Here is a 72089-nt window from a genome sequence, read left to right as displayed (position 1 = left end):
TATGGACTTTCCTCCAAAAATTAAAAAGAGAAATACTACGTGATCCAATAATTTCACTATTCGGTATTTACCCAAAGAAAAGAGAAACGCTAATTCAATAAGATACATGTACCCTTTGTTTATTGAAGCATTATTTATAATAGCAAAAAATGGAAACAACTCCAGTATCCATTTATAGACAAATGGATAAAGAAGGTGTACACATATACACATAGACACACATATATATACACATAGACACACATATATATACACATAGACACACACACACACACACACACACACACTAGAATATTATTCAATCATAAAAGAGTAAGATCTTGCCATTGGTCACAGCATGGATCGACCTGGCAGGTATTACACGAAATGAAATAAGTCAGAGAAACATGAATACCATGATTTCACTTATGTGGAATCTAAAAAACAAAACAAACCAAGAGATTCTTACATATACAGAACAAACTGGTGGTTGCCAGAGGAAAGATTGGAGGGGAGAGAATGAGTGAAATAGATAAGTCATGAATATAAAAAGTACAGCATAGGGAATATAGTAAATAATACCATATACATGGTGACAGAGGAGCTATACTTGTGAGCAAAGCATATCATGCGGACTCACTCACTGAATCAATGTTGTACACCTGAAACTAATATAGCATTGTGTGTCAACTGTACTTAAAAAAAAAAAAGTGCAGTGAAATTCCTTATGAAAAGTTCCAGCAAAGCAGATTTAAAAGGGCCAACATGATCAATAGCTATTCTTGTTCCACTTATGTAAATAATCAAACCAAATTTATTCAAACTGACTTAATTTGCAAACAAATTAGCTTTACTGTGATTATTTTTAATAGAAATCTGGGTGATTAGAGAGAGAGAGAGAAAAATTATGTTTGCTTCTCTGTAAATAATAAGATTCTAGTGCTATTGTTTCTGAGGTTTTATTTTCCACTTATGGACTGGATCCTGAATTCTTCCAATTCCTTCAAACTCTAGCACTGAATTTCCAAACTGAAGTTTGCAATTTTCTCCCACCCTTTGACTTGTGCACTTTTTATTCTTGGTCATTTTTTCATTATGCTCTGCAAACTGAAAGGGAACAACTTCATGTGAAGATCAAAGAATAACCACAATACTGCTAGTATGTACAACCTTCATGCCTGTTCATTCACAAAGTGTACCTGCTCACCTGATGACATCATCAGAGACTTTCAAACAGCCAAAGATGCTTTGAACCAGGCATCTAGAAATCTGGACTGGTTGTCCTCGGGACTCATACTGGGTTTATAGTCTGCTATGACCTTTTACCTGTGTGTCTTTTGTTACTATTGCAATGCCTCATATTACATACAAAATGGCTCACACTACAAAGGCCTAACTCTGAAAGCCCATGTGCAAGGACTGTACTGTTTAACTGGACCAGCCTCAGGACCAAGAGACTGGCTCAGTGTGATAGGAAGAAATCAATTCAGTGTATGGATTCTGAACTTTCACTTACTTCAAGTTTCAAAGGTAGGACTAAAGGGAAGCCAAATATATAACCCTAAAATGTGCCCCTGTATAATAAGGATTATTGTGAGCTGATAATTAAGATACAGCAGACATAGGAAATACTCTGAAAACCAGATAGAAATCACCTTTTTGTAAGAGACACTTGGATGTATAAGGGGAATTTCCATTTCTTTTTTTTTTTTTTTTTCCATTTCTAAGGATGACTTTCTCTCTTTGTACCAGGAAGTCTCCAAAACTCCTCGCCAATGAAGAAGGCAGGAACTTAAATCTGCATAGCAACCATATTCTTACTTATTGTGTTTTACCTGATAACCTCCCAAAACTGGTCCCCTCTAACCCAGGGTCTTTTGTCTTTAGCTGATGGTAATATTGGGCCATTTTGGGGAGTATCTTAGTTTTTCTGGTTATCTCCCATGTATACAGGGGAGATGCATGCTATTAAAAAACCGTTTTTCCCTTTTTAATCATTTTTGTTTGTTTTTTATTACGGGGAGGTCTCAATGAAGAACTCAGTGAGGTAAAGGGAAAATTATTTTTCCTTTACCACAATACTACAATCTTGAGCTTGAAAGCTAGAAACTCAGACAGGACTCCTTCTTTGGGGGACCTCAGAATTTGCTCTTAGGGCCTTCAAATGATTGGATGCAATCCATGGACAGTGAGTAAAACAGAGTCTACTGATTTTAATTACATTTTAAAAATACCTCCAGAGCAACATCTAGACTGGCATTTGACCCAACAAGAGGATTCCCAACCTAGCCAGGGTGACACATAAAATTAGCAACCATCAACCACTATATTTTGATTTTAAGTGAAAGTAAGTTTCACCATGTTTCAAAATCAACAAGCAATTTCCAATTATTTAGATAAAAGTCCTTTCACCAATTTTAACAGCCATCTATATTACCTTCTCTACATTTTAGGTAATTTTAAGCTATTTATTTCCAGCCATCTTTCTGTCTCGTATTCTGCCTGTATTAATTGTTTTTGAATATGTAATACAAAAAAAGAATGAGCACATATTAAGGGTATTCTATGGCTAGATGACTTAAAAACATATTGTAGTTAATCATCCTAAGAAGACAATGAAGAAAACATTACTATTATTTTACAAAGAAGGAAACAAGCTTAAACGTTGTAGTAATGTACCTCTGATAAATCAACTAGCAATTTAATACCCTTAAATCCAAGCCTGTTAAACTCCAAAGCCCTTACTCTTTCTACTAGTTTCCTATTTCATGGTCTTTCAGAACTATCTTTGTAAGTCTTCCCTATTTAATTCTGCAGAAATGTGGTTGTTGTTTATTATGAGTTCTTCGCAAAATTATTTTCCATAAGACTAAAATTTCTATTATGTTTATGGTAATAAGCACCAAACCTAAACTGAACATATGCAAAAGGGGGAATAAAAGGAAAATCCCTATAAACTTAATTTTAGTGAAAGAGGCAGCCTAGAGAGTAGTCAATTACGCAAAATAATAGGTGAAGAGATAAGGCGTAGTAGTGGCAAAAGGACCAAGCAAAAATTGATCTTAGAAATGCTGGGGGGGGGGGGGGGGGGTGGATAAATTTTTCCTTTTGGAAAGAGATTGCTTTGAAATACAATTGAAATACAAATGCCATGTTTTCCATTTGTCAACATGGACTCAAGGAATCACCCAGAGAAGCAGTTTTTGTGGGAAGCAGGCTAAATCGTTGGCAGCAAACTTGAAAAAAAGGTTTTCAGTTGTGTTGTTTCTGGCAGCCTTCCTGCAATCTCCCCATACTCCAGGAGACTTCAATAAATAAGTAATAATTAAACAGGGTTTGACACAGAGATGCTGTTTTAAAATGTGCAAAGACAATCATACTAACATCAATGAAGAATACTAGCCAGAAAAACATCATCATGGATTAATTAAAAATAAAAACCAAATACCACAGGAAACTCTACAGTTTAGAAAAATCTAATTAATGTTATAATTGATAATAAAAAGAGTACTTCCAGAGCATCACACAAAATACCTCAAAAATGGGGGAAAAAAAGGAAGTAATGCCTACCAGTAAAATGTCAACATAGTCCATTTTTTAAGAAGCCATTGTTTGAAAAAAGTAAAATATCTGTAATCCATGCTATAGAAAAGTAAACATTCTCCCTAATAAATGGTTTCTGAAAATCTAGATGAAAAGCCCAACAAAACTATGGAGAATTAAAATTGGCTGAATATCTATTAGACATTTGATATAAAAGGAAATAAAAAATGCTGCTAAACATTTGAAAAGATGTTCTAATTCCTAAAATTCATTAATAAGAAAAATGCAAATTAAAACCACATTGAATTTGGTAGACCACATTGGCCTCAGTGAATCATGGCTTTATGTAGAAATGCTCTTAGATTATTTACTGTGATCTCTTTACCATTCTAATGCACACCAACTCCAGGACTGCTTCCTCTCCCTGCAGCCAACACCTGCATCTCTTTTGGGCATGCTGCCCTTGGACTGCTGGAACTGTTTTGCCTCAAACTGGGAAAGCCAGAAGAGATTGTAAATGTAAATTCCTTCATTTAACCCAAAACAATGACCAATAAGTACAGAAGTATAAATAGCTCCGTTGTGACTTGATTAGAACATTAAAGGTAGGAGGTCCACTGCTGTTTCCTCTCCAGGGCAACTGAGGTAATATTACCATCCATTAGCATTGCTTGCCATCCTTAATATCCTGTCCCACTTTCCAAGTCCTTTACTGATTTTCCTTGATAACACTCTTGAATCATTTTCACAAGTACTTGCACTTGTGAGGCTCAGGTTTTATTTCCTAGGAATCCAACCGAAGATATCATCCAAGCTTTTTATTTCAATAGAATTCCATGGGTCTTCGTTAAGGTGAAAAAGATGGAGATGGGCAGATCATTGAGGCTAGGATACAAAATAGAAAAATTTTCAGGTATAAAAACACAATGCTTACTTTATATCTTTGGCCATCTCTCTGACATATAGAAATTTGACTAAAAGCAAATAGACTAGAAGCCTTCCAGGTTTGTAAGAGTATTTCATTCCTAAAGGAACCACTAGCCTGACTGCCAAAGTCTGTGGCTGTTTAATACCTAAAGTAACCCCAGGACTGCATAGGCCTCCAAAAGGGAATTCTCCCCAGTGCCCATTTCAGAGGTGGACATGATTGCTAAAATATAAGGGAAAACTTCCAAGAGGAAAATCCCTGAGCCATAGAAGAAAATAGACCCCCAACTAAAAACTACTGGATGTGCTAAACCAGGAACTTAATCCATGAGGAGGACTGAGAATGCCCAGCAAGATTTAATAATTGTCATGAAGAACAACTAATTTGTGTTTCCCATTCTAAGCCTTCTCCAAGAGAACTTTTTGTTGTAGATACTCTGTGCTTATTACTCCATTCTCTATCATTTTATCAGGAATAGTAGGGATTGAGGTAGCAGTAAAATACTTTTACTTTTTAGATTGCAAGACAAAGAATGGACACACACATAACTGAAGGAAAATATTTCATTTAGCCCAAGGACCTTGGAACTTTGACTTCTTTGGGGAGGAGTAAATAATGATAAGTATAAGAAAAGTAGACTCTGGAAGATAAAACTAGTTGTCCATATATATGCATTCTTCTCACATTCTTCTAAATTTAGTAAGAGCATCCCTAAATTTTAGATGGGATGTGGGTTTATGGCCTGCCAGCTAAAGACACTTCTCAACCTTCTTTCAACATAAATATGGGAATATAAGTGAGTTCTAATTAAAAGTATATGAACAAAAATTATAAGTTCAATAGTTTATGTCCTTAAGGAAAATGGGTGTATCTTCCCTTGTCCTTTTCTCTTCCTTCAGCAGTAGAATGTGCTCCTGGTTGTGAGAGCTGACTAGCATGACAATTTAGGACTGGCCTGGACTGTTACAGAAAAGGAAAACAGATACCTCTCTATCTTTTTAAAACACTCTTATCTGAGTCCTTGATTTGGCTGCTTAGCTAGTATCCTAAGGAATAGTAAGAATAGATTTCATAGAGTCGTGAGTTTAAACTTCTAGGACCTGATTTACCTTGTCTTCGAAGAGGAAAATGTTAGTTGTAAATGGGCTTATAATTCTCTAGGCTTTCTATTAGCCTCTTTGAACCTAGGAAGACAAAATATTTGCATCAATTATTGACAAGGCTACTAAATATAGTTGATTATAAATGAGAAGTCTCTCATTAAGTTTTATAGCAAAATATTTAATTTTTCTAAGCTTTATATTTTGATTTGCAATCCTTATAACATCCTATAAAAGATATACTACTATTAATCCTATTTACAGATGAGAAAACTAAAGTGGAGAGATAAATCACAATGGGGATTAGAATCCAAGTAATCTGAATCCGTAGTCTGGGCTTGTAACCACAACACTCTACGCTTCTCCTATATCCAGTATATTTCAAGGATGTGCAGGAAAAGCCATATTTTTAGGAAATCGTCTAATGTATCCAAAACTAAATAACAGATGCTAAGGAGAATTATTAAGAGACCTCTCAAAACCCAGGCTTGGGTCCCAATGATATAAATATCTACATTTGTTTGGAAAACATGTTTATGGGCAAATTAAAGGGGATGGCTTTTGTTATACTGAATTTAAGGGTTATCTAACCTGGCTTCTGTTCTGAAAAGGTGGTTAACAAAATCAGAATCTATGTAGAAAACTCAAAAGAGTCCACCAAAAAAATTGCTAGAACTGATACAGGAATTTAGAAAGTTGCAGGACATAAAATCAATGCACAGAGGTCTGTTGCATTTCTATACACAAACAATGAAGCAGCAAAATGAGAAATCAAGGAATTGATTACAATTATCTAAAAACCATAAGATACCTAGGAATAAACCTAACCAAAGAGGTTAAACATCTGTACTCTGAAAACTATAAAACACTTATGAAAGAAATTGAGGCATATGCAAAGAAATGGGAAAACATTCCATGCCTAAGGATTGGAAGAACGAATATTGTAAAAACGTCTATACTACTTAAAGCAATCTATATACTCAATGTAATCCCTATTAGCATTTTTCATAGAGCTGAAACAAACTTATGAAATTGGAATGGAACCAGAAAAGACCCTGAATAGACAAAGTAATGTTGAAAAAGAAAACTAAAGCTGGAGGCATCACAATTCTGGACCTCAAATTATATTACAAAGCTATCGTGATCAAACAGCATGGAACTGACATCAGAAAAGACAGATAGATCAATGGAACACAATACAGAACCCAGAAATCGATCTTCAACTCTGTAGTCAACTAATATTTGACAAAGCAGGACAGAATATCCAATAGAAAAAAAATACAGTCTCTTCAACAAATGGTGTTGGGAAAATTGGACAGCCACATGCAGAAGAATGAGACTGGACCACTTTCCTATACCATACAGAAAAATAAATTCAAAATGGATGAAAGACCAAAATGTGATAGAGGAATCCATCAAAATCCCAGAGGAGAACACAAGCAGAATTTCTTTGACCTTGGCTGCTCCAACTTTTTGCTAGATACATCTCCAGGGGCAAGAGAAACAACAGCAGAACTGAACTCTTGGGACGTTATCAGGATAAAAACTTCTGCATAGCAAAGGAAACAGTCAAACTAAAAGGTGACCTACAGAATCAGAGAAGATATTTGCAAATGCCTTATCAGATAAAGGGTTAGTATCTAAAATCTATAAAGAACTTATCAAACTAAACAGCTGAAAAACAAAAAAATCCAGTCAAGAAATGGGCAGAAGACATAAGCAGACATTTCTCTAAGATAATGTAGAAATGGTTAACTCATATAGGAAAAAATGCTCAGCATCACTTATTATCAGGGAAATACAAATGAAAACCACAAGGAGGTACCACTTTACACCAGTCAGAATGACTAAAATTAACTCAGGAAACAATTGATGTTGGAGAGGATGTAGAGAAATGAGGAACTCTTTTACACTGCTGGGGGAAATGCCAACTGGTGCAGTCCCTCTGGAAAACAGTATGGTGGGTTCTCAAAAAAGTTAAAAATAGAACTACCCTGTAACCCAAAAATTACACTACAAAGTATTTATCTAAAGGATACAGAAATAGTGATTCAAAGGGGCCATTTTTTTATAGCAGCAATGTCCACAATAGCCAAACTATGGAAAAAGCCCAGATATCTATCAGCTGATAAATGGATAAACAAAATGTGGTGTGTATATGCAATGGAATATTACTTAGCCATCAAAAAGAATGAATTTTTTCCATTTGCAATGATATGGATGGAACTAGAGTGTATTATGCTAAGTGAAATAAGTCAGAGAAAGATACCATATGATTTCACCCATATGTGAAATTTAAGAAACAAAAGAGATGAACATAGGGGAAGAGCAGGAAAACAAAATTGATAGAGAAGCAAACCAGAATAGACTCTTAATTATAGGGAACAAATGGAGGGTTGCTGGAGAGGAGGTGGGTAGGAGATAGGGTAATTGGGTGATGGGCATTAAGAAGGGCACTTATTATGATGAGCACTGGGTTTTATATACAACTGATAAATCACTAAATTCTACTCCTGAAACAAATACTACATTATATGTTAATAAACTTGAATTTAAATTTTTAAAAATGAAAGAATATATGCTTGTGCAGTCTATAAAACAGCAATAACCCCCCCCCCCCCCCCCACACACACACACAGAATCAGAAGACCATGATTAAAAAAAATAGTGTTCGGTTTGATTCTACCATTCCTCAGAAAGTAAATCATCCCTGTATTATGATTTTCTCTGAGAATTGAGATCTTTTGTCCCCTATAAGGAATGACTTCCAGTCTGTGGCAAGGCTGACAGTCTCTAACAGCATGGAGCATTCGTTTTAACCCACTCAGGAGAAGGTTAATTTTTTTTTTTAAAGGTAAGATATTGAAGAGGGTAGTAGCTTTTTAAGGCCAGTAATGACCCAGGGTAGAATCAATGAGAACACTGGGAAAAGAGACAAGGGATCGTGAAAGAAGGTAAGCAAAGTACATGAAATTTGATTTAGCCTGGGAAAGGAAACATGAGTATTATTCCAAAAAGGTTGTAAAGAGTAGCTGAAAAAAATTCCAAGCAAAGCTGAGGATAGGCATATACATTAAAAGCAAATGTCTTTCAGTGCATAAACTCACTGAAATGTCAACTGGACATTAATTATCTAGGAGCCACTCTGATGATATCCTGTTGTTAATTCATTTGTCAGACAGCAAAACGTAGCAAGCCCCAGAAGGAAGCCATCAAATGTGTAACAGACAGGGAGACTTGGCAGGCAGGCAGGGAGACTTTGGCCAAGCCAATACTAAACCACTTAAGGAAATGTAAAACTTAAGACTGTCCTGAGTCAGTCCCGGAACTCAAGACCTGGCAGATTTAGGCCCCAAGGACAAAAATATATATTCACTTACATATATATGACTATGACTCTCCAAAATAGACCTAATTAAATGCAGGTTTATATGCTTAACAATTTTTCTCCTCCTCACCTACAACCTTTCATATAAAATAGGAAATGCTTTCTCTTGTTCCTGCTTACAATATACATTGTAAAAAATTCTACAAATATATATTTTTTCCATCATATGTAACACATGTTAGGTCTGAAGACCCTTACCTAAGCAAAATTCACCTGTAAAAGATGATTTAATTTCCCCAGTTGCTTGGGAAAGTGGATAGGGACTTGATTTCAGAGGATGAGATTTAGACTGTTCAGGATCAAGCATAGTTATTGACTTTAGGGGGCTGACTTCCCTTTTTCTGGTCTTTAAAGAAATCCAGGTACAAGTTAAATGGCAGCTACACAATAATCCATTTCACAGGAGGCAGGGAAAGCTGAATTCAGGAGAGCTGTGATTTGAATATCTTTGGTTAAAATAATACAGAAATTATTTTGAGATAGATTTTCTGAATATACCTTGTCCAACAGAGAACTACTGTTCAGATTAAGACTTCAGGAGATGTGTGTTCTTATGTTGTTTCTGCAGGTAACTGAGCTGTGTAACCTAGAAAGTGACCTATGTATTCTGGACATTTGTCTTCATTCTAAAATGAGGGAGAATGACTAGAGTCTGAAGTCACTCTATAATTTAATTCCTCATTGTCCTAAAGGAGGACTGTGAGAAAGGATCCCCTAATCATCAAAGGAAAAATTAAGATATTGAATGTCTATTAATCTCCATATGTACTTTTTCTTAAAGCATTGTAATTATCCTCACCATAATTTTTTTAACTGAGTTTTATTCTTATGCAAGACGTTAATCTTCATCTTCAAATAATTTTTTTTTCTTACTGCAAACTTCATTTTGTCTTTATTCAACAACTTTCAAAAGAAGTGTCTTAACCTTTAGTGAACTTTTGAACACGCATTCTGGAAAGGCCTTAGACCAATGTTGTCTAATAGAACTTGCTGAGATGCTGGGAATATTCTAATTCTGTGCTGTCCAATTTAATAGCCACTAGTCATGTGTAGCTTTTGAGTATTTGAAAGTTGGCTAGTGCAAATAAACCAAATAGCCACATGAGACTAGCTCATGGCTACCTTATTGGTCACTGGAGCCCAACAGATCAGAAAACGAGCCAGTATATACCTAACAAATGTGAGTGATTGTTTATCTCCCAGTTAGCTTAAAACAATCTGTTCAAACTGTTGACCTAGATATTTGGACAGGGGATGTGATATGTTCAAATCAGAAGTTTGTGGGGATTAGAAGTCCAGTTTTTTTTTTTTTAACCTAGCCCAATCAGAATGGCAGAAACTGACTCTATTACTCAAAGAGGGGAATTTATGTAGAAGCTAGGGAATCTTGTAGAAGCTAGGGAATCTTGTGGAAAAAATTGAGTAAGCAGACCTCAGAAATGACAAAAGCCAGAGATGGTCCAGGGAAATGGGCATTGGGAATAAATAGACAGTCTCTTCTGGAATGCTCTATTAGAATAAGATTCCACCAACTGTCTTCCTTCCTGAAGCTTTCTGCCCTAAATTCAAACTCCAGGTGTGGATGATCAGGCTGGTCTGGATCACACAGAACTCCTGGTTCAGGGAAAGTCCTGAAAGAAATCTCTAGGGGCTGCCACCAGAAGAAAAGGACAACCAATGACAGATGTCAATTTTTATGAACTGGCAAAATGCTATGTTCTGTAAGTTACAGATTTGTCCCAGTTTGAGAACATCTCCACTATCTTGGCTTTTATGGTTATATATTTTCATTCTAAATATGTAGAAAGTATATTAAGCTTTATCATTTTAGGTGCTTTGATATATACTATCTCATTTAAGTCTTAAATTTTTATGAGAAGTTTTTTTTTTCTATTTTCCATGAGAAAACTGCCTATAAATCTTGAATTTGTTGCTGGAGTTTTGATTGGATAACCCTGGCCTAGAGGGTCGAATGACTTGTTCAAGTGCTCAGAGAGAGTAGGCAAGATAGGAATCAAGCCTGATTTCTTGTGATTTTCCCCAACTCTATGACCAATATTGTAACTGTTGTCTTAGCCAGATTGATTATTCCATTTTTTTTTCTGATAGTTTTCCCTATAACATCTTTCTGTCCCTCTAAAAAGTATTGCATCTCAGTTACATAAATTTGCTTACCTGTCAATTATTATAATTAAGAAACCACAATCCAATAAAAAGCACTGGGCAAAGAGATATTATGACAATCCATTCTTCTTTCAAATGCAGGTAAGCATCAAAGGATACGTGATCCTGAAATATCTATAGACAAATTTTAAATATTGTCCCCGAGAGCATTAGATATTGCATCATTCCTACACCTTGAAGACTACTATATTACAGCAGGTCACAATAGCTGTTCAGGTTTACATCTATTGATATTAATTTAAAAGTAAACCTTCTTTTCCCCTCTATTCCTCTGTGTCAGTACTTAAGAATCTCTAAAGGTAATTCCCTTTTCTTGTACTTCACAGTGGATAGATTTCTACTTCAGACCAGCCCTCTAGGTGGCCTCTCACAAAGCAGTCAGCAGGTAGATCAATCTAAGAGCTGGCCACTCAGCTTCAGTAAGAAGGCAGCATCATGGAAGTGATTAGGGAAGATTTAGTGACTCCTCCATTCTGAAAACTGAAGAACCCTCCTTACAGAGTCATAAAAGATAACCAGATATTTCCAATATTTAAACTAACACAATTATAGAGATGATGAGTGATATTGGTCATGTCATTTTAGCATGTTTTACTTGACAATCTTCAATCTAGTTTCACTTTCAATAAAGTGAGGGAATTAACTTACAAATTTAATTATTTAGACAGGAAGCTAATATGTGTATATCAAAACCAGTATACCTCACAGAATAATTTTAAAAATGTGATATATCTTTTAGTAAATATTTAACATTATATACTTATGTTGTCAAGAAGATATGAAACTTCTCTGAAACTAACTGGTGTGAAGAACAAAAATCTCCAAACATAAATATCTAGTCTTACTATAGGCCTGGAATCATTATAGCAAGTCAAATATATACTTTGGTCCTGTGTTAGAGTAGTGTTATCAGTAGTGTCCGTGCCACATGAATACAGTCAGCCAGCTCTTGCAGGTTATTAGATGATCACTCTATATGTTTCTTAAACTAATCTTAAGGGGGAAAAAGAATCCAAATCAATTCTTATTATCATAAATTTTAAAATGGCATACCAGATCTTGAAGAGGAGCAGAGCTTTTCTTGAAACTGAGTTGTCTTAGAGCTTCCATTTCTTCATCTAAAAAGGAGTAATCCTACACACTCCTGAAATAGGTATAAGAAATATATATAATACATAGAATTTTTGAAAATATTTGTAATTCTGATTTAATACCACCCAGTACATGTTAATTTTTAAAAAGATGTATCCTAACTCCTCAATCCAAATTTTAACTCCTCCCACCTGTCCACTGATGTCAAGAACACACTGGATGTCCCAGCGAAAAAAGACAATCAAATTTTATCATGTAAAAAAAAAAAAAATGAAGACATTTTTCAGAAAATGTTTTAGTAAGACATTTCTGAAGCTTTAATTGAGTAATGTCCACTGGGAATATATTATATGCTTTATTCATATTACTCTTATACAATGTTTCCAACAACTCTGTGGATCAGGTTATTTTTATTTTTTATTAAAAATTTTTTATATAAAGACACTGAACCTCAGAGGACCAATGTGTCTTCCAAAGTTGAAAACTACTTAACTAGATATTTAACATTTGTTAACTGTCTCAAAGGTTTATCCAATTTCTTTCCACTGAAAGTGTTTCTCAAATTCTATGTATGCAGTTGTATATACTATATAGCAAAGCATTTAACACCTCAAATATATCTGTTGTTCTTATTTTTTAGTTCTCTAATAAATATGAAGTAAATAATACCCATGGTGCCTATTTGCTTCCAGCATCTTTTTGTTCTAGATTCATTATTCGTAGCATCAATAGAAGCTACAAATCAAAGCTACAAATCAAAGGAGAGAGAGAAAAGAGGGGTGGGGGCAGATTAAATATACTTAATCCATTTGGCTCTCACTCCAATAAGAAACTCATGCTCATAATGTAGAACACTGAGTATAAAGACATCTGTTTTACAGTGAACTTGACTCTTGGAAAAGTTTCTGAGTCTTTGACTCAGAGAAAGTTAACAAGAAGCAATGAAAACCTCTAGAACAGCCACAATGCCACCATTTGCTTCTACTATAGAAGGAAAAATAGATTCAAAGATAGTTATTTTAGGATGTATTAAGACGTTTTTGTAGGAGATACATGAGGCTGCATGACATTACATAAGACAGCACTCTGACCAAGTAAATGTGCAAGGACAGGTATGATGTTCTAGCAAAAAAAATTTAATACAGCCACCACAGATGAGACTGACAACTTAAAACCTGAAAATAAGTTGATAAATGGAACTAGAGCTTTGTAAAAGGAAGAATTTACTTGCAACTAAAGTAGAATTTACTGAATTCATAGATGTATCACTTTATTGTACTTGGAAATTATTATTGCTCTTTTTGTTCTTCTGTTTGGATTTTGCAATATATATACATATTTTTATTTTTAAAAAAGATGTATTTATTCATTCATGAGAGACATAGAGAGAGAGAGACAGAGACATAGGCAGAAGGGAGAAGCAGGCTCTCTGTGGGGAGCCTGATGCAGGAATCCATCCCAGGACCCTAGGACCAAGACCTGAGCCAAAGGTAGATACTCAACCACTGAGCCACTCAGGTGTCCCAATATATATGTATATTTTAAAGTTAAACTTACTAATTTTTTCCATTATTTGAAATGAGTATATTTAGAAGGTAAAAATCAGCTACTTCACAGTATATATCTTTGTTTTCATTAATTTGCTTTCTTTAACCTATTAATGCATAAATTCTTCCATATCAGAGCAAATAGTGGCACCATCTAGTTGATGCTGGTAAGTATTAAAAAATTATAGTGAGCTCTGCAGTTTGCTTAAAACATCAATGATAAAGATGCAGTGACAAAATCAGTTGGTCATGATATCAGCCTTTTACATACAAGTCTAAGTTGAAGGAGAACTAGAACAAGAGAGAGAATGAAAATAAACAAGAAACAAAGCTCAACTCTAATCAGTTGGAAACATACCTCACACACCAAGTCTCACTCCCTGCCTTCCAGTGCAAATGTCCACTGAAGGCAATGAGTCACTTAAGAGTTACTCACATGGTATTTATTCACTATAGGGCATTTTGAGGCTCCAAATGTTCCTACGAATAGATGCTTAAGCATCATTATGTGAGTAATTTAAAATGTTCCTGACAGAAAGCTCAGGGTAGAGTACTATGGGGATCTATTCTTCTCTGACAAGGTTCTGCTGAAGGGGAGGCATAAGAATTTCAATAAATAATTTACATTAATTCATGAGCATTACTCATTCGGCACAAATTTAAGCCATTTGGGGAATATCAATGTTTATTGCTAAGACTGCATCTTTGCTGCAGTCCCATTATTTAAAACTTTTGTTCACATTTTGGTTTTTTTTAATGATAATATTTTGAAACCTCTTCTGAGAGAACAGCTCCTGCAATCATTTAAATCACTTTCTAAAATATAGTTTTGTGTTTATAATGTATTGTTATCCCTTAAAATCCATCAGTAAATCCAGCTGGTCAAAAGTCACAATTTTTGATACATCATTTTTTCTTCTTTCTTGTTTCACTGCCTTTCTAGCAAGTGGGTAATAGGGTTTTTGAGTTGGGGTCTTAACTGAGTCATATCCATCCAAAAAGTAAAGCCACTTATATATTTATTGGTGTCCACAAAAAATACCTTATTCAGATTTATCCCTTTTATCTCAATAAGATAACCAATTCTGAGCATTTCACATGACAGAGAAGACATCTAAACACAAGCTTTGGTGCTAAGCCTAACGGATTATTTTCAAATTCTACCCTTTCCAAATCTTGTTCCAGATCTAATGTCATACAAGCTAAGGAGAGTTTTTGTTTCCTTTCTCCTTTCTTTGAACTTCTTGTAAGAATGCAATTGAACAAATAGTTTTAACTCAGGCCAAGGAAGAAAGGTGCTTGAAACAGCCTGTGGGAAACCCTAGACAGAAGAGGTAGTTTCTAAAAAACCTGAAATTGTCAAAGTAGGTAAACCATAAGCTTTTTCAAACATCCACAGATATCCTCATGGTTTGAAGAGTCATTGATAAAATAGGAATAAAATGCAGTAAAAAGACTGGTTACCAGGCAAGTAAGCTGAAACATAACCACATCTACTGTGATTTCTAGGTCCCACTGGTCCAAAAGTGCTGGTAAGAGCACCTGTAAGCTATTTAAGTGAGCAACTTGAGCCAAAATGGGCAAGCAGAGGGGATGGATTGCAGTGTAAAGCCAGTGTCTCTGTTTAGTCAAGGAGCTTGAGGTGCAGTTGGCTAGAGTTAAGACAAAAAGCTTTCCCACCTCCCATTGTGCCCAGGCAGGAAACTAATTTATAGTCTCCTTTATTGCTGAATAGAGCCTGTCTGAGCAAGGAGCCTAAACACAGCACACAGAAAGCTGCACTATTCATCCAACAGCCTTTCTTACAGTTTTACTTAAATGGAGAATACAGCCCATGGCTTCCCCATTTGCACAGCAAAAAATGGTGGCCTCACCTGATAAGGTAATTAAATGCACATTCTTGACTGAGTTGAGTTCTCAAATAATAAGATACACAGGCCCTAGGTCCTGCCCTGCTGCTCAACCAGAGCAAGGAAGCTGACTCTAAGAAACACCTAGTAATAACTATAATACTCAGTACCAACGATCTAGTAAGCCTGACCAGGCGATTGTATAGCACTTCTACAGTTTCACTTGGATAAGAAACCAAGCCAGGGTTCCTATCCAACTTCTTTCAGCCAGTGGCACACCACCCAGCCCTGACCTCAGAACTAGAACAGCTGCCTCACCCAAAATAGATTCTAATAACAGGCCCATCCTAAAGACACTAACAGCAGACACACCCAAAAACTTAATTGACTTGACTTATAAAGATCTGTTCTGCCAAAGTAACATATAAAATCTGGAAGAGGAACCTGATTACATTGGTATCCATGAGTTTGAGTAAAGAATCAAATATAATGAAAAATCAGGTAAATACATTACCTCCAAGGAAAACTAAACTATATATAGCTACATTAACTGTCCCTAAGGAAATAGAGATCCATAAACTGTCAGACAAAGAGTTAGAATAACCCTCTTAGGAGGCTTAGTGATCTATAAGAACACACAGACTGATTATTAAATGTTTTCTTAATTTCATTTAATTAACAAAATGAATATTTAATAAACAGAAGCCATAAAAAGATTCCTGATTTACAAAATACAGTAAATGAACTGAAGAATTCAATAGAGTTTCAAAAGCAAACTAGATAATGCAGAAGGAAGAATCAGCAACCTGGAGCATGAGACATTTGAAATTATCTAGTCAGAAGATTAAAAAATAAAAGTGGAATACAGCCTATGAACTTGTGTGACACATGGAAAGAAACAATAATTGCTGATGGAAAGTCCAGAAAGAAAAGGGAAAGGGACAGAAAGAGTATTTAAACAATATGTCTGAAAACTTCCCAAAACTGGGAAGAGAAATAGACATCTACATCCATGAAAGTCAAAAAACCCTAAACAGGTAAACCCGAATAAGGCTGCAATGAGACACATATAATTAAATTGTCAAAAATCAAAAACAAAGAATTTTAAAAGCATCAGGAGAAAAAAATTACATGCAAGGGAAACTGTAAGACTGTTGTTCTCACCAGAAACTTTTCAAGCCAAAAGAGAATGGGTTGACATATTCAAAATATTGAAGAAGAAGAAAAAACAAACAAACAAAAAAAACTGTTGACTAAGTATTCTATACTTGGTGAAACTGCCATTCAGAAATGAAGGAGAGATAGAGACTTTCTGAAAAATCAAGAGCTGAGGGAGTTCAGATATGCCTTACAAGAAATACTGAAGGGAATTCTTTGAGTGTAAGTAAAAGGACAGGGGTAATTAACATCATAAAAATATAAAAATGGTAGCATAAAACTCATTGTTAATGCTAAATTATAGTTAAAATTAAATTCTGCAATATGATAATGGTGGCACATAATTTACTTATAACTCTAAAGTTAAAACAAATGTAAGATAACCATAATTATGCAATGTTAAATATAGCAAAGACATGAAATGTGAGAGGATAAAAATAAGTATAAAATTTAGACATTCTATTGAAGTTATTACTTTAAAATAAGGTGTTACAATTGTATTTAATGTAAGCTTCATGGCACAATTGAGTAAACAATTACACACAAAAAATGATGAAGTCAAAGCCTACTGTCAGACATCAAAAAATGAAGAAAGACAGCAAGATAAGAAATAAAGAACGATGACTCTACAAAACCAGAAATCAATTAACATAATGGTAAAGAAATTCTTATCTATCACCAATTACTTTAAACATCAATGGATTAAATTCTTTAATCCAAAGATATACAATGGCTAGATGGATAAGAAAAATAAATAACATGATCCAATGATATACTGCCTACAGGAGACTGTTAGCCTTAAAGATACATATAGAATTAATAAATACAAAGAGACATTTCAAGCAAATGATAGCAATACCAAAAAGCTGAAATAGCTATACTTGTATCAGACAAAATGGACTTTAAGCTAAAAATAGTAAAAATAGACAAGGTCATTATATGACAAAGAATCAGTCATGAATACAATGAAAGAAAAAAAATCATTTCCATAGATACAGAAAAAAGTTTTGACAAAATTCAACATGTTCATAATAAAAACCACTTAAGTAAGATATAGAAGTAATGTATTTCTTTCTTTTAATTTATTTTTTATTGGTGTTCAATTTGCCAACATATAGATAGAATAACACCCAGTGTTCATCCCATCAAGTGCCCCCCTCAGTGCCTGTCACCCAGTCACCCCCACCCCCTGCCCACCTCCTTTTCTACCACCCCTTGTTCGTTTCCCAGAGTTAGGAGTCTCTCATGTTCTGTCTCCTAGAAGGAATATATTTCAACATAATGAGAGTAATCTATGAAAAGCCCACAGCTACCATCATACTCAATGATAAAAGGCTGAAAGCTTTTCCTCTTAAAAAAAAAAAAAAGAAAGAAAAGCTTTCTTTTCTTTTTTTTTTTTAAGATTTTATTTATTTGAGAGAGTGAGAGAGAGAGAGAGAGAGGCACAGAGACACAAGCAGAGGGAGAAACAGGCTCCATGCAGGGAGCCCTACGTGGAATTCAATCCCGGGTTTCCAGGATCATGCTCCAGGTGGAAGGCTGTGCTAAACCACTGAGCCACCCGGGCTCCCCAGAAAGCTTTTCTTTTAATATAAGAACATAAGAAGGATGCCCACTCTCACTGCTCCTATTCAATATAGTACTTGAAGACCTTAGCGGTAGCAATCAGTCAAGAAAAACAAAGAAAAGGCATCAGAGTTGAAACAGAAGAAGTAAAACTGTCTCTATTTGCAGATGACATGATTTTTATTGAGAAAATACAAAGGACTCAAGCAAAAGCTGTGAGACTAATCAGTCAGTAAAGTTCCAGAGTAAAAAATTAAATACAGAAATCAATAGTATTTCTATACACTAACAATTTTCTGAAAAAGAAATAATTGATTTCATTTACAATGGCATCAAAAACAATAAAATACTTGGGAATAATCTAGGCCAGGAAGTTGAAAGATCTCTGCTCTGAAAAGTACAAGACATTGATGAAAGAAATCAAAGACAACACAAATAAATGGAAAGGTATTCCATGCTAATAGATTAGAAGAATTAATATGTTTTTCCTAAAGATGTAATTTATTTGAGAGAGAGAGAGAGTGGGGAGAGGACCAAAGGGAGAGAGAATCTTAAGGAGACTCTGACTGAGTGCAGAGCCTAACACAGGCTCGATCATGAAACCTGAGCTGAAATCAAATCAGATTCTTAAGAAACTATGTCATCCAGAAGGCCCAAGAATTAATACTCTTAAAATGCCTATACTAACAATAGTCATCTACAGATTCAGTGCAATCCCTATCAAGATACCAATGACATTTTTCACAGAAATAGAAAAATACTTCTAAAATTTATATAGAACCACAAAAGACACTGAATAGCCAAAGAAATCATGAGAAAAAAAAATAACAAAGCTAGAGGCATCACATTTCCTGATTTCAAGCTATGCTATAAAACTATAGTAATTAAATCAATATGGTACTGCCATAAAAAAACAGACAAATGTACTAATGGAACCGAATTAAGAGTTTGTAAATAAACCAAAGCATAAATAGACAACTAATCTTTGGGAAGAGAGTCAAAAATACTCAATGGGGAAAAGATAGCCTCTTTAAGAAATGGTGCTGGGAAGATTATTCACTTATAAAAGAATAAAACTTGATTCTCAAGATAGCAATGTAGGAAGACTCTGAACTCACCTCCTCCACAGAACACACTAAATTACACATATTAATGTAACAGTGAAAAAGAACTGAAGGCTGACTGAATAGTTACTGAACAACCAAAGATAGAGAAAATGGCAAGAGAACAAGAGAGACAAAGACACAGTAACAAAAGGAACACCTGCCCTCAATGTTAAGAACACAATATAGAGGGATAGTACTGTGGGACGGGGAACAGATCCCTCTGCCCTTCGGCACAGAAAAGCAGGCATGATTTAAATGAGCTATTAGCAAGAGGCTTTGGAACATGGCAGAAGTAAGAGGACCCTAAGCTCACCTTATCCCATGTTTACAACTACATAGCACTCACATGTGAGTGAATAAGCCAAAGAGCAATCAAGACTGGCAGAACAAATTCCACAGCTAAATGTAGAGAAGAAACCACACTAGAGAAGTTAGAAAGAACAGAAACAGTGTTTGGGAGCTATCTCCAGGAGGGAGGGAGGGAGCTGTAGGTGCGAGGGGAAAGCACCAGGGGGACCACAAATAGCAAACAAATCCCCATAACTTCCAGCCTTGAAAACTAGAGGGGATGGATTCTGTGAGTTTGCATAAACAGGTAACTTGGAGCCCAGAGCTTTAAAATTAAGCTGAGTCCTCACTGGATGGGCCAGGAGGGCCAGTGATAATTGGGTCTCTGCTCTGAAAGAGAGAATAGCCAAGAGGAGGGCAACATAGAAGCCATAGTTTGCACATTTACACAACACTGGGGCAAAGGTCAGAAAGATCTGTTTATATTGATTTCAGAGCCTGTTGGGGAACTTCTCTTGGAACAAAGGAGTTGTCAGGTACCATTTTCCTCCCCCACCCCCAGCATAAACACAGAGCTACTTGCAGGAGGTGGCAATTGCTACCTAACCTGCTAGCAGTGTGCCCTGCCCACAGTTCTCCTGAGGACTGAGCCAGTCCAAGTATGTTGGCCTAGGCCCTGGACTCAGTGCAAATTTTAATGCCACACACACCCCACCCAGCCAACCACCCCATGCACCATGCCCCTGGCAACCACTGCACTTTCAAGGATCTGGCCTGGGACTAGTGGCTCAGTGCAAATTTTATTAGGGCCATGTACATACTGCCCAGCTATCCTGTGCACAGATGGTGCCTGCTCCTGGCTGCTGTGCCCCTGGCTGCCACCATGCTTCAAATATCCAGCCTAGGACTAGCAGCTGAGTGCAGATTTTGTTAACACTGCCACCCCATCCCTGAATCTTTCTGTAGTCATGCTTCCTCAGAGCATATCTGCTTAGGTCTCACTAACATCACAGATAGCAAACACAGTGTATAATAGGTAGACAGGTGCAGATCTCTGGACTGAAAGGAAAAATGACTCAGATACAATACCAGGATGCAAGCAGTACACATAGAGGAGACTCCCATGAAGTGCCAGGTGCTGGCGAACAGGAAACATTGCACTGCAGGGCACTATAAAACCTCTTGATAAAGCCACTACTTTCAAGAGTAGCAGATGCAGCTGACTTTCCTAAAACACAGGAACAGACATAAAGAGGTAGACAACATGAGGAGACGAGAAGAAAACAAAACCACAGCAGGAAACCTAAGCAAAACAAACAAATAATGGGCCTGATAGAGAATTTAAAGTAATGATCATAAAGATACTCACTGGACTTCAGAAAAGGATGGATGACAGCAGTGAAACCATTGACAGATAAAAAAATTCAAATATGAAGAACTCAATAAAAGAAATTAAAAATATAATAGGTAAAATAAAGAGCAGCTTATAGGAAACAGAAGAATATATCAGTGACCTAGAGGATAGAGTAATGGAAAGCAATCAGACTGAACAGGCAAGAAACACACAAATACTGCACAATGAGAACAAAGAACACAGTGACACCATCAAGTATAACATTCGTATTATAGGGATCCCAGAAGGAGAAGAGAGAGAGAGAAAAGGGGCAGAAAATGTATTTGAAGAAATAATAACTGAATACTTCCCAAATCTGGGGAAGGAAAGAGAGATCCAGATTCAAGAGGCACAGAGATTCAACCCAAGTAGTCTGCACCAGGACACACAGTAATTAAAATGTCGAAAGAAAGAAAGAAAGAAAGAAAGAAAGAAAGAAAGAAAGAAAGAAAGAGAGAGAGAGGAAGAAAGAAAGAAAGAAAGAAAGAAAGAAAGAAAGAAAGAAAGAAAGAGAAAAAGGATTATAAAGGTTGCAAGAAAAAAACATTTCATACAAAAGAAACACCATATGGCTATCCACTGAATGTTTAGCAGAACCTTTGCAGGACAGAAGAGAGTGTCATGATATATTCAAAATGCTGAAAGGGTAAAATTGGCAGCCAACAGTAAAGGGTAAAATATGCAGCAAGGCTATCATTCAGAATAGAAGGAGAGATAGAGTTTACCAGACAAAAATTAAGAGAACTCATGACCACTAAATAAGCTTTACAAGAAATGTTAACAGGGACTCTGAGTGGAAAAGAAAAACCATACGTAAGAGTTAAAAAAAAAAAAAAGCACAAAAGCAAAACAAAACACCTATATGTATCTGTAAAAATTAGTTAAGTACAAGATAAAAGAAGGTAAAATATGATACTAAATATTTAAATATCTGAAACGTGGAGAGGAAAGAATGAGTTCAAAATTAAGTAATCATCAACTTAAAATAGACTGCTATATGCAGAAGATATTTTATATAGACTAAATGATAACCACAAATGAAAAAAAAAACAGTAAAAGATATGCAAAAAATAGAGTAAGGATTCCAAGTGTATCACTAGAGAAAATGAGCAGATCATGAAAGAGATCTAAAGAAGAAGAGATCAGAGAAAAACTGCACAAATAACCTCTAAAGAAGTAACAAAATGGCTATAAATACATACCTATCAATAATTACTTTGAGTGTAAATGGACTAAATGCTCCATTCAAAAAACAAGAGTGACAAAGTGGCTAAAAAAAGCAAGACCCATCTATCTGCTTCCTACAAGAGACTAATTTCAGAACTAAAGACACCTGCAGATTGAAAGTGAGAAGATAAAGAACCATTTGTTTTACAAATGGATGTCAAAAGAAAGCCAGGGTTGCTAATACTTCCTTTGGATGAAATACACTTTAAAACAAAGTCTGTAAAAGGGGACAAAGAAGGATACTATATAATAATGAGACAATCCAACAAGAAAATATGCCCAATTGTAAATATATATCCACCCAACATGGGAGCACCCAAATACATAACACAGTTAATAACAAATAGAAAAAAAAACCTAATTGATAATAATATAATGATAGTACAGGACTTAACACACTACTTATATTGATGGACAGATCATCCAAACAGAAAACCAACAAGGAAATAGTGGCTTTGAATGACATAGTAGACAAGATAGATCTAACAGATTTTTCAGAACATTCCATCCTAAAACAGCAGAATACACATTCTTTTCAGGTGCACACAGAGTATTCTCCAGAAAAGATCACATGTTAGGTCATTAAATAAGCCTCAACAAATTCAAAAAGACTGAAGTCATACCATGCATATTTTCTGGCCACAATAGTATGAAACTAGAAATGAACCACAAGAAAAAATCTGGAAAGACCATAGATACATGGAGTATAAATAACACACTACTAAACAATGAATGGGTCAATCAAGAAATCAAAGAATAAAAAAAGAAAAAGAAAAAAAAATCAAAGAATAAATCAAAAAGTACATGGAAATAAAAATGAAAGCACAATGCTAACAAAAGCTTTGGAATTCAGCAAAATCAGTTCTAAGAGGGGAATTTATAGTAATACAGGCCTACCTCAAGAAGCAAGAGAAATCTCAAATAAACAACTGAACCCTATACCTAAAGGAGTTTGAAGAAGAAATCAAAACTCCAAAGCAGTAGAAGGAAGGAAATAAAGATTAGAGCAGAAATAAACAAAATGGAAACTAAAAAAAAGGACAGATCAATGAAACCAGGAGGTGGTTCTTTCAAAAGATCAACAAAACTGATAAACCTCTAGCCAGACTCATGAGAGAGAGAGAGAGAGAGAGAGAGAGAGAGAGAATGCCTCAAAATCACAAATGAAAGAGAAGAAATAACAAACACCAAAGAAATAGCAATTGTGAGAAAATATTACAAAAACTATATGCCAAAAGATTAGACAATCTAGAAGAAATAGATAAATTCCTAGAAATATATAACCTACAAAAACTAAAGCAGGAAGAATTAGGAAATTTGAACACATTGATTATAAGCAAAGAGATTGAATCAGTAATAAAAAAAATTAAAAAAATAAAAAACTCCCAACAAACAAAAGTCCAGGACTAGAGTGCTTTACAGATGAATTCTACCAAACATTTAAAGAAGAGTTAATAACTATTCCATTCAATGAATTCAAAACAAAGGACAACTTCCAAATTCATTCTATGATGCCAATAAGCCAGTATTACCCTAATACCAAAAACCAGGTAAAGACACCACACACAGAGAGAACTACAGGCCAATATCTATGAGAACATAGAAACAAAAATTCTCAGCAAAATATTAGCAAGTAGAATGCAAAATATACTAAAAAAATCATCCACCACGATCAAGTTTGATTTATTCCTAGGATGCAAGCAAGTTTGGATCAATATTCACAAATCAATCAATGTGATAAATCAATAAAAGAAAAGATAAAAACTATATGATCAGGTCAATAGATTAAGAAGTTTGACAAAGTACAACCATTCATGATAAAAGCTTCCAACAAAGTAGATTTAGAGGTAATATACCCTGATGCAATAAAGGCCATATATGAAAACTCACAGTGAACATCTTACTCATTGGGGAAAAACAAAGCTTTCCCCTTAACATCAAGAACAGGACAAAAAGTCCACTTTCTTTCAACATAGTACAGGAGGTCCTAGCCACAACAATCAGACAACAAAAAGAAATAAAAGACATCCAAATTGGTAAGGAGAAAGTAAAACTTTCACTATTTGCAGATGACATGATACGATACAAGAAAAACTAAAGACTTCACCAGAAAACTGCCAGATGTGATAAATGAATTCAGGAGAGTTACAGGATACAAAGTAAATGTGCAGAAGCCTGTAGCAATTCCTATACACTAATAATAAAGCATCAGAAAGAGAAATTAAGAAAACTATCTCATTTACAAATGCATCCAAAATAAAAGGATACTTAGGAATAAACCTAACCAAAGAGGTGAAAAATCTGTACTCTGAAAACCGTAAAACATTGTTGAAATAAATTGAAGACAACACAAAGAAATGGTAAGACACTTTATGCTCATGGATTGAAGAACAAATAAACTTAAAAAATGTCTATACTACCCAAAGCAATCTACACATTTAATGCAATCTCTATCGAAACACAGTATTTTTTACAGAAGTAGAACAAACAATCCTAAAACCTAAAAAGACCTTGAATAGCTGAAGCAATTTTGAAAGCAAAGGTGGAGGCATTGATCTCCATGCTCAGTAAGGAGTCATTTTCTCTTTCCCTCTTCCCCTCTCCTCTGTGCATGCTTGCCTCCCACACTACCCCTACAAAATAAGTAAATAAATCTTGAAAAAATAAAACAAAATATATAAAGAATTTATACAACTCAATACCGCCCAAAATGAATAATCCAATCAAAAAACAAGAAGATATGAACAGACATTTCTCTAAGGAAGATATGCAGATGGCCAATAGACACATGAAAAGATACTCTACAATCACTCACCATTAGGGAAATAGAAATCAAATCTACAGTGAAATATCACCTCACACCTGTCAGAATGAGTAAAATTAAAAACACAAGAAGCAACAGGTATTGGTGAGAATGTGGAGAAAAAAGAACCCTTCCATAGTGTTGGTGGAAATGCAAACTGGTACAGCCATCATGCAAAACAGCATTGAGGTTCCTCAAAAAGTTAAAAAAAAGAAGCTCTACCCTATGATTGAGCAATTGCTCTACCGGGTATTTACCCTTCAAAATACAAAAATACTAATTTGAAGAGATACATGCATCCCTATGTTTATTGCAGCATTATTTATAATACTGAAATTATGGAAACATCCAAGTGTCCATCAATAGATGAATGGATAAAGAAGTGGAAGATATACATACAGTGGAATATTATTAAGACATAAGAAAGAATGAAATCTTGCCATTTGCAAGACATGGAGGGAGCTGGAGAATCTTATACTAAGCAAAATAAGCCAGTCAGACAATGACAAATACCGTATGATTTCACTCATATGTAGAATTAAAGAAAAACAAACAAACAAAGGGATAAAAACAAACCAAGAGACTCTTAACTATAGAGAACTGATGGTTACCGGAGGGGAGGTGTATGGGGAGATGGACAAAAAAGGTAATGGGGATTAAGGAGTGCACTTGTCATGATGAGCACTGGGTGATATATGGATTATTGAATCACTGTATTTTATACCTGAAACTAATACTGTATGTTAACTATCTTGAAATAATAATAAAAAAAATTTTTAAAGAGCAAATAGCTTATGAAAGGGACAACCCTAAAGCTCTGCTAAACAATGGAGGTGCTGTGGGAAATCTCTCCAGGTCAGAGAAACTGAAGAATGTCAGTTTATGTTCCCACCCAACCTTCAAACCCTAGACTAGAGCAGGATTTGGACACTATAATAAGTGGGTCCAGTCATCTCAGTGAACTTGAGACCAGTGAGCCTAGCATCCCAACCTACATCAGCCCTAGTCATGTCAGATCACAGAGAAAGAAGCTATAGTTTAAAAGGGTTGAGGAACTGTGGGAATGCCCTCTCGGCCTCCACCATAAAAGCCCAGACTGGAGCAGGTTTGGCCACCACAAGGGGTGGGTTCAGATACCATAATTACAGATCCCCATGACAAAATTGGTAGGTCAGATTATCACAAAAAGCTTTCACCTTCAGCAAGCTCATGCCATTCCTTAAGCCCATATCCTGGTTATGCTGGGGCACAAAAAAACAAAAAACAAAAAACAAAACAAAAAAACACAACAACTATGGTTTAAGATAACTGAGAAACTGTGGGAATATTCTCTCCCCCTCCATCATAAAAGTCCAGACTGAAGTAGGGTCTGGCTCATAGTGAGCTTGCAAGCCCAGGCTCCATAAGCCTATACCAGCTGCCTTGTGGTGCTGGGGCATAGGAAACAAGAGGTGGTTTTGTGGGGGATATATATATATATATTTTTTAATATATTTATTTTTATATTTTTTATATAAAAAAAATATATATATTTTTTTACTTTTTGAATTATGTTTTTCTCAACTTCTTTTTGGATTTGTTCTTTTCTTTCTTGTTCTCTTCTTTAATTCTGTTTTTAATCTTATTTTCTCTTTTTAAATTTTTCTTCTTTTATTTCTTTTTTCTTCTTATTATTTTCTTTATTCTTTCTGTAAAAACTATGGTTTAAAAGAGTAACTAATATATATAGCCAGAGCTCCAGTAAGCCAACCCTATCACCAAGTACCCATAGCCTGCATACACAAGACCACTTCTTCAACTTTAAGAGAGGTAGTCACTTTTCCTAATCCACAAGGATAAACACAGAAGGTTGAAAAAATGAGGAGACAGATGATACACTCCAAAAGAAAGAACAAGAAAAAATTCCAAAAAATGAACTGAATAAAACAGAGATAAGCAATGTGCCTGACAAGGAATTTAAAGTAATGATCAAAAAGACGTTTGCTGGGCTGGAGAAAAGAATGGAGGAACTCAGTGGGACCTTCAATAAGGAGATATAAATTAATTTAAAAAAATTCAGAGTTGAAGAATAACTAAAATAAAAAACACATTAGAGGGAATTAATAGATTAGAGAATGTAGAGGGATGTATCAGCAATCTGGAAGACAGGTCCCCAGTTAAAAGGCATAGAGGGGTAGAATGGATAAAAAAGCAACTCCTTCCAAAAAAAGGAAAACCCAGGTCAAAAAAAGGAAAACCCAGGTCAGCCCTGATGGCCCAGTGGTTTGGCACCACCTTCAGCCCAGGGGGTGATCCTGGAGACCCGGGATCCAGTCCCACATCAGGCTCCCTACATGGAGCCTGCTTCTCCCTCTGCCTGTGTCTCTGCCCCACCCCCTCTCTTTCTCTCTCTCTCTCTCTGTCTGTCATGAATAAGTAAATAAAATTTTTAAAAAAAGGAAAACCCATCTATACTGCCTACAAGAAATGCACCTCAGATCTAAAGACTCATAGAGACTGAAAGTGAAAGGATGGAAAAACATTCACTATGCAAATAGAAACAAAAGAGAAAAGAAACAAGTAGCCAAGGCAGCAATACTTATATCACACAAAGTAGGCTTTAAAACAAAGATTGTAATAAAAGGCAAAGAAAGGCATACATAAGGATAAAGGGGTCAATCTAACAAGAAGATATAACAATTATAAATATCTACACACCCAACACTGGAGCACTTAAATACATAGAGCAAATATTAACATACATAAAGAGAGAAAATGATGGTACTACAATAATAATAGGGGACTAACACTCCACTTATATCACTGAATACATCTTCCAGAGATAAAATAATGTATTTTAATGATACATTGGACCAGAAAGACATAACAGATATATACAGAACATTCTATCCCCAAACAACAGAATATACAATCTTTTCAAGTATACATAGAATATTCTCCAGGATAGATCACATATTAAGCCATAAAGCAAACCTCAATAAACTTAAGAAGATTGGAATTATACCAGGCATCATTTCCAACCACAGCAGTATGAAAGTAAGCATAAATCATAAGAAAAAAAACTGGAAAAAAACTTTAGAAGACTAAATAGCATGATACTAAACAACTAAACAAACAAAGTCAATGAATTAATCAAAGAAGAAAATTTTAAAACATGGAGACAAATGAAAGTGAAAATACAATAGTCAAAGATCTTTGGGACACAGTGAGAGCAGTTCTAAAAGGAAGGTATATAGCAATACAGGCCTACCTCAAAAAGCAAGAAAAATGAAACAATCTAACCATACACTGAAACTAACTAGAAAAAAGCATTGACAAGGCTCAACATCCATTCATGATAAAAAAAAAAATCTTAACAAAATGGTGTTAAAGGGAACATATGCCAACATAATAAAGGATATATGTGAAAAGTCCACAGCTAACATCATCCTCAATGGTGATAAACTGAGAGCATTCCCTCTAAGGTCAGGAATTAGACAATAATTTCCACTCTCACCACTTTTATTTAACATAGTACTAGCCACAGAAATCAAAGAAGAAAATAAGAGACATTCATATCAGTAAAGAAATTAAATGGTCAATATTACAGCTGACATTAAACACAGAAAAATCCAAAAGTAAAAAACCCAGAATAAACCAAACCAAAGACTTGTATTCTAAAACTGTAATATACTTGTGAAAGGCATTGAAAATGACACAATCAAAAAGAAAGATAGTCCATGCTCATGGATTGGAAGAAAAATATATTGTCAAAATGTCAAAACAATCTATAAATTCAATGTAATCCCTATCAAAACACCAAGAGCCTTTAAAAAAAAACTAGAACAAAAATACTAAATTTGTATGCAACCACAGAACACTCTGGACAGCTAAAGCAATACTGAGAAAGAAAAACAAAACTGGAGGTATCACAATTCTAGGTTTCAAGTTATATTACAAAGCTGCAGTAATCAAAACAGTATGGTCCTGGCACCAAAATAGACACATAGATCAATGAGACAGAATAGAGAATCCAGAAATAAACATATACTTAAATGGTCAATTAATCTATGACAAAGGAGGCAAGAATATACAATGGGGAAAAGACAGTCTTTTCAGTAAATGCCGTGAGAAAACTGGGCAGCTACATGTAACAGAATGAAACAAGACCACAATCTCATACCATATACAAAAATAAATTCAAAATGGATTAAACACCTAAATGTGAGACCTGAAACCATACAAATCCTGAAAAAGAACATAGGTAGTATTTTCTCTGACATTAGCCATAGCAGTATTTTTCTAGATATGTCTCCTAAGGCAAAGGAAAAAAAGCAAAAATAAACTGTTGGGACTATATCAAAATAAATAGCTTTTATATAGCCAAGGAAACCATCAAACTGATGAATGGGAGAAGATATATACAAATGATATATCCCATTATGAGTTAGTTTCCAAGATATATAAAGAAACTATACAATTCAACATGAAACAAACAAACAAAATCCCAAATAATCTGATTAAAAATGGGCAGAGGACCTAGTAGATCTTTTCCAAAGGAAACCTACAGATGGCCAACAGACACTTGAAAAGATGCTCAGCATCATTCATTATCAGAGAAATATAAATAAAATTCATAATATCACCTCACACTTGTTAGAATGGATAAAATCCAGAAGACAAGAAACAACAAGTGTTGTCAAAAATGTGAGGAAAAAGGAACTTCTGCACACTTTTTTGGGGCATGTAAACTGTTATAGTCACTATGGAAAATAGTATGGAGATTCCTCAAAAAAGTAAAAATAGAACTTGTATATGTATGTGATACAGTAATTTCAGTTCTGTAAATATACCCAAAGGAAATGAAATTGCTAACTCAAAAAGATATCTGTACCCCCATGTTCAAAGCAACATTATTTATAATATCCAACACATAGAAATAACCTAAGTGTCCATTAGTAGATGAGTGGATAAAGAAGTTATGATTATATGCATTCCACACAGGCACACACATACACACACACACACACAGGAATATTCAGCTATAGAATGCAAGGAAATCCTACCACTTGGGACAACACAGATTGACATTGAAGGCATTATGCTAAATAAGATAATTCTTACTGAGAAAGACAAATTCAGTATTCTCTCACTTAAATGTGGAATAAAACACACACACACACACACACACACACACCCAACTGGTAGGAAATGAGATCAGATTTGTGGTTACCAGAGGCAGGAGATCAGAAGAGGAAAAATTGGAGGACAGTAGTTAAAAAAATGTTATATATTTGGGGTACCTGAAACCTTAGCGAATATTCTATTAATCTATTTCTAGAGATAGAAATAAGTATTTTCAATAGCTTAAAGAATAAATAAGAGCAGAAATGTTATCTGAATTCAGATTTCACAAACATCCTATTGACAGTATGAACAACTTTCCAGACTAGCTGGGGCAGTCTCAATCCCTTCTAGGCAGACAGACATGCAGATACTTTCTCACAACATCAAATATTTCCAACTTGCTGGGAGTAAGAAAGTTGCACAATATTTACTTTTGTGAGAAATTTGAAGTTTTAAAAATTTCTGAGACAAAAACACTGTATTCGCTGAAATCTACAACTCCATCATCTTTGCTTCCTCAAACATCTTGAGCATGTTACAGTTTAATTCTATACACTATTCACTTGATATATTTAATGATTTTTTGATATCACATTATCATTATGCAATAATGAATTTCCAAGTTCTCTTGACCATGACCTTGAGACTAGATCATCTTGACCTCAGTGAATTTTAGCTACAAATTTCAATCAGGTAGATAGATTTTGAAGATTTCAAGATGTCATTCCAACCCTTCATATCACTTCACCAAAATAAAACAACACTTGAACTTCTCCCACCCTACTGTCTGATTAAAGATTCTTTTTATGTAGTCATGAGAGACACAGAGAGAGAGAGGCAGAGACATAGGCAGAGGGAGAAGCAGCCCAATGTCGGATTTGATCCCAGGACCTGGGGATCACACCCTAAGGCAAAGGCAGATACTTGACCACTGAGCCACCCTCGTGTCCCCCTACCTGTCTAATTAAATCTTAGGAACATTCACTCTGGATACCTTGACTTTTATATATTCCTGCCAAGCTCTTTACCAACAAGGAAGAAAAAGAACATTTCACTAGTCTATTAACATTTAGAGATTATAGCGTTTGATTCTAAAGGTATACTTAATAGGTCTGTGATGATACATGCCATCTGGTCTCTGATGTGTTCTTCCTGGATGGATCATTGTGTCTCTCGGAGCCCAAGTGAACTCTAAATGATTCAGCTGTATTTGCTAGGAATAATATAAAGCAATCCGCTTTGAGATTCAGAGGGAGACTGTTGTCTGTGCACAAATGAGGAATAGATATCAAAGATTATTCTTCTTGATCCATCTCAGAAAAATAAAGCTCATGTTCTTGGGTGGCAGAAGGTATACTGGTTCCATTTAATCATAGAGAGAAATGTGCTTACACAATGGCCCCAGAACAAATCCACTGCCTTGGAAAATCTAAACATACCAAATTGATCCTGATGACTGTAATTTTAATGGGGAGGGGAGATCAGAGGGATGGAGCGAAGAAAAAGAGACCCAACAACAATTTTTTAAAAGACATTAAATTTTCAATAAGCTGTCTGAGTTCCAGAATTTGTGTGTAGAAAAGAGCTTCTATGTTTAGGATGACTGATTTTATTTCCAAGTTTAGCTTTAATTCTCAGATCCAAGGTAAGCTAATTGAAAAGAAGTACAGGTATTTTTTTTTTCTCTCTTATATGGAGGTAGCATACAAAGGTCAAACTGTAGCAAGTCATAAATTCAATCTCTTCCAAACATTCCAAGCTGTACGGAAAATGTAATCCTGCTGGAAAATGTAATCTTGCCATCCCAGCAAGAGATGCTCAGATGCAGAGGCTGAAGCAAATTCTAATAATACCTAAATTCATAATACTTCTTGCCCAGGCTGCCCATTTAACAATTGACTGCTATGTACCTTCACACATTCTTCTTTTGATCTTTAAAGTTAACTTTAAAGTTAGTTCACTATCTTTTTTCCTTATAACTCATCTTTTATATATTATACATGTATGTAATTACTTATTGTATATTTAATCTTTTCTTGTTTCCCTCTGGTCCTTATAAATGTATGCGCGTGCGTGTGCGCACACACACACACACTTATTTCATAAGGACTCTTATTTCTCCTTTACTATGCAGTCAGAATTTTTGAAATGATAGTAACAAAAGCATCTGATATTTACTATCTTCTGATCTTTACTTTTCATATCTCCTAAGTATCCAGAAATCTTAACTCTATTTGCCAAACTGTTCTTACAGTGGTAATTACTGACATCTTAACTTACTGGCCATTTGACTTATTCTCACTCTGAAAGGTGGATATTATTGTGATATTTATGCCATCTGGAATAAGGCATAAATCATCTCCTTTTTGAATCTGTGATATCATTTCATCTGGCCTTTCTTTGGAATTTTTTTTTAATTTTTTTTAAATTTTTTATTTATTTATGATAGTCACAGAGAGATAGAGAGAGAGGCAGAGACACAGGCAGAGGGAGAAGCAGGCTCCATGCACCGGGAGCCCGATGTGGGATTCGATCCCGGGTCTCCAGGATCGCGCCCTGGGCCAAAGGCAGGCGCCAAACCGCTGCGCCACCCAGGGATCCCATCTTTGGAATTATTATTCAAACTTTGTATATTTTATTCTCTGTTCATTCTTTTATCTAGATTCCTCATTTTGCTTTCAGATTTCTTCATGTTTTTACACTTTGAGCAATCATATGCATGCCAGTGGGCCTTCTTTTTTTTGTAGTTTCAAGTTTTTATTTGAATTCCAGTTAACATACAGTGTAATATTATTTCATGCATAGGATTCAGTGATTCATCACTTACATATGACACCCAGTGCTCATCACAAGTACCCTCCTTAAGACCATCTTCCACTTAACACATTCCATCACCAATCTCTCCTCCAGCAATCCTCAGTTTGTTCTCTTTAGTGAAGAGTCTACTTTATGGTTTGCCTCTTCCTTTTTTTTTTTTTTTAATTTTCCCTGTGTTCATCTGTTTTGCTTCTTAGATTACACATATGAGGGAAATCATATGGTATTTGTCTTTCTCTGAGTTTTTTTTTTCCTTAGGAGAATATTCCCTAGCTCCATCCACATGATTGTAAATGGCAAGCTTTCAATTAATTTTTATGATTGAGTAACGTTCCATTGAATATATATACCACAACTTCTTTATCCATTCATCAGTCAATGGACATTTGGGCTCCTTCCATAATTTGGCTACTGATGATAATGCTATCAGAAACATTAAATTGCAGGTCTCTCTTCAAATCCGTGTTTTTGTGTCCATTTGGTAAATACATAATAGTACAATTGCTGGATTGTAGGATCATTCTATTTTTAACTTTTTGAGGGATTTCTATTTTCTGTTTTTCAGAGTGGCTGCACCAGTTTGCATTGCCACCAAGAGTACAAGAGGCTTCCCCTTTTTCTGCATCCACACTAACATCTGTTGTGTCTTGTGTTGTTAATTTTAGCCATTCAGACAGGTGCAAGGTGATATCTCATTGCAGTTCCCTGGCAATCAGTGATGTTGAGCATATTTTCATGTTTCTGTTGGTCATCTGTATGTTTTCTTTAGAAAATTGTCTATTCCTGTTTTCTGCCCATTTTATAAATTGGATTATTCATTTTTGTGGTGTTGAGTTTGATAAGTTCTTTATAGATTGTGGATACTAACCCTTTACCAGATATGTCACTTGCAAATATCTGCTCCCATTCTGTAGGTTGCCTTTTAGTTTTCTTTACTGTTTCCTTTGCAGTGCAGAAGCTTTTTATTTTGGGCAGCCCGGGTGGCTCAGCGGTTTAGCGCCGCCCTTCAGCCCAGGGTGTGATCCTGGAGACCCGGGGATGAGTCCCACGTCGGGCTCCCTGCATGGAGCCTGCTTCTTCCTTTGCCTGTGTTTCTGCCTCTCTCTCTCTCTCTCTGTGTGTGTGTGTCTCTCATGAAAATAAATAAATAAATAAAATCTTAAAAAAAAAAAAGAAGCTTTTTTATTTTGGTGAAGTCCCAATAGTTTCTTTTTGCTTTTGTTTCTTTTGCCTCAGGAGACCTATCTAGTAAGAAGATCTACAGCCAATGTCAAAGAGGTTATTGCTTGTGTTCTTCTCTAGCATTGTGATGGTTTCCTGTCTCACATTTAGGTCTTTCTTCCATTTTGAATTTATTCTTGTGTATGGTAAAAGAAAGTAGTCCAGTTTCATTCTTCTGCATGTTGCTGTCCAGTTTTCCTGAGCCTAAAGAGGCTGTCTTTTTTTGCACTGGACATTCTTTCCTGCTTTGTCAAAGATTAGTTGACCACATATTTGTGGGTCCATTTCTGGGTTCTCTGTTATGTTCCAGTGATCTATGTGTCTGCTTTTTTTGTGTGCCAGTTCCATACTATCTTGATGACTACAGCTTTGAAATATATTTTGAAGTCCAGAATTGTGATGCCTCCAGTTTTGCTTTTCTTTTTCAACATTATTTTGGCTATTTGGGGTCTTTTGTGGTTCCATACAAATTCTAGGACTGTTTGTTGTCGTTCTGTGAAAAATGCTGGTGCTATTTTGGTAGGGATTGCATAAATGCATAGGTTGCTTTGGGTACTATAGATATGCTAATCATATATTTTCTTCCAATCCATGAGCATGGAACGTTTTTCCAATCTTTCCGTTATCTTCAATTACTTTCACCAGTGTTTTATAGTTTTCACAGTACAGGCATTTCATCTATTTTTTAAGTGTTATTCCTAGATATCTTTTTTTTTTTTTTGGTACAATTGTAAATGAAATTGATTCTTTGATTTCTCTTTCTGCTTTTTCATTATTGGTGTATAGAAATGCAGAATATTTCCATATGTTGACTATGTACCTTGCAACTTTATCAAATTCATCTAGCTGTGTTATGGCTGCTCTATCCCTCAGGTCAGATCTCTGCAGTTTTTCCTTGCCTACAGTGGGGAGTGTTCAGACTTTGGTCAGAGTGAGGTGAGTTTTAACTAGGTATGCTTTTAACTTCTTGTGAAAAGAGACATGCTGCTACTTTTACTAGAGCTGAAGCTTGACAGAGCTCTGTGGTCAGTAGACATGGTAAGTGCAGGGTTTATGCTGATCTTCTGGGAGAGGGGCCTGGTGAGCTGGTTATCAGGCACACTTACTCGAGGAAAAGCAGTATCAGAAGAGTGCAGGGGGCAGGGCTTGGTGTAGGCAATTTAGGCAGCCAGTGTTGGCACTGTTCTGTTTAATGAAGTTAGTTTATGCTGAGTAAAGAGGAGGGAGATGGTGCCAGTCAGATCCTTTATCCCCAGAGAAGGGAGTTCTTGCTGCCATCAGGGAAGCCTTCCCAGCAGAGTGAATAATATCCCCTTATGCATCATAGGTGATTTTCAGATCATTGTTTTCACAATGTCTGGGTTGCTTGCCTGCCTGGACCAAGGCAGGCAGAGTAGCTCTATCCCAGCCAATTTTAAAACTCCAAACATTAGAGGCCTGGTGTGGCAGGGACATGCACTGATCTTCTGGTGGAGGGTCTTGCTATGCTGAGTTTAACCATGTAACCATTCTTGCCAAAGGATGACCATGTAACCCAGTCAGAGCCAATCAGACTCTATTTGGGGATGTAAGATGGAACTACTGGGATGCTAACCTAGCAGGAGTATTACCTGGAGCTGCCATCTTTACTAAGAAAAAGGGAGAGCTTGCCTAAGAATGGAGTCAACATGAAAGAAAGCAGAGTTGAGAGATAGACGTAGATTTTTGGTGCCTCTCTAGACCTTTCATGATTTCACTCCTTCCTGACCAGTGCCCTCACGTTAACAGCAGACACTCTGTGAAGTTATGAGTTCCATTTGCATTATAACTCATTGACTCGGGATCCCTGGGTGGCGCAGAGGTTTGGCGCCTGCCTTTGGCCCAGGGCGCGATGCTGGAGACCCGGGATCGAATCCCACGTCAAGCTCCCGGTGCATGGAGCCTGCTTCTCCCTCTGCCTGTGTCTCTGCCTCTCTCTCTCTCTCTCTGTATGACTATCATAAATAAATAATAATAAAAAAAATTAACTCATTGACTCTCAAGATGATTTCAGCATCTCAGCACTATGACAGAGAGATGCGGGAGGATGTCGCCAAAACCATATATGTTGCCTGCAGGTGGTTTGTGGATCACCAGAGGACGATCTCTACTTAGATTCTTGGGAGCCATCTGTTTTCTGCATATATTTTATGTACTTATTCTGAGGTTTGACCTAGAAGGGTGGTCACACCAAAACACAAGAGTATAGCATTTGGAGCAAAGTGCACTAAAGAGCCAATGTCCAGGTTAGCCACCCTCAGCAGATGTCTTCACATCTATGCTGAAGGATAGGGAGGGAAATGGTGGTTGCCAGCTTCTTTGTCCCCAGAGACCCAATGTCACATCTTTCAGATGTGCTCCAAGAAGGAAGAACAGTCTCCTATTGTGTCTCAAGTGATCCACAGACCTTACCCTCTGCCTGCCTTCTTTACAGGAGCACGGCAGAGTCCTCAAAGCTGTATACCTGCTATACCATGTACTTCTAAAACTCCTGTTTTTGACCCCCTCTGGTTCCGAAAACTTACAAAAATTAGCCTCTCTCAGTTTCCCAGTGAATGGCTTTGGGGAAATGTTTTCTTGTGCAATCCCCTACATGTTCCTCTCTCTCTCTCTCCTCTCTCTCCACAACCAGGGCTCCCTCTCCTCTGTAGCACTTATGATCCATTTCTCCCACAAGTCATGTCTCCACACTTCCTACCTTCCACAAAGTGGCCTCCTCTCTCCCTCTTGTTGTGTAGTTTGTTCCTGTCCGTCCTTAGATCAATTTCTTGGGTATTCAGAATGATTTGATATTTATCTAGCTGTGTTTGAGGTACAAGGCAAGCCTGGGGTCCTCCTATTACTCCACAATGTTAGCTCATCCCCTCATCATTAGCCCCTCTCTTGAGTGCTAGACATCTATTAGAAAGTGCTTGTATGTTTCACACTTACTTAATACTTAATATCTCCAAATTTTAACTCCAAATTCTCTCTTTCCTGCCACTCCTCAATGCATTTCCTCTCATAGCTAAAGGCAAAGCTCTTCAGCCAGGTGCCTCATACAATTCTTAGAGTCATGTCTCTTTTTTAATCTTTGCACTCAATAACTCATATAGCTACTGTGTTTACAACATCCATGACCTCCACTTCCCAATGGTTCATCACTTCTTGCCTTGGCTATTAATTTTTTTTAAAGTTTCCAAATTTACTTCAATGTTACTATTCTCCTCATTACTATTAACCTCATACTTATTTCCAAGATAAAACTGCCATGCATATAACTCATATAAAAGATGCCACACCTCGTGAGCACCATTTACAGAGCAGACATTATAATTTTTTGTTTATTATGGCAAATTTCCAGCAGATGACAAAATGCTTTGTTCTAAGAAAATCAGTATATTAAAAACAATTTTTGTAATGTGTGGAAGGAAAGTCACTTAAGAAAGCAATGTCTTTACTAATATGCACATGATGCCATATGGAATAAATGGCCCTGAATAAAGTTAGCTTTCTAGAACACTGATTGAATCATGTAATTTCTCCAGTTAGGTCTTCAATTCCTCTTATAAGACAGAGTCTAAACTTCTTAGCAAATGGTACAAAGTCCCAGATACTAGTCCAAATATACCGAAGTAACTTTTTCCTATTAACCTCATACTTCAGGCCCACAGTGAAGATTTGTTGTCATAACTCTATTTTGCCTACTTGAATTTTCTTTATCTCTTCTCTTCTATTTATCAAAAGATCAATTAGACAACAAAAGCAAAAATAAACAAGTGGACCTACAACAAACTAAAAAGCTTCTGCACACCAAAGGAAACGATCAACAAAATGAAAAGGAAACCTATTGAATGGGAAAAAATATTTGCAACTTATATATTAGAGGTTAATATCAAACTATATAAATAACTTATACAAATTAATATCAGAAAGACAATCTGATTATAAATTGGACAGAAGATCTGAATAGACCTTTTTTTTTTTTTCAAAAAAGAAATAGGGATGGCTAAGAGGTACAGGAAAAGAGGCTCAACATCACAAATCATCAGAGCAATGCAAATCAAAACCAAAATGGCATATCACTTCACCTGTTAGAATGGCTAGTATCAAAAAAGACAAGAAATAACAAGTGTTGGCAAGGATATGGGGAAAAAGGGCACTGTTAAGAATGTAAATTGGTACAGCTACTCCAGCCAGTATGGAGATTTCTTTAAAAAATTGTAAAAGTGATCCAGCAATTACTTTTATGAGTACTTATTCAAAGAAAACAAGTGCACCTTCAAAAGATATATTTATTCCCATGTTCATTGCAACATTATTTACTATAGCCAAGATATAGAAACAACTTAAGTGACAGACATATGGATAAATGTGCACATATGTACACACACACACTGGAATATTATTCTCAAGAGAGAATGAAATTTTGCCAGTTGCAAGAACATGGATGGAAATTAAAGGCATTATGCTAAGTGAATTGAGTCACAAAAAAGAAAGATTATATGATGTCACTTACACATGAAATCCAAAAAATAAAGGATGAAAGGACAGCAACAACAACAACAACAACAAAAAAAACAAGTAAATAAACTCATAGAAACATAAAACTGATTGGTAGTTGCCAGAGGCAGAGTGTGGGGAACATGGGTAAGAAAGTCAAAAGTTATGAAATAAGTAAGTCCTGAGGAGGTAATGTACAGTAGGGTGACTAGAGTTAATAATACTACATTGCACATTTGAAAGTTGTTAAAAGAGTAGATCTTACAGTTTCTCATTACAAGGAAAAAAATTGTAACTATGTATGGTAATGAATATTAACTAGACTTATTGTGGTGATCATTTCACAATTTATACAGATAACAAATCATTACATTATATACCTAAAACTAATATGATGTTGTATGTCAATTATGCCTAAATAAGAAAAGTTAAAATAAAATGTAAATCAAAATTCATCTTTCTGATTAGATATTGCCTGGTAGCATTGATTAATTTCTTCACTTAAGCATTTATATTTAATATTATAACGAGTATATACAACTGCACAGAACTTACTTATGTAATAGGTTGAATCACATGAAATTGCCTTTTAAAAAGGTCAACTATTAGCACTATGATATGGCCCAATGTATTGTTTTTCCACTTTTGAAAGAAACCATCTTTTATGTATTATTTACCCATTTAACCAGGGATCTGTTATTGTATAATTTGTCAATCCTAGAATGGTTCTTACACTTTAAATGGTAGTAAGACAATAAGAAAGAACACGTAGTAGAGACTATATGTGACCCACAAAGCCTAAATTATTTATAACTGGACCATCTGCAGAAAAATTTGCAGACTCTAATGCTAAACCATTACCATTTGGGGGAGATCTTTGTGTTACCAACATAGCACAGTGCTTGGGACTCCCTATGTGCTCAATAAATGCTTTTCAAACTTAGTTAAGAGACTGATAAATTTCATAAGAAAAAAAACAAGATGAAAATGGTTCTAATTTTTTGGTTTCTCAATGAAACCTGTTGGAAAAAGAGGAATTACAAATATTACTACTTTGAGCACACTTTATAGCTCACACAAACCCAAGAATCTATGACCAAAAGTATTATAGTCAAATGATCTAAAGCAAAGGTTTTCTTATGCGGCCAGCAATGAGGCCACTGGGTCAGAGTTATCTGTCAGTAATCCAAATAAATACAGAGAACAAGTAGAGGTAGTGGTGGGAGAGGATGTGTGTGACATAGTGCTGCTATTAGCTTTAAAATTTGTTGACATTGGAAGTCCTAAAAAAAAAAAAAAAAAAAAAAAAATCTCTTCCTGAACTGCATCATTGCAAAGTGCTTAAAAACTTGGTTCAAGAGTCCAGGCACTTCATCACTGGCCATATTCCACATTCCCAGTGAAGAAATGATCTAGAGAAGATTGCTCTTAAATCAAAAAATGCAAAATTGTACTTGGCAGCCACAATGCATGGAAGAAAATTCTGCTTGGAACAACAGCCTTTTTCTCTATTTTCTGCACTCACTTTTTTTTTTCTTGCTTTTATCATTATGTTTGGTGTATCCTGACAGCTTAGAGAAAAGACATCTTTTTCAGAACCTTTTTGAAAATGGGGTCTTCTGAAATACTTTGCTAAGTTAAATTCATCCCTTCACAGTTAATCTCAAAAGGTATTATTGTTGGTATTTCCACCAAGACATTCAAAAGAAGTGCTTTGGAAATGTAGAATTATCGAAACACTCATTTCCTGTTTTAGTTCTGTGTCATATCACAGCTGTGCTCAATTATGGCTTTTTGAAAAGTAGCAGACAGAAAACAATGCCTTTTCCCCTCTATTCTTTGTAATTCTTTGAAATAAATAAATGAATAAACAAACACACAAACCCAACACTTTCAATTGGAACCCCTCCTCCAATGCTTTTAAAATTACAGGCATATTAAAGTATCGTTTCTAAGCAATAGGAAAAAAATAGCACATTTCTAACTAAACAGCAAAGTGTAGGGAAGCCCTTTATTTCCAACTATGTCCTAGAGTTGCTAGTTTCTTACTGAACATAACTGCCAAACTGAGTCATTTTAAACTCATCATGAAAAGCTTTTTCATGTTGCAAATACCAGTGTTTCAGGGGCTAGGTTACAACGTAGAATCTTCCTCAAGAAAGTAAACAGTATGAGAAATTCAGAATAACTACACTTCTCAGTGTAGATTTAGGAGCTTATCCAAAATACTGGGCAATCTACATCTCTTAGCTATTGTCTGGCCTTTACTCCTGATGTACAAAACTCAGGCAATCACTGGGCCACAGAACAAGAGCCAAACCCTTTAGCATGATATATAAAACTTTTCACAATTGGGTTCAGTTCATTATGTTTCAAGCCCAATGAGTGCATTTTAGAACTGATCTTCACTGACTTCTGAACAGAATTTGATAGGATTAACTACACCTTACAACTTAGAATATACTGGGGGTTTTTTGCATTATAATACAGACGCTATTTCTCTACCCTCTACTTCTTAACATGTCTCTTGTATGTTTTCTTCTTTTTCTTTCAATCTCTGAAATATTGGTGATAGTGGAGAGACCTAGGTCCTCTCTGAGACTGCTTCCATCATCACTGCTTACTTCCCTTGGGTCACATATTAATCTTCTTATGGCCTCAGTTACCTTAGTGGTTTAAGAGTACTGACACTGGGGGTAAGTTGTTTGGATTCCATCCTGGCTCTGTCCCTTACTCACCTCCCCTTGCCTTTGTTTCTTATCTATAAAATAGGAATAACATTAGTATCTACAGGGTATTCCTTACTGACCTCTCCAGCCTAATTCTATTTAACAATTCCCTCACTGTGTTCTATACTCAGCCTAGGCTGATATAGATCCAATTCCTTATCATATCCCTGGGTTTTCGACTTTTGTATGATTTCTTCTCTGCTTCAAACACTGTATTATATACCAGTTTGCCTCAGTTAAGATGTAACTTTTCCAGACAGCTTTCTTAACATACCAGGTCCGAATTAGGTGTTCTCTCTCTAGGTATCTCATAAAACTTGTTATATGATTTTGAAGTTTTTCTTCCTGAAATGTTACTACTGTGAAGGCAGGAACTTAATTACCTTTCTATTCATAGCAGTTAACACATTGCCTGGCATGCAGTAAGCATTCAAAGAATTTGTGATGAATAAAGTAATGAATGAATACATATGTTATCACCCACCTTATGTTTCATCTATGTCAAAACTTGACATATACTAAATTTTTTGTCATATTAAGACATATATTAAGACCTCTTATGATTTTTCCCTGGTATATGAAAATATAAATAAATTTTAAAGTTCTAAAATAACATCTGGTTCATATTTATATTTCATATGAATGCAAAGTGTTATCATTTTTTCATACAACAGATTTATTATGGAAAATTTATTTGGGATAATGGCAAGAATTTCAAATCCAAAAAGCTCTGGCCCCTTAGGTGTTCATCCAAAATCTTCTCTGATTGTGGGTAACTCTAGCATCTTTGGCATCAATCTGAACTTTTTTTTTTTTAAGATTTTATTTATTTATTCATGAGAAACACACAGAGAGAGGCAGAGGGAGAGGGAGATGTGAGATCAATCCATTGCTCCTGTGAATCTATTTTAGTAATCAGTGACCATCCTTGGTGAAAACAAAGTTATAGCCCCCGAAAACTTTATGCAAAAATTCTCCTAAGTCATATAAGTGAGCAGAAAGTACTCGTAACTGAACAAATTCAAACCTCTCTCTGTTAATAGTAGGTTAGTAATTTGTAGCCACTTAACCTCTCTGGCCAAGTAGTAGCTCTCCTCATCTACAGAATAAATGGGTCCGACTTTATATTTAAAAATCTCTTCCAGCTCTTATATCTTTTATAAGCATTGACACTCCTTGGACAACTAGTTAATACCTTTCCCATATGTTCATTTCATTTACTTGATTCATTTTCCTTTTCATATAAGGTACTTGTTTTATTGGTATTAGAATCAGCAAAATCCAGATTTTACAGGCTAATCAGGCCAGAAATCCCAAATCAGGAATAATCAAAGATCTCATAAGAAGTTCAGATTGGGGTGCCTTGGTGGCTCAGTGGTTGAGCATCTGTCACAGGTAGTAACGGCTATGAAAATGTGGATGAAAATACCATTATAAACATCCTTCATACCTCCTATTCTACTTTTAAAGAATTTCTCAGACTTTAGGTCAATAAGTACTGTCTTGGCTTAGGTGGAAGTGAGGTAGACAACTTAGTGGGTTAGGCTACAGAAAGGAACAGAAATGTAGCAAGGGTAAAGCAAAGTAATAAGCAATAAAAAATAATATTTTGAAGAAATTTTAGGATTCCTTAAGTAAAATGTATGGTTTAACTTTAACCAATTCTCTTTACAACCCTGATTCCCTATACTTCCAAGATCTAGAAAAGGGGAGACATTTGGTTACTAAAGGTCAAAAGAAATATATTCCTATTTTTGTTTTCCTCTTCTCATAAAATTCTCTGAGGACTGTGGTTCTCAGTCCAGGTTTAGAATTTTTACCCAAATTCCTGCCTACACTACATGTATATTTTAGTTGATCTCTTATTCTCAGGTCTCTCTCTGATCCACTATATTTTCTATCTTGTCACTAGACTTTTTTTCCCTCAAACCAAAGGACTGCTCATAATGGTAGACTTTGATGGCTCAATAAATCACATCTCCCAGTGTTTATGGTTGCTGTTTAAAGCCAATACATTTTAATGCCATTGTTATCTAGCAATAGATAACAAACATTGGTTGGATCATTCCTCAGCATAAACTGCTCTGAAAACTCTCTACTGTCTATAATCTCTTACCTGACATACATTTATTCTCTGGCTCCAGCTTACCTTGCTAGCTTCCATTTCTCTTAAAACTTCCCTCTCCCACTCCCCTTCCCTATTTTACCTCAGAACATTTAAACTCTCACACTCCTTTCCCCAGTCATGCCAGTACCCCCCAAATATGTTTCATACTATTCATCAACTCTAACTGAAAAGCATTGCCTCCTTGGCCCAGTTCTTCAAGAAAGTAATCCAAGCAATAATAGCTTTAATTTAATGAGTTTTCATAAAAATACCTAGTCTTTGAGAGCTTGAAAGCCTCATCTCTTGGCATTCTAAGACTATCTCCATCTCTTAAGAACATATTCATTATTAAACAGCTCATGATAGTAATGAGTAAACTTTGAATGCAAAATCTTTTCTGCACCCCCCCCCCTTTAGAGGAATTTTCCAATTCAGTTCTCCAATTCAGTACATATTATCCCTGTAAGTAGAATACTTAGGGAGTCAGTTTATAATCAGAAGGTGGTCCAGGTAGTATGAGATTAGAACAGAGTGTTAGGACATTGATGAGGTTAATGTCCCCATGTCAACTCAGTCCTTCTCTACAGTGAGAAGTCACAGGTGAAACTTATGTTCAACACAACTCCTTGAGCAGAGTTTTCAGGGACTCTGTCAATGTCCTCTCTGAATTCACATGTCCTTTACATCCATAGGTGACCAGTACATTCTCTCTTCATCTATATTTTTACCTTTATTTATACTTTATTTTACTGTCACTGACTCAGTGACAATCTCATTAAAGTGATTTTATAGACACACACACACACATATATATTATACACATTATATAATATATAATATGCTTATTTTCAATTTCAAAGAGGACCCTTTTGTTTTTCTGTGTTTCCGTCTCTCTGTGAAAATTACTTTGCCCCATCACTGACCTCATTGCTTTAGTATATATCAAACTCTATTTTATTTTTCTATATGTTTTCAGAGCAATATGGCCCTTTTTTTAGTAAAATATCATATTTTATATAAAAGATACTCATATCTATTGGAGTAAATTAGTCAGTGATGAGACTTCCTCAGAAAATTGCCATAGAATCTAAATTTCTATCATTGTACTACTTGTTAATTAAATTCAGACAGATTAAACCATTATTTTAAAGTAGAAGGGAACTGAAAAGTTACTATGTATCATATATTTTATATGTTTTACCTTTGTATTCAAAAGTAGCAAAAGGTAAAAAGAGAATAATACAGAAAGAGAATATGCATCCCCTAGGAAACCTAAGATCAGAAAGAATAAATAGTCCATGTTATATGGCTAGTAAAGGTTATAACAAATTTTAAAGCCATTTTTTTGTATAAAGTTCCACTATTTTGGGGTCTCAAGAGAAATGGAGGGAAAATGCATATATTTAAGGAGCATGATGCTAAAATATGACTGGATTTGTGTTTTATATTATATAAAGTTTTTGGAGCTTGCGAAGAATAAAGAAGCTAAAAAAAAAAAAAAATAAGAGCCTTAAGCAAACCTGCCTGTAACTGATCTTCTTGAAATCTAACAGAAACTAGAGGGGCTGTCAGCCAGTCAGCCTATCATTTCATAAAGAGCTTTATGGGGAAAGAGGGCAGTAAGTGAGTTTTTAAGAGATAATTTTTTTGAACTTTTTCTTTTTCATAAAAATGGAGTAACTTTCCACTAAAGTTCTTCTGAGAAACTTCCTATAGTTGTTTATTTTCAGGAATGACACTTTACCCATAATTTTATTAAAAAGCAAGATGATCAAATGAATAAATCCCACAAACCACCTCAAGACAAACTTCCTCAACTTGATAAAGAACATCTGTTAAAAAAAATATGCCTAGAAAAATTATGTCTAGGAATGAGAATTCCTTATGTACGGCTGAAAATTAGATTATTTTCCCTTAAAATTGGGATCAAGATAGTAAGAATATCCCTATTATTCAGCATCATGAAGTTCTAGCTAGTGCAATAGGAAAATAGAAGGTATACAGACTGAGAAGAAATAAATAAAACTGTCCTTGTTCACAGCTGATACGATTATCTATATAGAAAAGCACAAAGAATCAATAAATATATTCCTGGAACTAATAAGCAGTTATAGCAAGATTGTAGGACACAAGATTATTATGCAAAAGTCAACTGCTTTTCTATATGCCAGCAACCAACAACTGGAATGTGAAATTAAAACACAGTACCATTTACAATAATATCAAAAATAAAGTAGTTTTAAACCTGATTATGTACCAGATCATCATGCAGAAAATTCCAAAACTCTCATGAAAGAAATCAAAGATTATCCAAATAGAGAGAAACTCAGTGTACATTGATTGGAAGGCTTAATACTTTTAAGATGTCAGTTGTCCCCAACTTGATCTGCAAATTTGATGTAACCCCAAACAAAATCCCACAAAGCTTTTTTTGTAGATTATATATATATATAATATATATATATTATATATATATACATATATATACATATATACATATATACATATACATATATATTATATATACATATACATATATATATACATAATATACATACATATGTATATAATATACATAATACTAATATATATAGTATATATATATATATATATAGTAAAAAGAATCAGAATAATATGATACTTAAGAAGAATAAAGTTGGGCTGACATTAATTGACTTCAAGAATCTTACTATAAAGCTAGACACATAGATCAATGGAGCAAAAAAGCCCAGAAATAAACCCACACAATATAGTTAATTTGTCTTTCAAAAAGGAACAAAGGTAATTCAGGAGAGAAAGTATAGTTTTCTTCAACAATTCATGCTGGAATAATTGTATCTCCATATGTAAAAATATGAATTAAGACACAGACCTTACATCTTTCACAAAAATTAACTCAAAAATAAATTATAAACCTATATAGAAAATGAAAAAGTATAAAATTCTAGGAGAAAACATTGGAGAAAATCTCAATGAGTTTACACTTGGCAAAGAATTTTTAGCTACAATATCTAAAGCACAACACATGACAAAAAATTTAAGTTGAACTTCATTAAAGTTAAAAAAATTATATCCTGAGAAAGACACTGTTAAAAGAACAAGAATACAAACTACAGACATGGGAGAGAATATTTTTATGATACATATCTGATAAAAGCCTTGTGGCAAAAACCTATAAAGATGAAATAATAGAACAGAATCCAGTTTAAAAATGGGCAAAAGATTTGAACAGAAAACCAACACATGGAAAAATGCATGTAAAAAGATGTTCTCATAATTTGTCATCAGGAAACTGCAAATTAAAGCAACCACCAGGGGATCCCTGGGTGGCTCAGTGGTTTAGCGCCTGCCTTTGGCCCAGGGCATGGTCCTGGAGTCCCAGATCGAGTCCAGCATCAGGCTCCTTGCATGGAGCTTGCTTCTCCCTCTGCCTGTGTCTCTGCCTCTCTCTCTCTCTGTGTCTCTCACTAATAAATAAAATCTTAAAAAAAAAAAAAAGAAAAGAAAAACAACCACCAGACTCTGCTGCACACCTACTAGAAGAGTTAAAATTAAAAAAAAAAAAAAAAAAAAACTGACAATACCAAACATTGGTGAGAATGCAGCACAGCAAGAACACTCATTTATTGCTAGTAGTAATGCAAAATGTGATGGGGCTAGCCACTTTGGAAGATAATTTGGCAGTTTCTTACAAAGTTAATATACTCTTACTCAAGAATGCATCTATCTCACCCCAAGTATTTACCCAACTAATTGTAGAATATATGTGCGTGCCAAAACCTGCATGTGAATGTTTATCACAGTTTTACTAATAATCATCAAAACAAATTAACCCACATGTCTTTTAATAGGTTAATGGTAATAAACTGTAGTGAATCTATATAACGGGTTATTTTTCAGTGATAAGAAATGACCTGTCAAGACACAAGAAGATATGAAACTTAAATACATATTGTTAACTGCAAAAAGCCAACTTGAAAAAAAAGCTACATTTTCTAATTTCAATTAATGACAATTTGGAAAACACAAAACTATAAAATTGACATAAAGATCATAAGTTGCTAGGAGGAGGGGAACGAGATAAAGAATTAAATAGGTGAATCACAGGGAATTTTTCAGGCAGTGAAACTATTCTGTAGGAGGCTGTGATGATGGATAGAGGACATTTTGCATTTGTCAAAGCTCATAGAACACTATAGTTTAATTATAAGCTTTAATGTATTCAAATTAAAAAAGAAAACACAAAGGAGTTCAATGGATCTGGGAAGAAATAAAGACTGTGGCAAAGAATCTAACATCAAAAATGAAGGAAACAACCATACTGTGGAGAAATAGTGTTGACTGAGGTACTTTGGGAAATTAGCAAATTCTGTAAAATTTAAGGCTATATTATAGTACAGTGCTTATGTATAGTACCTTTACTATACTTGTTGATATAGTTGTACTCTTGGTGATATAGTTGTTTCCATGGATATTAATTAACAACTCTGATGTATTCTGGAATTAAATAGGTAAGTAAGTGAATGAGGAATGACAGGAGCCAGATTTCTCCCTACATGAGTGTGTGATTACAGATAAGTAAGTAAATGGGAGAAGGCTAAAATGATTTATGTAGTAACGGATGAGTATTCAAAACATCAGTATGAATTCATGTTTAGATTAAAGTAAATACAGATGGCTACACATAGAAATATTTATAGATATATGAATATATGCAACTTACTACACAGATACGTGTTTTTGCTCCATTCAGTCCTAAAAGCAATGAAAACTCCTCAACAAAGTAGGTTTAAAGGGAACATACCTCAAAATACTAAAGTCCGTATATGAAAAACCCACAGATAATATCATCCTCAATGGGAAAAAATTGACAGCTTTTCCTTTACAATCAGGAACAAGACAGGGATGTCCACTCTTACAACTGCTATTTAACATAGAACTGAAAGTCCTAGCCAAGGCAATCAGACAACAAAAGGAAATAAAAGGCATCCACATTGGCAAAGAAAAAGTAAAAGTTTCACTTTTTACAGACAATATGATATTTTATATAGAAAACCCAAAGACCACCAAAAAAATGCTAGAACTGATAAATGAATTTGATAAAGTTGCAGGATACAAAATGAATGTACAAATTGATTGCATTCCTATACACCGATAATAAAGAAGCAGAAAGAGAAATCAAAGAATCAATCCCATTTACAATGGCATCAAAACAATAAGATATCTAAGAATAAATCTAAACAAAGAGATGAAAGACCTATACTTTGAAACATTAATAAAAGAAAGGATAAGGATCCTATGATCATCTCAATATGCAGAAATAGCATTTGACAAAGTACAGCATCCATTCTTGATAAAATCCCTCAACAAAGTAGGGCTAGAGGGAACATACCTCAACAAAAAATGTCATAGACAAAAGCCAACAGCTAATATCATCCTTATTGGGGAAAAAAATGAGAGCTTTTCTCTATGATCAGAAACAAGACAAGGATGTTCACTCCACTACTGCTATTTAATAGAGTACTGGAAGTCCTAGCCAAGGCAATCAGACAACAAAAACAAAAGGCATCCACATTGGCAAGGAAGAAGTAAGAATTTCACTATTTGCAGATGACATGATATTTTATATGAAAACCCAAAAGATGCCACCAAAAAATTGCTTGAATGGCTAGATGGATTTGATAAAGTTGCAAGGTACATAGTCAACATACAGAAATATTCTGCATTTCTATACACCAATAATGAAAAAGCAGAAAGAGAAATCAAAGAATCAATTTCATTTACAATCGTACCAAAAAAAAAAAATAATAAAATATCTAGGAATAACACTTAAAAAATAGATGAAATGCCTGTACTGTGAAAACTATAAAACACTGGTGAAAGTAATTGAAGATAACGGAAAGATTGGAAAAACATTCCATGCTCATGGATTGGAAGAAAATATATGATTAGCATATCTATAGTACCCAAAGCAACCTATGCATTTATGCAATCCCTACCAAAATAGCACCAGCATTTTTCACAGAATGAGAACAAACAATCCTAGAATTTGTATGGAACCACAAAAGACCCCAAATAGCCAAAATAATGTTGAAAAAGAAAAGCAAAACTGGAGGCATCACAATTCTGGACTTCAAAATGTATTTCAAAGCTGTAGTCATCAAGATAGTATGGAACTGGCACACAAAAAAAGCAGACACATAGATCACTGGAACATAACAGAGAACCCAGAAATGGACCCACAAATATGTGGTCAACTAATCTTTGACAAAGCAGGAAAGAATGTCCAGTGCAAAAAAGACAGCCTCTTTAGGCTCAGGAAAACTGGACAGCAACATGCAGAGAATGAAACTGGACTACTTTCTTTTACCATACACAAGAATAAATTCAAAATGGAAGAAAGACCTAAATGTGAGACAGGAAACCATCACAATGCTAGAGAAGAACACAAGCAATAACCTCTCTGACATTGGCTGTAGATCTTCTTACTAGATAGGTCTCCTGAGGCGAAAGAAACAAAAGCCAAAAGAAATTATTGGGACTTCACCAAAATAAAAAGCTTTTTTTTTAAGATTTTATTTTTTTATTCATGAGAGACACAGAGAGAGAGAGAGAGAGAGAGGCAGAAACACAGGCAGAGGAAGAAGCAGGCTCCCTGCAGGGAGCCCGACGTGGGACTCATCCCCGGGTCTCCAGGATCACACCCTGGGCTGAAGGTGACACTAAACCGCTGAGCCACCAGGGCTGCCCAGAGGGGAAATTCTTGATTATTGCCATGGGGATTAAGGAGTGTGTTTGTTGTGATGACCACTGGGTGTTGTATGGAAGTGTGAATCACTAAATTGTACACCTAAAACTAATATTACACTGTATGTTAACTAACTAGAATTTAAATAAAAACTTAAAAAAAATAAAATCAGTGAAACCCAGTAACAATGAGTACATCAATGAGCATACAACTCAGATCATAATTTTTTCTAAAGGAATCAGAACTGCCCCTTGGGGAAAAGGACTGATTCTAGAACTGGGGCAAAATATACATAAGATGACTACAGAGAATCCCAAAGTCCCAGAAAGTTAGGAAGTTTCACAATAAAAGCAAACCCCATTGAGGGAATATGTCAAAGGGCCATCTTTTAGCTTCACTTCTTTCTGATCCCCCAATGGCCAAAGCCAAACTAATTCGAGGACAATAGGTAGTACTGTAATATAACCCAATATATAAAATAAATATCTATGATTCTATAATAATGTAAATACTTGAATAAATGATGGGGGAAGAAGAGACAAATCTCCCTCACTGAATTCCAAATAATTTATGTAAATATTCTGCCTTCAAGAAGAAACCTAAGTCTCCTCTCAAGTGTGTACTGTGCATAGTGACCGCCTTCCAGAAACTGAAGGACAGAAAGGGATTAAAAAAAAAAAAAAAGAAACAGTGAATTTATGGTGGAGAAATCTGACAAATACCACCTCAGCCAGGTAATCAAAGTTAGCATCAACAGTGGTCAGTCATGTTAATGATACGTATTCTTGATATGATATGATGAAAATGGTACTTTACCTCTTCCCAAATCTCTTAACTACACTTTAATTATGAAAAACATATCCATCAAATTCCAAAGAAGGGCATCCTACAAAATGCCTAACAAGAATTTCTCAAAAAATATCAAGGCTATCAAAACGAAGGAAAGTCCAAGAAACTATCAGAGCTAAGAGATGTCTAAGAAGACGCAAAAAATTAGTGTCATATGGTATCCTTAATGGGATCCTGTAACAGGAAAAGGACATTTGGTTAAAAACCAAAGAAATCTGAATGAACTATACATGTTAGCTAATAATAATGTATCAATATTAATTCTTTAATTGTAACAAATATACTATATTAATTAGGATGTTAATAATAGGAGAAACTAGGGGTATGTGGGAATTCCATATACCATTTTCTTAATTTTGTTATAAATCTAAAACTATTCATAAAAGTAAATTTAAAAGAACAACAAAATCTAGATACCTAGTGTCTTTAAGCTGGAGCAATTTTAGCAACAAAATAAATAATAATGGTATAGGATTATAATCCTAGACTTAAAATAAATATTTTTGAGTCCAACTGATGAAAACAAACAAATGCAAAAGCAATGAGGGAAATAGAAAGTTTTTTTTTTTTTAAGATTTTATTTATTGAGGCACACACAGAGAGATAGGCAGAGACACAACACAGGCAGAGGGAGAAGCAGGCTCCATGCAGGGAGCCTGATGTGGGACTTGATCCCGGAACTCTAGGACCACACCCTGGGCTGAAGGGAGGCACCAAACTGCTGAGCCACCCAGGTATCCCTGAAAGTTCTAATTATTACATAATAGCTTAGTAGCTGCAGACATGCACCACTGACAGATGTTGAAACTGGTGGACAAGGTTTAAGGGGAAAAGGATATTTGCATAGTCTCAAAGCATCTACTCTAAATACTTATTAATGGCAAAGGGAAAACTAGCAACTTTACAGTAGAAAAACTCTGGCAGCCACCATTTTTACTAAGAAAATAGATTAACATTAGCCGAAATAAGACATTTTGACCTCATTTGACCTCATGTACCCTTGATTCAATGCACTGAGAAAAGCACATCATCTCTAGTTCTCTTCCTTATAATGCATAACTCCAGTGTAGTTAGGAGAAAACATTAACAGCAACAATCCTATGGCAGATATTCTACAGAATAACCATCCAATAATCTGCAAAACTCTCAAGGTCATGAAAGACAAGGAAAAACTGAGGAATTCTCATGACTGGAAGAAAATAAGGTGACAAGAAGACTAAATGCAATGTGCAATCCCAAATTAGATCCTGGAACCAAGTGAAATATAAAAAAAGCTGTATGGTTTAGTTAATGGCATTGTAACAAGGTTGAGTTCTTAGTTTGATAATTATGCTACAGTTATATAAGGTATTATTAGGAGAGTCAAAATGAAGTACTCTGTACTATTTTTGCAACTCTTCTGCAGTTCTGAAAATATCTCAAAATAGAAAAATTGAAAACAACACAAAGTGAAACAAAACTTCCTACCCAATTCTTTACACTAATAAGGGTTTGCCCATTTTGTTTGTAGACAGTGCCTTTGGTACCATTTAGCTAAGAACCTCCATGGTATAAACAATCTCTGAGCTCTCAATTAAATGATAAGGCAATATTTTCGCCTGTTAAGAATGTAATAACTCCTTCAAAATATGTCTTGTTCCCTCATTTTCAAAATAACACATTATTTGTTCTCTTTAGTATGTTTTAAAATACCTTCAGTTTGGGATGGAAATCTGGTTCAGTGTCAGCTGGATTTCAATTATTTGAGAAAACGTATTTAACCATGACTCAAAGCCAGGTGCATAATAAATGCCAAGGGAAGAAATAAGTCATCCAACCAGTTCAGACTTGCGGTGACTTTTTTTCTTGTTCTTTTTCTTTTTTGCCTAGTAAGCTATTAAATTCAATGTGTATAACTATAGGCCCCCGATTTATCAAAAGCTAATTCTCTTGAGACACAGTGTGACTTGGAGCACTTTATAAATTCATTCATTCCAATAGTAATTTTACTGACCAAGTCCCTTTATCTATATAACCTTCTTTAGCCTTATAAAATAAATACAAACTCTAGAGGTATTTATAGGTAGAAAAAACCAGAGGTTGTAAGCGGCCAGTTCAGTAACATGGTAGTAGATCTAGATTTAGAATTCACGTCTTTTGATGCTCTTCCTAAGATCCTGTTCCTATTTTGTGGACCAACTATAGGTAAACTGTCTATTAGATACTGAAAAAACAATGTTCTCTTTCATGGAATATTCTCCTCCCCACCACATCTTCAGGCCTTTTATATCAACTCAAATATCCCTTTCTCTATTTGCTCTCTTGAACCACATCTTAATTCTTTTATTAATTCATTTATATAATTTAAAAAATGATCACTTATCAGGATCAACTTGTGCTAAATACTCAAGATGAAGACATGAAAAGAAATAAACACATTCTCATATTAGTGGAAGTGACATGCATACAAACACATCACGATTTTCTTTGAAAAGTATATCAATTGGAGTCACGCAGGGCCACTAAGATGGCATAGAATAGAAATGATGAACTACAGTGAGAGGGATGGAAAGGCTTCCAGGGAAAGTACAGAAGTTTTCAGTTGTATAGTTCTTCACTGTCCTCACTGAATTGTGGTATTCTTAGGGATATGTTCCATACTTTCCATTATAAGAACAAAAATTTACTAAAGATGAAGGAATGAATGAGCTTTAATTTGGCCTTTCCAATGGTAACTATAATGTTTTATTTTAATAGTGCTCTTTTCGGGGCTATTGTAAAGGAGTCTTCTACATAGCATTTTCCAATCAATCATTTTAATTAAGGGTGATTCTGAAGCTCTTATTCATGCAATTCTGTCATTAAACCCATGGGGAATTTGACCTCATAATGTGCCTCAGAATTAGGCTCAAATTACTCCAGAACCACTACTAATTTTTTACTCTGTTTCAACTGTAAATAACTAAAAAATCAGGAAGATAACATTTTTATCAAATGTGTATGAATGCATTTATGCAGCGTTTTGGAGTTTTTTCTTTGTTTTTTATTTTCCAATCTCTGCCTAATAATATATTTATTTGCCTTGAATCACTGTGCCATTCATTGAAACTAATCATTCTGCAGATCCTCAGAATGCAAAGCTCTGAACCTAAAACTAAAATACTTAGCAATACAGAGGACTATTATAGGGATTTAGGTGAGGGAAATATTACTTTTGGTTGGATATAGGGATCAACACATGTTTTATAGAAGAGTTGGCATCTCTGATAGAACTTGATACTTGGTGAAGGAGGTATTCCAATTAGAGGAAGAAACATCACAGTAGAAACCAGAGTATTTGGAGAGATACAGGAAGCAGCTGGTTACCAGCCATGTAGCATGAAAATAAAAGTGTGAGATATAGTTATTTTCCTCATAGAATTCACAGTCTAATGAGATATGCCAGGAAATTCACCATCCAGTGAGGTGTACCTAGAAAAGCAACTTACAAATATGCTGTTGAGACTTTGCTGGAACTAGTCTTCAATCATAAAACACAGGGAGATATTGAAGGTTTTTAATTAAGAAAATTAGATGCTCAGAACTATGCTTTATAAGATTTAAGCCTAGGGCACTATTTAGGACAAGTTAGAGTGTCATAGGACAGAGTGACAAGTCATATAACATGTTTTATAAGGAGATTATTTTATAAAATAGGAAAGTTTTGCAAATCTTACTAGTCTATAAACTCCTGGGGCACAGATTGCATAGGCTTTCGTCACCATTATATTTTCAATGTATAATTTAGTGTCAGGCAAGCAATAGAGCGTCAGTAAATATTTGCTCAATAAATGTCATTCAAAGATTATTTTTGTAAAAAAGGATTAAAAGCTACTGCTGTAAATATATTCATTCATAAGTTAACTTAAGTGTGAATAAAATGTATATGTGTATATGTGTGTGTGTGTGTGTGTGTGTGTGCCTGTCTGTCTGTAAGAAAAAGAGGGAGAAGAGAAAGAGCTAGAATATGTGTGCCAATATAAAGTAAGAAAAGGTAGAGAAGACTATTATTCCCTAAAGCAAGTATGGAAATTTTTCAGTGAATAATTAAACACATCTCAAATAAAAAGTATGATACCCTTTACTGAGAAGGAAGGACATCTTCTACATGGGCACATAATATGAACAATAGAGTACTCTGGGATATGGGTGGATTGATAAAATAATGTCCTGTAGAGTAATGATATCAAAAACACAAGGTAAAAGTGTCTGATTTTATCTGGTATCCATTGTAGTTCATTAAGGACTAATACAAAATGGCATGGACTTGTGGAAACATTAATTTGATGAAACAATTTTGAGACTAAGATGACAGAAGCCAGAGAGTCCAGTTTGACTCTCCCCATAAGGGTAATGTACATGTATAAACAAGAGAATACGTCTGGCACATAAGAAGCCAGTAGTCGACACTTCATTCTAAACAAGTATAAAGTTAAACTGAAAATCAACAATCCTCTTAGATCCATCAGAGAAATGAAGTCACAGAGCAAGTTGCTACCTCCCAGATTGGAGACCAAGAGGCAAATACAGAGAATCATTACTTAGCACAAGCACAAACTTCTTCCAGAACCAGTGCCAGGGTAGGAAAACCTGAGCTACACTGATGAATTGCTCGAGACTCAGAGCAAACAAGTATGAGACATAAAACTCCAGGGGACCCAGTCTTTAGGCGTCCTCAAACTTTGTGAATTTTACCCCTAGTAGCTCAACCAGGTTCTCACAGTGAATATCAGAGGAAAAAAAAACAAAAAACAAACAAACAAACAAAAACCCTAATGCTTCCAGCAAGGGGATGAGAAAAGGAACCATTTTGAAATAGGCTAGAGCACTCTTTTCCCTTAAGGTCTGTCCCTCAGGAGAAACTGTTTAACCAGAGCCTAACTTGCTAGAGTTTTATCAGAAACTAACTGACCTAGGGGTAGGGAAATACTCAATTCCAGTCTACTTTAGCTATCCTGTCACACCGAAAGATACATTGAGGTCTCGTCTGATCTCGGAAGCTAAGCAGGGTCGGGCCTGGTTAGTACTTGGATGGGAGATTTATAGCAGTTCCAGTTACTTAGTACAACACCTCCAGCTATCAAGAAAAAGAAATTACAATACATACTAAAAGGCAAAAAACACAGTTTGAAGAGAGAACAAAAGAACCAGATTCAGATATGGCAGAGTGTTAAAATTATTACAACAAGAATTTAAAACAACAATAATTAAGATGCTAAAGGCTCAACTGGAGTTGAGGTAAAAAACAGAAGGATTGGTAAAAAACAGGTAAACAAGAAGATGGATAATGTAAGCAGAGAGATGGAAGTTCTAAGAAAGAACCGAACATAAATACTAGAGATCAAAAACATTGTAACAGAAGTGAAAAATGCCTTTGATGTGCTTATTTGTAGATTAGAAATGCCTGAGGAAAGAATCTTGGAACTTGAGGATATTTCAAAAGAAACAGCCAAAACTAAAAAGCATAAAGAAAATAGCCTAAAAAAATTAGAACACAATTCCAATATCTGAAACAAATACAAAAATTATAGTACATGTATAATGAAAATTTCACAAAGAAAAAAAGCATAGAAAAAATATTTTTTTAAATGAGAATTTTCACAAAATGTCAGACACCGAACCACAGATCCAATAGTTCTGAGAACATGGAGTAGGATAAATGTAAAGAAAACAATTACCTACACTTAGGTATATAATTTTCCCAGTAAAGAAAAACAATGAATCCAGAAAGAAGCAGAGGGGAGAGGGGAAGGGAAATATCTTACCTGCAGAGGAACAAAGATAAGAATCACATCTAACTTCTCCTCAGATTGTGGAAGCAAGAAGGGAGTATAGTACAATATTTAAAGCATTGAGGGGAAAAAAAAAACACCATTCTACAATTCTGTGCACTGAAAAATTAACCTTCAAAAGCGAAAGAGAAATAGACTTTTTTAAACAAGATCTGAGGAAATTCATTACCACTGTATCTACTTTGCAAGAAATGTTTAAAATAATTTATTTAGAGAGAAGTAAAATGATGAGGGTCAGAACCTGAGATCTATATAAAGACAGGAAAAGCATCAGAGAAGGAATAAGTGAAGATAAAGACACACTTTTATTTATTATTCTTAATCTAAAAAACAGTTTGTTCAAAATAATAACAATGTATTTGATTATATATGTCTATGTATACATGTATATGTGAAATAAATGACACTAATGATACAAAAAATGAGAGGACAGAATTGGGATTATTTTGTCAATATAAAATATTTCATACTACCTGTGAAGTGATACAGTGTTATTGGAAAGTGGACTTGGATTAGCTGTAAATTTATGTTGAAAACTCTAGGGCAACCATTATAAAAAGTAAAACAAACAAAAAACTGATATAAGGATAAAGGAGAAAAAAATGGAATTATATAAAATGGAATTATATAAAATGGAATTATATAAAAATGGAATTATATAAATGGAATTATATAAAATGGAATTATATAAAACCAGGGGTACCTGGGTGGCTCAGTCAGTTAAGCATCTAACTCTTGGTTTCAGCTTAGGTCATGCTCTCAGGGTCATGGGATCAAGGCCTGTATCAGATTCTGTGCTAAGTGTGTAGCCTGCTTCAGATTCTCTCTCTCTCTCTGTCCCTCCCCACTCACTCACACTTTCTCTCTCTAAAAACGCCAAAATAATAATCATTAAATATTAAAAAATAAAACCACAAAACCAAAACAAAAAAGATTAGAAGACAAAAATAGCAACAGAGAACAATGGCATCAAAATGTAACAAATATAGTAGATATTAATCTAACTCTATAAATGATCACTTTGAACAGAAATAGGATAGATGCAGCTATTAAAACACAGAAATTGTCAGAGTGGACCAAAAAGTAAGTCTACTGACTTACTTTTGAAACCCACATTAAATATAAAGACATAGAAGATTAAATATAAATGGATGGAGAAAAATATACCATGCTAATGACAATCAGAAGAAAATAGAAGCTATATTAACTTCAGACACACCAATTTTAGACCAAGGAACATTATCAGGGACAAAGAGAGGCATTAGATGATGATAAAAGGGTCAATTCTCCAAGAAAACCTAACAGTCTTAATGTGTATGCACCTAACAGAGCACTAAAATAAATGAGACATAAATTGGTAGAACTATGAAGATAAATAGATCAATCCACCATGATAGTTGGAGACTTCAACCCTCTCTATCAGAAATAAACAGATCCAGTAGGCAGAAAATTATTAGGACATAGTTGAACTAAGCAACACCATCAATCAACTGGATATAATGAATATTTATAGACTAATTATAGCAGTATACATATTCTCCTCAAGCTCACATGGAATACTCATCAAGAAAGATCACATTCTGGGCCATAAAATACACCTTCACAAAAAATAGATTGCATAAAATGTTGACTCTCAGATCACAGTGGAATGAAAAATGGAAATCAATAACAGAAAAACAGCCATAAGATGCTAAAATAGTTGGGGAGCAAACATCATACTTCTGTATAACACATAAGTCAAAGAAGAACTCTTTAGTGAAGTTAAAATACATTTTGAACTAAATGAAGATGAAAATATAATGAACCTGTATTTATAGGATGCATTGATATCAGTTCTTAGAGGAAAATCTATAGCATTGAGTATATATATTAGAAAACAAGAAAAATATAACATTGGTCATATGTCTTTACCTTAGAAAACTAGAAAAAGAACAAATTAAATCCAAAGTAAGCAGAAAAAAAGAAATAACAAGTAGAGCAGAAGTCAATGAAATTGAAAGCAGGAAATCAATAGAGAAAAAAATGTCAACAGAAAGTTGGCTCTCTAAAAGAATAAAATTGGTAAGCCAGACTATGGAAGATGAGAGAAGACATAAATTACTAATATCAGAAGTGAAAGAGGGAATATCACTAGAGATCTCATGGACATTAAAGGGATAATAAAAGAAAACTATGAACAATTCTGTGCCCATAAATTCAATATCCTAGATAAAATGAACCAATACCTTGAAAGATATACTCTGCCAAAACTTATACATGACTAAATAGATAATTTGAATAGGCCTATATCTAATTTAATCAATAATTAGTAACCTTCCAAAATAGAAAGCACCAGTCACAGATAGATTCACTGGTGCTTCCTACCAAACATTAAAGGAGGGAATTATGCCAATCCTCCATAATCTCTTTGAAAAGATAGAGAATATTTCCTAACTCATTCTATTAGGCAGGATTATCCTAATACCAAAACCAGACCAAAACATTAGAAGAAAACTACAAATCTCTCTCTCATTAACACAAATAATCCTCAAAAAATTAGCCAATTGAATCTAAAAATAAAAACTTTTATACACCACAACTGAGGGGGATATATTCTAAATATGTAAGGATGGTTCAACATTCACAAATCATTTTCTGTAATTCATCATATCAAGAGACTTAAGAAAAATCACATGATCATCAATAGTTGCAGGAAAAGAATTTGACAAAATCCAATATCCTTCATGATAAAAATTCAGTAAACTAGTAATAAAAGTGAAATTCCTCAACTTTATAAAGAATATCTACAGGGCAGCCCAAGTGGCTCAGGGGTTTAGTGCTGCCTTTGGTCCAGGGCATGATCCCAGAGACCCGGAATCGAGTCCCACATCGGGCTCCAAGCATGGAGCCTGCTTCCCCCTCTGTCTGTGTCTCTGCCTCTCTCTGTGTGTGTTTCTATGAATAAATAAATAAAACCTTTAAAAAACAAAAGAATATATATAAAAAATCTATAGCTAATGTCATAATTAATGGTGAGAAACAGTAAGCTTTCTAAAATAGGAACAAGACAAGTATGTATATGCCCTATTATTTTTCAACATCATACTTGCAATTCTAGCTAATGCAATAAGACAAAAAAAAAAGGAAATTAAAAGTTTGCAGATTGGGCGGCCCGGGTGGCTCAGCAGTTTAGCACCGCCTCCCGCTCCAGGTTGATCCTGGAGACTCGGGATCGAGTCCCACCTCCGGCTTCCTGCACGGAGCCTGCTTCTCCCTCTGCCTGTGTCTCTGCCTCTCTCTCTTTCTATATCTCTCATTAAATAAATAAATAAAATCTTAAAAAAATAAAAGTTTGCAGATTAAGATCGTAGAGATAAAACTGTCTTTATTCATATATATCATGGCTGTGTATGTAGTAAATCTGAAATAATCAACAAAAAAACCCCTAGAACTAAAAAACAATTATATCAGGGTTACAGGGTACAAGGTTAATACACAAAACTCAATTTCTTTCCTATATGCATGCAATGACCAATCAGAATTTAAAATTAAAAACACAATATCATTTACATTAGCATCCCCTCCTGAACAAAAATACTTAGGTATAAATGTAACAAAATATATACAAGACCTATATGAGGAAAACCACAAAACTCTAAAAAGCTAAAGAAATGGAAGAGATATTCAATGACAATACTGAGGCAAACTCATTATTGAGTTTTTGTGTTTTGAGACATTATGTCAGTTCTTCCCAACTTTCTATATTTAATACCATCCCAATCAAAATCTCAGCAACTTATTTTGTGGATATCAACAAAGTTGATGACAGGTAAAATACTCAGAGTAGCCAACACAATATTGAAGAAAAAGAAAAAAGTTGGAGGGCTGATACTACCAGACATTGGGATATACTATAGTGTAATTTATTACTATATAGTAATCAAGACAGTGTGGTATTTTTAAAGAATAAATGAATAGAACAATGGAAAATGATAGAGAGCCCAGATATAGAGACATATAAACACAGTTAACTGATCTTTGACACAGGAACAAAGACAATACCATTGAGCAAATATAGTCTTTTCAACAAATGATGCTGGAATAATTGGACATCAACACGCAAAAAACTAAATCTAGGCATAGACTAAGTACAAAAGTCCCTAGAACAGGAGCACTGATATCAGAGTACAGGAAAAGATGGATGTTTGAGATCTAGGAGAGAGTAAATTTTCCCCTCCTCCACTTTTTTTTTTTTTTTTTCTATTTGGATCTTCAATGGACTAGATGATGTCCAGTCATACTGAGGAGGGCCATCTGTTTTACTCAGTGCACCAATTCAAATACTAATATCTTTTGGAAACATCCTCACAAACACACTTAGAAATGGTTTACTAGTTATCTGGGTACCCCTTGGCTCAGTCAATATTACACATAAAATTAATCATCAATAAACACCTTGTACTATAGCAGTCCAAATTAAGACAAAAGTACTTCTCAGCTTCCATAATTTTGGAGCACAACCCTTAAAATAAATCTCATTCTTTGTATCTATGTGTAACCTATTGGTTCCATTTCTCTAGGGAACCCTGACTAATATAACTATGAAAACTTTGCCCCATATGCTCTGCTTTGTAACTCATATTAATGCTCATATGCCTAGCTCATCTTTTTTTTTTTTTTTTAACTCATCAGCCTAACTTCTATTGTTTATTTATATCTTTTGAAGAAAGGAAGATCTCTGGTTCTTCTTAATGATTTTTCAATCAATCATTGTTTTATGGATGTTATGGATGTTTTATGTTTACATCCATAAAAATCTAACCTCGGGACATTAAAAATATTTGAATAAATCGAAAGATATGTCTTGACTTTTATTAAAATTCAGTATTACATATAATACAGTTCTTTTTAAATTAATATTTAAGAATCCATTGCAAAATCCAATATTGCAAAGTTTTATCACTGTGTTCTGCCAAGATTTTATAATATTAACTCTTATATTTAAATCTTTGATTAATTTTGAATGAATATTTATATATGGTGTGAGGTACAGGCCCAATTTTCTTCTTTTGCACATGGCTATACAATTGTTCCAGCAACATATGTGGAAAAAACTATATTCTTTGCACACCGAACAGCTTTGGCACTCTCTTTGAAGATGAACTGACCATAAATATATGGGTTTATTTCTAGACTCCCAATTCAATCCCATTGATCTGTATACCTATTCTTATGCTAGTACCAGCATCTTGATTACTGTAGCTTTGTAGTAAATTTTGAAACCAGGAACTATGACTTTCCCAATTTTGTTCTTCTTTATCAAGATTGTTTTGGTTATTTTACATCTGTATTATTCAGTGTTCCCCAGAGAAACAGAACGAATAGGATGCATGTTTATATGTTGGGAGTTGACTCACATAATTATGAATGCTGACAAGTCTAAGATCTGCTGGGTAAGTCAGCATGTTGAAGACCCAGGAGGGCCAATGGTGTGGTCCCAGTTAGAATCTGAAGACCTGAGGACCAGGATAGTTGGTGGTGTATTTCCAGTCTGAATGAAGACTGGCAGGCTTGACACTCATGAATACATACTTCATTTTAAATCTGAAGGTAGGAAAAAGATGATATACCGGTTTGAAAGCAGAAGAATTCCCTCTTACTTGGAAAAATGCCTGATTTTTGTTCCATTCAGGCTTTTATTTTATTTATTTTTTTTAATTTTTATTATTATTATTATTTTTTATTCATGAGAGACACAGAAACACAGGCAGAGGGAGAGGCAGGCTCCATGCAGGGAGCCTAAGGTGAGACTTGATCCTAGGTCTCCAGGATAACACCCTGTGCTGAAGGCAGCGCTAAACCGCTGAGCCACCGGGGCAGCCCCCATTCAGGCTTTTAATTGACTGGATGATTCCCACCCACAGTGGGGAGTGCAATCTGCTTTACTCATTGTAACAATCTGAATATTAATCTCATCCAAAAACACCTCACGGAAACATCCATAAGAATGACCGAGTATCTGGGCTCACATGACCCAGCTGACATAAAATTAACCATCACAAGAACTCTTGTAATTCTATGAGTTTTAAGAAAACGTTTTCCATTTTGGCAAACAAAACAAAAAAAACAGCAGTAGAAATTTAATAGGGATTATACTTAAGGTATACAGCACTTCAGGGAATGTTACCATTTTAGCAGTGGTAAATCTTCTAATCCCACATGAATAGAAATGTCTTTCCATTTATTTAGGTCTTTTTTAAATTTATTTCAGCAATGTTTTCTACATCTCAGGATACAAATCTTGCACTTCCTTGGTTAAATTTATTCCTGTATATTATATTATTTTGATGATAATGTTTAGGGTTTTTTTTTTTTCAGTTGTTCATTTCTTTTGTATAGAAATACAACTGATTTTTGTGAATGGTGTCTGCAACTTTGTTAGATTTATTTATTGGGCCTGATATTTTCTGGGAGTTTTTCTGGAGATTCCTTAGGATTTTCTATAAATAAGATTGTGTCATTTGTAAATAGAAATAGTGTTATTTCTTCCTTTCCTTTTCTTTTTTCATTTCTAATTCCTCTCACTAGAACTTCTGGTAAAATTTTGATTAGAGTGGCAAAAATGGCCATTCTTATATTTTTTCTATCTAAGGGGAAAGTTTCAGTCTTTCACCATAGAATATGTTAGCTCTGAGGGCATCGTTTTTAGTAGATGTTCTACACCATATTGTGAACTTTACCTTTTATTCCTAGTTTGTCAAATGTTTTTTTATCATGAAAGTGTATTAAATTTTGTCAAATGTCTTTTGGGCATCAGTTGAGGTGGTCCTTTTTTATTATGCCAATATGGTATAATATGTGGAACTACCCTTAGGGTTCTAGAATAAATCCCATGTGATCATTACATATAATTCTTTCAACATGCTGCTAGGTTTTGTTTGCTAGTATTCAAGTTTGCCAGTATTTTGTTGAGGATTTTTGCATCTCCATTCATATGAGTTATTAGTCTATAGTCGTCTTGTGATGTTTTTGTCTTGCTTTGATAACAGGGTAATGCTGGCTTCACAGAACAAAATAGGAAATGTTCTATCCTTTCCTATTTTTTTGAAAGAGTTAGTGTTGATTCTTCTTTAAATATTTGGTAGCATATCTGGGCTTGGACATTTCTTTCTTGGCATGTTTTTGATTACTGATTCAATGTCCTTACTTGTTATGGATCTGCTTGGATTTTCTTAAGTCAGTTTTAATAGTTTTTCTGCTTCTAGGAATTTGTCCATTTAATGTAGTTTGTCTAATTTTGCTGTCCTATAACTTTTCATAGTTTTACCCTATGTTTCCCCTAGTTTCCCCCTTTTATCTCTATAAAGTCAAGAGTAATGATCCCACATTCATTTCTGATTTTAGCTGTAATAGTTTCCTTTATTACTTGGTTAGCTAAAGGTTTGCCAATTTTGTTGATCTTTTCAAAGAACTTTTTATTTCACTGATTTTCATTATTTTTTTCTGTTCTTCATTTATTTCCACTTCAGTCTATTATTTCCTTCTTTCTGTTAACTTTGTGTTTCATTTTCTGTACCCTTTCTAGTTACTTATAGCAAAATGTTAGGATATTGATATGGTGGCATTTACAACTATAACTTCCCATCAGAGCACTGCTTTCTCTGAGTTCCACAAGTTTGAGTTTTCTTTTTATTTTATCTCAAAGCATTTTCTGATTTCTCTTGTGATTTTTTTTCTTTGACCTATAGGTTTTTGGAAAGTGGACTACTCTCCACATATTTATGAATTTCCCAGTTTTCGTTGGTTTTTAGTGTCATTCACTAAGGTCTGAGAACATAGTTGGTACAACTTCATTCTTATGAGAATTTTAAAGCCTAACATATGTTCTAGCATGGAGAATGTTTTATGTGCACTTGAAAAGTTCATGTGTCTTGGGTTTATGTTGTTGTTGCTTGGCTCTTATATAATCCTTGTCCCCTCCCGACAGTTTTCCCTATTGTTAACATCCTGCATTAGTGCAGTACATTCATTACAATTGACGAACCACTATTGTTACATTATTAACTAAATCCTATAGTTTACATTAGGTTTCATACTTTCTTTTGTATAGTTCTATAGGTTTTAACAAATGAATAATTTAATGTATCTACCATGATAGTATTATACAGAATAGCTTCACTGCCCTGAAAATCTTCCGTGCTCTACCCACTTATTCCTGGATCCCTATCTGTGAACTTCTGGAAACCACTGATCTTTTTACTGTTTCTAGGGTTTATCTTTTCCAAAATGTCAGAAATCATTTGGTATGTAGCCTTTCAGACTGGCTTCTCTCAGTTCACAATAATTTAAGGTTCTTCCACGTTGTTTCATAGGCTTAGGCTTATTTTTTAATCATAAAATATTTGGAAAATGTTCAAGTGCCTCTCCATTTCTACTGGTACATTCGATGGTTTTTGAAAAATTTAGTTTATTTGACATTGCATTGCTTGATTTTTGAAATTACATATCTCATTGCAATTCTCAGCCAAACCCTTGGTAACCATCAATTTTTAGGTATTATTTTTATTCAATCAACTGATATTCACTGAGAAATTTTAAATCCACAGACATAATTGCCCATAGTTTGAATTAGATTTAGCTGAATTTGATTGCATGATTATCTAGGTCCATAAAATTAGTTGGAAAGCTTGTCTTGTTATTCTGTTTTCTGACAAAATTTAAATAAAATGAAAGTTATGTGGCACTACAAATTTGTTAGAACATGTTCATTAAGCTAGTAAGGTAGGGTAGGTATTAACTATGGAAAAATTTCTGAGTAGCAGTTCAGTTTTGTGTTATTTTTCCATGTAATGTTCCATTTTTTCTTTGCACAATAACCAGATTTTAAATTTATTTTTAACATTCCATAACATTTTTGCCACATAATTTATAACAATACTTATTTCTACATGCTCACTGCATTTTCATTTTTTGTTTTATGATGTAACATTGTCAAAAGTTTTCATGATATTATAAGGCTTTTCAAAGAGCCTGCTTTTAGCTTTTTTAAGTCCTTAATATTAGGTTTAAGATCACTGTGTGTTTTTAAAATTCTCATTAGTGTTGTCTTTATTGCATCTTTCTGTTTCTATCAGAATCTTTAGAGATTCTAAAACTAAATAATGAGCTTATCTGAACTTTTTTCATTTTCTTATATATGCATTTGTATTTGTAAATGTTCATCTTATTGCCAAATTGTGAAGTTGCATCCTTACATTAATGACACTCAATGATTTCATTAATACCCAGCTCTACAACTCTCATAGTTTTTCATGTGTGTTCATGTTTAAACCTAGGGGTGTCTTGTCTTACTATTTTAAAATGTGTCTTTTTTGCTATATTTAATATCTTCACATCATCAATTTTTTATTACTAATATATTGTATGTTCATTCTTCATAGTTTCTATGATATTGTTTTGGAATATATTAACACATTTGTACAGTTTAGGTTGTGGCATAGTATCATTTTTCATAAGTAATAGGAAAAAAATTGTATTCTGAATTTGTAGATCCTAATACTAGATAAACAAACACACATACACACAAGAAGTCAAGCTTAGTCATTGTATGATTAAATAAATATTCTATCTATTTAACTTATTTTTTGATTACCTGGTCTGTTTGGCTTACTGAAAATTGTAACCATGAAGGGTGTATTGGAGAACACAAGTTTAATAGTTACATTTAAATTTCTCTTTATGGTATATTAGTTGTTTTATATATATATTTACTATGTTGCTCAGAAGTTATGTTTCTATCCTCTGTTATTCTATTTTCTCTGATATCATTTTTTAAAATTTTTATTCCATATTTACCTGATTAAACTTTTCTTGCCTTTATTTTCAGAATCTTTGTAACACTTTCCTTTAGGTAAATCTCTTATAAATAACATATTCCAGGATATTATTTTTCATTGTAATATATGGTTTTATATATTTTTATCATGAAGATAACCCATTTTTATTTGAGATTTTGTTTGAAGTTATTTCTGCTTTTGTTTCTACTTTTCTATTTGCAACTATTTGTTATTCTTTTGTTCTACTATCCTGCCTTCTACTAACTAATTTCTTAAATTTTAATTATTTTCAATGTTTATTTTTTCCTAGTGATTACATATTATTTTAAACACATTATCAAAAAAATAAACACATTATCTTTATTTTTAATGTCTAAATCATATGTGTGTTTTCCCATAAACTCAGTAAGTTAAAACCTTAAAATTCTCTCACTTTTCTGTACTCTTTCCTTCTTCCTTATCACATATGCCTATCACAAATTAATTCCAGGGGTTTGTCATAACTTATAATGAAAATAACGTTTGGGGTCCCTGGGTGGCGCAGCGGTTTGGCGCCTGCCTTTGGCCCAGGGCGCGATCCTGGAGACCCGGGATCGAATCCCACGTCAGGCTCCCGGTGTATGGAGCCTGCTTCTCCCTCTGTCTGTGTCTCTGCCTCTCTATCTCTCTCTGTGACTATCATAAAAAATTTAAAAAATAAAAAATAAATAAATAAAAAAGAAAAGAAAATAACGTTTTTCCAAGTTCTTTAATTTATCCAACCTCCTGTATCATCATTTTTAAAAATTTTATAACATCTTTATAATTCACATAATTTACATATATTTAAGGTATACAATTCAATTTTTTAAAAGTATTCACAGGTGTACAGCCATCACCACAATCATTTTAAAAACTTTTATCCTTATTTTTTTAATAAATGTATTTTTTATTGGTGTTCAATTTACCAACATACAGAATAACACCCAGTGCTCATCCTGTCAAGTGCCCCCCTGCAGTGCCCATCACCCATTCACCCCACCCCCGCCCTCCTCCCCTTCCACCACCCCTAGTTCATTTCCCAGAGTTAGGAGTCCTTATGTTCTATCTCCCTTTCTGCTTTTTCCACATATTTCTTCTCCCTTCCCTTCTATTCCCTTTCACTATTATTTATATTCCCCAAATGAATGAGAACATATAATGTTTGTCCTTCTCCGATTGACTTACTTCACTCAGCATAATACCCTCCAGTTCCATCCACGTTGAAACAAATGGTGGGTATTTGTCATTTCTAATGGCTGAGTAATATTCCATTATATACATAAACCACATCTTCTTTATCCATTCGTCTTTCAATGGACACTGAGGCTCCTTCCACAGTTTGGCTATTGTGGACATTGCTGATAAAAACATCGGGGTGCAGGTGTCCCAGCGTTTCATTGCATCTGTATCTTTGGGGTAATTCCCCAGCAGTGCAATTGCTGCTGGGTGTAGGGCAGATCTATTTTTAACTCTTTGAGGAACCTCCACACAGTTTTCCAGAGTGGCTGCACCACTTCACATTCCCACCAACAGTGCAAGAGGGTTCCCTTTTCTCCGCATCCTCTCCAACATTTGTGGTTTCCTGCCTTGTTAATTTTCCCCATTCTCACTGGTGTGAGGTGGTATCTCATTGTGGTTTTGATTTGTATTTCCCTGATGGCAAGTGATGCAGAGCATTTTCTCATGTGCATGTTGGCCATGTCTATGTCTTCCTCTGTGAGATTTCTGTTCATGTATTTTGCCATTTTATGATTGGATTGTTTGTTTCTTTGGTGTTGAGTTTAATAAGTTCTTTATAGATCTTGGAAACTAGCCCTTTATCTGATATGTCATTTGCAAATATCTTCTCCCATTCTGTAGGTTGTCTTTTAGTTGTGTTGACTGTATCCTTTGCTGTGCAAAAGCTTCTTATCTTGATGAAGTCCCAATAGTTCATTTTTGCTTTTGTTTCTTTTGCCTTCCTGGATGTATCTTGCAAGAAGTTACTGTGGCCAAGTTCAAAAAGGGTGTGGCCTGTGTTCTCCTCTAGGATTTTGATGGAATCTTGTCTCACATTTAGATCTTTCATCCATTTTGAGTTTATCTTTGTGTATGGTGAAAGAGAGTGGTCTAGTTTCATTCTTCTGCATGTGGATGTCCAATTTTCCCAGGACCATTTATTGAAGACACTGTCTTTCATCCAATGGATAGTCTCTCCTCCTTTATCGAATATTAGTTGACCATAAAGTTCAGGGTCCACTTCTGGGTTCTCTATTCTGTTCCATTGATCTATGTGTCTGTTTTTGTGCCAGCACCACACTGTCTTGATTACCACAGCTTTGTAGTACAACCTGAAATCTGGCTTTGTGATGCCCCCAGCTATGGTTTTCTTTTATAAAATTCCCCTGGCTATTCGGGGTCTTTTCTGATTCCATACAAATCTTAAAATAATTTGTTCCAACTCTCTGAAGAAAGTCCATGGTATTTTGATAGGGATTGCATTAAACGTGTACATTGCCCTGGGTAACATTGACATTTTCACAATATAAATTCTGCCAATCCATGAGCATGGAATATTTTTCCATCTCTTTGTGTCTTCCTCCATTTCTTTCAGAAGTGTTCTATAGTTTTTAGGGTATAGATCCTTTACCTCTTTGGATAGGTTTATTCCTAGGTATCGTATGCTTTTGGGTGCAATTGTAAATGGGATTGACTCCTTAATTTCTCTTTCTTCAGTCTCATTGTTAGTGTATGGAAGTGCCACTGATTTCTGGGCATTGATTTTGTATCCTGCCATGCTACCAAATTGCTGTATGAGTTCTAGCAATCTTGGGGTGGAGGCTTTTGGGTTTTCTATGTAGAGTATCATGTCATCAGCGAAGAGGGAGAGTTTGACTTCTTCTTTGCCAATTTGAATGCCTTTAATGTCTTTTGTAGTCTGATTGCTGAGGCTAGGACTTCGAGTACTATGTTGAATAGCAGTGATGAGAGTGGACATCCCTGTCTTGTTCCTGATCTTAGGGGAAAGGCTCCTAGTGCTTCCCCATTGAGAATGATATTTGCTGTGGGCTTTTCGTAGATGGCTTTTAAGATGTTGAGGAATGTTCCCTCTATCCCTACACTCTGAAGAGTTTGATAAGGAATGGATGCTGTATTTTGTCAAATGCTTTCTCTGCATCTAATGAGAGGATCATATGGTTCTTGGTTTTTCTCTTGCTGATATGATGAATCACATTGATGGTTTTACGAGTGTTGAACCAGCCTTGTGTCCCGGGAATAAATCATACTTGGTCATGATGAATAATTTTCTTAATGTATTGTTGGATCATATTGGCTAATATCTTGTTGAGAATTTTTGCATCCATGCTCATCAGGGATATTGGTCTGTAATTCTCCTTTTTGGTGGGGTCTTTGTCTGGTTTTGGAATTAAGGTGATGCTGGCCTCATAGAACGAATTTGGATGTACTCCATCTCTATCTTTCCAAACAGCTTTAGTAGAATAGGTATGGTTTCGTCTTTAAACGTTTGATAGAATTCCCCTGGGAAGCCATCGGGCCCTGGACTCTTGTGTCTTGGGAGGTTTTTGATGACTGCTTCAATTTCCTCCCTGGTTATTGGCCTGTTCAGGTTCTCTATTTCTTCCTGTTCCAGTTTTGGTAGTTTGTGGCTTTCCAGGAATGCGTCCATTTCTTCTAGGTTGCCTAATTTATTGGCATATAGCTGTTCATAATATGTTTTTAAAATCGTTTGTATTTCCTTGGTGTTGGTAGTGATCTCTCTTTTCTCATTCATGATTTTATTAATTTGAGTCTTCTCTCTCTTCTTTTTAATAAAGCTGGCTAATGGTTTATGTATTCTTCTCTTAGGCCTAGGCAACTATTAATCTACTTTCTTTCCCTGCATACTTATATATGCTGGATATTTCATGGAAATGGAATTACATAGCATGTGTTCTTTTGTGTTTTATTTGTTTCATTTAGCATATTTTAAAGGTTCATTCAGGTACTAGCATGTATCACTATTTCAGTTTTTATGCTTGAATAATATTCCATTGTATGGATATCTCACACTTTATCCATTAATCAAATGAAAGGCATATAAACTATTTCTATTTTTAGACTATTATAAATAATGTCACCATGTAGATTTGTGTACAGCTTTTGTGTAGAAATATGTTTACATTTCTCTTAGGTCTATATTTACAAGTAGAAGTGCTTTAGGTCATATAACTCTTGTATTAACCTTTTAAGGAACAGCCAAACTGTTTTCCAAGTAGGCTACATCACTTCACATTCTCATCAGCAATCCTTGAGGATTCCAATTTCTCAACATCTTCAACACTTGTTATTATCTGTATTTTTACAATAGATATTCCAGCGAGCATCAGGTGGTATCTCAAAACTTCAATGAGATACCACTTCACACCTGTCTGAATGGCTAAAATTAACAATTCAAGAAACAACAGGTGTTGGTGAGGATACAGAGAAAGGTAGCCCTCCAACACAGTTGAGAGGAATTAAAACTGGTGCAGCCACTCTGGAAAACATTAGGAGGTTCCTCAAGAAGTTAAAAATAGAACCACTCTATGATCCGCAAGTACACAAGTAGGTATTTACCTGAAGGGTACTAAAATAATGATTTGAAGGGATGCATGCGCCCCAATGTTTATAGCAGCAGCATCAACAATAGCTAAATTATGAAAAGAGCCCAAATGTTCAGAATACTTTTGGTTTATATTCTCCTAATAACTTATGATGTATTCATATATTCAAGATATAAGCCTATTACCATATATATAATTTGCAACTATTTCTCCTATTGTGAAAGGTCTCTTGATGGTGTCCTTGGAAATGTAAACATTTTTATTATTAATGAAGTTTATATGTTTTGTCACTTGTATTTTTAAAATCATATATAAGAAACCATTGTTTAATGTAAGGTCATTAATATTTATCTCTATCTTAAGAGCTTTATAGTTTTAGCTCATACATTTATGTATTGATCTATTTGGGGTTAAATTTTATATATGAGGTGGGATAGGAGTTCAATTTCATTTTTTTGCATGTGGCTCTCCAAATGTCCCAATGCTACACATTGAAAAGACTATTATTTGCCCAATAAATGATCTTGGCACTCTGTTTAAAACCAACTGACCATAGATGTATAGGTTTGTTTCATAAATCTCAGTTCTATTCCATTTATCTATATGCCTATATTTATGGCAGTACCACATA

This window comes from Vulpes vulpes, chromosome 11 (genome assembly GCF_048418805.1).
Source record: "Vulpes vulpes isolate BD-2025 chromosome 11, VulVul3, whole genome shotgun sequence".
NCBI classification, from domain to species: Eukaryota; Metazoa; Chordata; class Mammalia; order Carnivora; family Canidae; genus Vulpes; species Vulpes vulpes.
The sequence above is the reverse complement of the archived record's forward strand: the minus strand, read 5'-3'. Positions refer to the sequence as shown.